The following is a 72,089-nucleotide window of genomic DNA, read 5'->3' as shown; positions in this document are numbered from 1 at the left end:
CTTCAGGTTGAAATGAAAAGAAAGTAGACAGTAACTTGAAGCCATATGAAGAAATAAAGATCTATGGTAAAGGTAAATACATGGGAAATTATAAAATCTAGTACGATTATAATTTTGTCTTGTAACACCACTTTTCATTTTGAACACGATTTAAAAGACAAACGCACAAGATGCTATTGGGTACATAATGCATACATACGCAATCTCTGATATCAATAACAGAAAGATGGGGACAGAAGTGTATAGGAACACAGTTTTTGTATAGTACTGAAGTTAAATTGTTAAAACTTTAGATTGTTATAACTTTAAGATGTTGAATCTTAAACCACCATGGCAACCACCATGGTAACCACAAGGAAAGCATCTATAGAATATACATAAGAAAATGAAGAAGGAACTGAATTTTTGTTTCACTACAAAAAAATTAGACACAAAAGAATGCAGTACTGGAAGAGATGAGGGACAAAAAAGCTATACAGCATACGGAAAACATATAGTGAAATGGTAGAAGTGTCTCCTTATCAGTAATATAAGTGTAAATGGATTAAATCCTCCAATCAACATACTTAGATTGGCAGAAGGGTTAATAAATATGATTCAATTGTATACTATCTACAAGTCATTTTATTATTTATTTATTAAAGATTTTATTTATTTATTCATGAGAGGCACAAAGAGAGAGGCAGAGACATAGATGGAGGGAGAAGCAGATTCCATGCAGGGAGCCTGATGTCAGACTCGATCCCAGGACTCCAGGATCACACCCTGAGCTGAAGGCAGACGCTCAACCATTGAGCCACCCAGGCATCCCTCATTTTATTTTTTTTAATTTAAATTCAATTAATTAGCATATAATATTAGTTTCAGAGACAGAGTTCAGTGATTTATCAGTCTTCTATAATTCTCAGTGCTCTTTACATTACATACCCTCCTTAATGTCCATCACTGGTTACTCCATCCACTCACCCCCTTCTCCTCCAGCACCTCTCAATTTGTTTCCTATGATTAAGAGTCTCTTATGGTTTGAGAGATTCATTTTATTTTATTTTTTTTGAGAGATTCATTTTAGATCCAAATTAAAAAATAGGTTCATCCTTTCAGTTTGAAAGGAAAACATATTCTATATAAATAGTAACCAAAAGAGGGCTGAAGTATTTATATTAATATCATATAAAATAGATCTTAAATCTAAAAAGGCTCAAGAGACAAGGAAAGATATATTAATATATAATAATATATTAATAACAATTTCAGTATAGCAATATAACAACTATAAACATTTATACACTCTCAAACAGAACCTCATAGTATGTGGAGAAAAAAATTGACAGAATTGAATGGAGAAATAGGCAGTTCTACAATAATAGTCAGAAGCTTTAATTCCCCACTATCAATAGTGGACAGATCAACCAGACATAAGATAAGTAAGTAAGCAGAACTTGAACTATACAATAAAACATCTAGACCTAACAGAACAGAACATTCTACTCAAGCATAGAATGCACATTCTCCTAAAGTGAACAGTGAATATTCTCCAGGATAGACCACGTATAAGGGCCACAAAACAAGTCTCAATAGATTTTAAAAAGGCAGATATCATACAAATTATCTTCTCAAATCACAATGAGATAAAGTTAGAAATCAGTAATTGAAAGAAAACTGAAGAATTCACAAATATGTGGAAATTAAACAACACACTCTTAAGCAACCAGTGGTTCAAGGAAGAAATTAAGGGAAATTAGAAAATACTTAAAGGTGAATGAAAGTGAAAACACAACACACAAACACATACAGCATACAGTAAAGCAATGCTCAGAGGGAAAGTTATATCTGCAAATGCTGATGTTAAAGAACAAAGATCTTAAATCAATAACCTAACTTTATACCTTAAAGAACTAGAAAAAGAAGAACAAATTAAACCCAAGCCTGGCAGAAGAAAGAAGGCAATTTAAAAAATAGGGCAGACCAGAAGTCAGTGGCATTTCTATATACTAACAATGAGACCAAAGAAAGAGAAATTAAGGAGTCAATCCCATTTACAATTGCACCCAAAAGCATAAGATACCTAGGAATAAACCTAACCAAAGAGGTAAAGGATCTATATCCTAAAAACTATAGAACACTTCTGAAAGAAATTGAGGAAGACACAAAGAGATGGAAAAATATTCCATGCTCATGGATTGGCAGAATTAATATTGTGAAAATGTCAATGTTACCCAGGGCAATTTACACGTTTAATGCAATCCCTATCAAAATACCATGGACTTTCTTCAGAGAGTTAGAACAAACTATTTTAAGATTTGTGTGGAATCAGAAAAGACCCTGAATAGCTAGGGGAATTTTAAAAAAGGAGACCATATCTGGGGGCATCACAATGCCAGATTTCAGGTTGTACTACAAAGCTGTGGTCATCAAGACAGTGTGGTACTGGCACAAAAACAGACACATAGATCAATGGAACAGAATAGAGAACCCAGAAGTGGACCCTGAACTTTATGGGCAACTAATATTCGATAAAGGAGGAAAGACTATCCATTGGAAGAAAGACAGTCTCTTCAATAAATGGTGCTGGGAAAATTGGACATCCACATGCAGAAGAATGAAACTAGACCACTCTCTTTCACCATACACAAAGATAAACTCAAAATGGATGAAAGATCTAAATGTGAGACAAGATTCCATCAAAATCCTAGAGGAGAACACAGGCAACACCCTTTTTGAACTCAGCCACAGTAACTTCTTGCAAGATACATCCACGAAGGCAAACGAAACAAAAGCAAAAATGAACTATTGGGACTTCATCAAGATAAGAAGCTTTTGCACAGCAAAGGATACGGTCAACAAAACTAAAAGACAACCTACAGAATGGGAGAAGATATTTGCAAATTATGTATCAGATAAAGGGCTAGTTTCCAAGATCTATAAAGAACTTATAAAGAACTCAACAGCAAAGAAACAGTCCAATCATGAAATAGGCAAAAGACATGAAGAGAAACCTCACAGAGGAAGACATAGACATGGCCAACACGCACATGAGAAAATGCTCTGCATCACTTGCCATCAGGGAAATACAAATCAAAACCACAATGAGATCCCACCTCACACCAGTGAGAATGGGGAAAATTAACAAGGCAGGAAACCACAAATGTTGGAGAGGATGCGGAGAAAAGGGAACCCTCTTACACTGTTGGTGGGAATGTGAACTGGTGCAGCCACTCTGGAAAACTGTGGAGGTTCCTCAAAGAGTTAAAAATAGACCTGCCCTATGACCCAGCAATTGCACTGCTGGGGATTTACCCCAAAGATACAGATGCAGTGAAACGCCGGGACACCTGCACCCCGATGTTTATAGCAGCAATGTCCACCATAGCCAAACTGTGGAAGGAGCCTTGGTGTCCATCGAAAGATGAATGGATAAAGAAGATGTGGTTTATGTATACAATGGAATATTACTCAGCCATTAGAAATGACAAATACCCACCATTTGCTTCGATGTGGATGGAACTGGAGGGTATTATGCTGAATGAAATAAGTCAATCAGAGAAGGACAAACATTATATGGTCTCATTCATTTTGGGAATATAAATAAGAGTGAAAGGGAATAGAGGGGAAGGGAGAAGAAGTGGGTAGGAAATATCAGAAAGGGAGACAGAACATGGAAGACTCCTAACTCTGGGAAATGAACTAGGGGTGGTGGAAGGGGAGGACGGCGGGGGGTGGGGATGACTGGGTGGCGGGCACTGAGGGGGGCACTTGAAAGGATGAGCACTGGGTGTTATTCTGTATGTTGGCAAGTTGAACAGCAATAAAAAATAAATTTATTATTAAAAAAATTAAGTCAGATATTGAAAAGATTTGTGTAGTTGTAAAATGATGTCACTCAAAAAAATAAAAATAAAATAAAAGTAAATAATAAAATTAAATAAAATAATAAAATTAAACTAAATAAAAATAATAATAAAATAAAAAATAAAATAAAATGTCACTCTTTCCACCCAGCTTTTTACTTTGGAAATATAGTTTTTTTTCATACTAATATGTAACTAATGTCATATAATAGTTTTGTTATTTTATGCTTAAATGAATTAATAAAGAACTATTTCTAGAAAAAAAATCGGGCAGAGATAAATAGAAAGACAACAGAAAATAATAAAAAAATAAGTTGGTTCTCTGAAAAGTTCAACAAAATTTAAAAAACCCTTTCTAGAATGACAGTGAAAGAAGAAAGGCACAAATAACCCAAATAAAAGTGAAACTGGAAACATTACTACTAATCAGATGGAGGTTAAAGATGATAAGAGAATACTATGAACAAGTGTATTTCAAAAAATCAGATAACCTGGAAGAAACATGGACAAATTCCTTGAGACACATAAATTAGCTAAACTAACTCAAGAGGAAGTAGCAAATTTTATCAGATGAGTAGCAGTAAAGAGATTCAATCAATAATCAAAAATGTTTCAAGAAAGAAAAGTTCGAGGCCAGATGGCTGCACTGGTGAATCCTAAACATTTAAAGTATTAACAACAATTGTTCTGAAACTCTTCCAGAAAATTGAAGAGAAGAGAATACAACCTGATTCATTCTATGTGGTCATCATTACTATAATTGATTACAATGCTAGATAAAGACATCATAAGAAAAAAAGTTACAGACTCATATTCATTATGAATTTAGATGTAAAAATCCTCAAGAAAATATAAGTCAATTGAATTCAACAGCATTTCATTTTTTTATAATAAATTTATTTTTTATTGGTGTTCAATTTACCAACATACAGAATAACACCCAGTGCTCATCCTGTCAATGCCTCCCCCAGTGCCCATCACCCATTCACCCCCACCCCCGCCCTCCTCCCCTTCCACCACCCCTAGTTCGTTTCCCAGAGTTAGGAGTCTTTATGTTCTCTCTCCCGAAAGGGATATTTCCCACACATTTCTTCTTCCTTCCCTTTGCTCTTTATTCCTCTGTGAGATACACATGTCTATGTAGTTACACTTTCTTCTGTCTGACCTTTGAAAACATCTCTTATGTATGAGACTTCTAAAGAATTATTTCAACTTTACAGCATCTGAAACATCTTTAGTTCACCTTTGTTTTTGAAAGAAATTTTTGCTGGGTATAAAATTCTAAGTGGACAATATTTTTTTCTCCAGTTCTTTTCTTTTTAATGAGGGTTTTCATTCTTTTAAAAAAATATAATAAGTGTGCCCTTAATCCCCATCACCTATTTCACCCATCCCTCACTCCTCTTCCCTTTGATAACCATCAATTTGTTCTCTATACTTAAGAGTCTGTTTCTTGGCTTGTTCTCTCCTTTTTTTCTTTGCTTATTTGTTTCATTTCTTAAATTCCACCTGTGAGTGAGATCATATGATATTTGTCTTTCTCTGATGGACCTATTTTGCTTAGCATTGTACTCTTTAGCTTTATCAACATTGATATAGATACTAAATATATCACATCTTCCTTATCCATTCATCTAACAATGGACACTTGGGCTTCTTTCATAATTTGGCTATTGTAGATAATGCTGTAATAAACATAGGAGTGTATGTATCACTTTGAATTAATGTTTTTGTTTTTCTTTTTGGTAAAAAATGAAATTACTGGATCATAGGGTATTTCTATTTTTAACTTTTTTATGAGCCTCCATGCTGTTTTCGAGTGACTGCGCCGGTTAGCAGTCCCATCAGTAGTGCAAGAGTTCCTTTCTCTCCATATCCTTGCCAACACTGGTTATTTTTTACGTTTTTGATTTTAGTCATTCTGACAGGTGTCAGATGATATCTCATAGTTTGATTTGCATTTCCCTGAAGGCAAATGATGATGATCTTCTTTTCATGTGTCTGTTGGCCATCTGTATGTCTTCTTGGGAGACATGTCTGTTCATATCTTTTGCCCATTTTTAACTGGATTATTATTTTTTCTGGATTATTTTTTGGGGGGGGGTATTGAGTTGTATAAGTTCTTTATGTATTTTGGATACTAACTATCATATATGTCATTTGCAAATATCTTCTCCCATTCTACAGGTTGCCTTTAGTTTTGTTGATAGTTCCCTTCATTGTGCAGAAGCTATTTATTTTGATAATCCCAATAGTTTATTTTTGTTTTTATTTCCTTGCCTCATAAGAAATATCTAGAAAACTGTTACTATGACCAATGTCAGAGAGATTACTGCCTGTGTTCTCTTCAAGGATTTTTATGGTTTCAGGTCTCATATTTAGGTCTTTATTCCATTTTGAATTTATTTTTGTGTATGGTATAAGAAAGTGGCCCAGTTTCATTCTTTTGTATGTGGATGTCCAGTTTCCCAACACCATTTGTTGAAGAGACTATCTTTTTCCTTTCATTCCTCCTTTGTTGAAGATTAATTGACTATATAATTGTGGGTTTATTTCTGGGTTTTCTATTCTGTTCTGTTGAACCAAATGTCTTTTTAAAATGATAATACCACTCTTTTGATTACTACAACTTTGTAATATAATTTGAAATCTGGAATTGTGATACTTCCAATTTTGTTTTTCTTTTTTATGATTGTTTTGACTTTCGAGGTCTTTTGTGGTTCTATACAAATTTTAGAATAGTTTGTTGTGGTTCTGTGAAAAATGCTGTTGATATTTTCATAGGTATTGCATTAAATATATAGATTGCTTTGGGTAGTAAAGACATTTTAATAATATTTGTTCTTTAAACTCATAAGCATGGAATGTCTTTCCATTTCTTTGTCTCATCTTCAGTTTCTTTCATCACTGTTTTATAGTTTACAGAGTACAAGTCTTTTACTTATTTGGTTAAGTTTATTTCTAGATATTTTATTGTATTATCCTAGAATTGGTATTGTTTTCTTAATTTCACTTCCTGCTCCTTCATTATTAATGTATGGGAATGCAACAGATTACAAAGTTGTAATAATCAAAAGAGATTATGTTTCTAGGAATTTATTGATTTCTTCTAAGTTGTCCAATTTGTTGGCATTTAGTTTTTCAAATATTGCTGTTTGTATTTCTGCATTGTTTGTTTGCTATTTTTCCTCTTTCATTAATGATTTTATTTGTTTAGGTCCTCTCTCTCTCTCTTTTTCTTTTTGATGAGTCTTGCTAGAGTTTTATCAGTATTGATTTTTTCAAAGAACTAGCTCTTGGTTTCAGCTATCTGTTCTACTGTTGTTTTGTTGTCATCGTTGTTTCTGTATCATTTATTTCTGCTCCAATCTTTATTATATCCTTCCTTTTGCTTGGTTTGGATTTTATTTATTCTTCTTTTTTCTTTTTTTCTTTTTTAAAGATTTTATTTATTTATTCATGAGAGATGCAGAGAGAAAGAGAGGCAGAGACACAGGAGGAAGGAGAAGCAGGCTCCATGCAGGGAGCCTGATGCGAGACTCGATCCCGGGACTCCAGGATCATGCCCCGGGCCAAAGGCAGGCACCACACTGTTGAGCCACCCAGAGATCCTCTATTCTTCTTTTTTTTAGTTCTTTTACGTCTAAGGTTAGGTTATTTATTTGAGGTTTTTTTTTTTTCCTTCCTGAGGTAGGCCTGTATTGTTGTAAGCTTCCCTCTTAGAGCCAGTTTTGTTGCGTCCCAACAATTTTAGACTATTGTGTTTTCGTTTTCATGTTTTTTGTTTGTGGTTACCATTAGATTTGTATGTAACATCTTCTTCATACAGTCTATATTAAGTGGGTGATCATTAGGTTTAAACCCCTTCTTTACTCCTCTCCTTTCTACATTTTAGGTATATAGTGTTATATTTTAAATCCCTTTATTTTATGACTCCCTTGACTGATTTAGAGAAATATTTATTTTTACTGCTTTTGTGTCTTTTACTTTTCACACTCTCACTTATAGTCTTTTTCTTCCACTCAAAGAGTACCCTTTAATATTTCTCATAAGGATCATTAGTGATCATGAACTCCTTTAGTTTTTGTTTGGCAAACTCTTTATCTCTCTTTCTATCCTGAATGATGGGCTTGCTGGATAAAGTAGTCCTGGCTGCAGAGCTTATCCCTTTCAGCACTTTGAATGTACCATGTCAATCCCTGCAAAGTTTCTGCTGAAAAATCTTGATGGTCTTATGGGGTTTCCTTTGTGTGTAACTGACTACTTTTCTCTTTCCGCTTAAAAAAATTTTTTTTTTAACACCACTTTTTGCCATATTAATTACTATGTGTCTTGGTGAGGACCTGCATGTGTTGAATTTTTGGGTGGATTCTGTGCCTACTAGATCTGGATATTTGTTTCTTTCCCCAGATTATGAAAGTTTTCAGTTATTATTTTTTTTTCAAATAAATTTTCTGTCTTCTTTTCTCTCTCTTCTTCTGAGATCCCTCTAATGCTAATGTTATTGTGCTTGATGGAGTCACTGAGTTCTCTAACACTGTTCTCAGTTTGCATAATTTTCTTTCTTCTCCTTTGATCATCTTGGTTATTTTCCATTACTTTATCTTCAGGGTCACTAATTTGTTCCTCTCCTTCATCCGGTCTGCTATTTATTCCATCAAGTGTATTTTTAATTTCATTTATTGTGTTCTTGGTCTCTGGTTCTTTTTTACCTCTGTGTTAAAGGTCTCACACCCGGGAGACCATAAATAGGGATTAAACATTAGTAAACATAAACATCAGTCCTCCAATAATTTCCCAAGTCCAGTGAATATTTTTATGATCATTATTTTAAGTTCTCTATTAGGCATATTACTTATAATATCCATTTCACTTTGATCTCTTGCTGTGGTTTGGTCCTGTTCTTTCATCTGGGAGATATTTCTCTGTCTCATTTGTTTGACTTTCTATGTGTATTTCTCTGTGTTAGGAATGTCAGTCTCTTCTATTGCTGTTATTGATAATAGCCTTATAAAGAAGGGGTCCTGTAGTGCAGTGTACCCTGTTCCCCAGGGCCTGGCACTTCAGCTAATGTCTCCTATGTGTGTTGTGTGTGCTCTACTATTGAGTCTTGGCCTTTTTTTCTTCAGTCCAGTTATCTGCAGAGGCTCTCTTTGCCTATTATGGGCAGCATCTGATCCCCAGCAGGGATGAGGTACATTTTAACAAGATGCACAGTGGTCTGCTTGCCACACAAGATCTGCTCTTTGCCTCCACTGCTGGTCCTGAAAAATGTGTGGGTCAGGAGATGTGTTGTTGGTAGAGTTTGTGCTGGTCTTCTGTGGGAGAGGTCAGCAGTGCAGGGACTCAGGTGAGTGTGACTGGAAAGGGTTCCACTGCAGCACAGGGGTGTGGGGCTTGGTGTAAGCAAGTTAGGTGATGAGCATTAGTGCTGTGCTGGTTCCCACAGGTGGTGATTGTTTATACTGGGGTTTGGGGGAGGAAAATGGTGCCTGCCAGCTCCTCTGTTCCTGGAGATGGTCTCTCAGTGACCCCTCTCTCTATGGGCTGTGGTCTGAGATGAGCAAACCACTCTCCCTCCTGTCTGCCCCTAGTGTTTTTCAAACTGCTGGTTCTATATTATATTTGCATGAGCTATTTGTCATGTCTCTTTAAGGGCAGAGACTCAGCCTCCTAGTACCCTCTGGACTTTCCCAGAGCTGAACTGTCAATTTTCAAAATTCTAGGCTTTCAGACCCATGGATTGTAAGAACTCATGAAATTTGGCTCCTCTCACTTTCAAAGGCAAATATTATAAGAATTCGTCCTCCCTGTTTATAGTCTTCCAGGTGTGAAAGCCTGTTTTCCACCATTCTTTCTGCCATCGCTCCCTCTCCACTGCAAATGTCCCTGGTCCATTTTCCCCCCTCTTACATCCTTCCATTTGATGTCTTCTCTACCTTTAATTGTGGAGTTTGTTAGTCTTTAAGATTGTCCTCTGGGTTTTTTACACTGATGTGAGTGTTATCTAGTTGGATCCATGGGATAAAGCTAGCTTACAGTCCTCCTACTCTGCCATCTTCCAAGCCAACCTTTACACCATTTCTTCCTTCATTCTTTCCTTTTTTCTCTCTTTCTATTTCTGACTTTTTTTAGGGGGAAGGGGCAGTAGGACAGAGAGGGAGAGAATCCCAAGCAGGCTCCATGCCCAGCACAGAGCTGAACATGAGGCTTGATCTCATGACTCTGAGATTATGACCTAAGCTGAAATCAAGAGTCAGATGCTTAACTGACTGAGCCATGCAGGTGCCCCAGGAGGACTTTAAAAAAATTTCTACTTATTTTGAGTAATCTCTACACCCCACATAGAGCCCAAACCCACATCTCAAGATCAAGAGTTGCATGCTCCTCTGATTGGGCCAGCCAGAGACCTCTAATCCATTTCTTTAAAGAAGTTGCTGTGCTATCTTGTCTGTTGTTTTCCCAAGAGAAGTCTGCTTTTTTTAAATTTTAGAGTAGTTAGAGATATACAGAAAAATTACAAATATCAAACAGAGTTCCCATGTATGCCACACCCAGGTTTCCCTATCTTTAACATCTAATATTAGTATGGTACATTTACCATAATTAATGAATTAATATTGATATGCTATTACTAAAATTCATATTTAGTTCACATTTTCTTAGTTTTTACCTAATGTCATTTTTTTTCTTCCAAGATCTTATCTAGGATATTATACTTAGTTGTTATGTTTCCTTAGTTTCCTCCTGAGGGTGAAAATTTCTCAGGTGTCCTTTGTTTTTGGTGACCTGGTCAGTTTTGAGGAGTACTAGTCAGGTATTTGGTAGAATGTCCCTCAGTGAGATTTGTATGATGTTTTTCTTATGGTTAGGCTGAGATTATGTGTACTCAGGAAGAATAGCACAGGGTTAATCATGTAAGTCACATCATTTCAAGGGTATACTATCAACACAACTTCTCACTGGTCGTGTTAACCTTCCCAACCAGGGTGAGGTAGCATTTGTCAGGTTGCTCCACTGTAAAGTTAGGTGACTTATATCCCTTCAGAGCAGATTATTTTCATAAATTAATTATCTGGAATTCTGTGATTTATCTACTGTCTCCTATTTATCTTTTCATTCAGCTATTTATTAAAATCAGCATGGATTCATGCATATTTATTTTATATTTTGGGTTATAACTCAATGCTTCTTAATTTATTTTGTTGTTCAAAATAAAGGACAAACATTATATGTTCTCATTCATTTGGGGAATATAAATAATAGTGAAAGGGAATATAAGGGAAGGGAGAAGAAATGTGTGGGAAATATCAGAAAGGGAGACAGAACGTAAAGACTGCTAACTCTGGGAAACGAACTAAGGGTGGTAGAAGGGGAGGAGGGCGGGGGGTGGGAGTGAATGGGTGACGGGCACTGGGGGTTATTCTGTATGTTAGTAAATTGAACACCAATAAAAAATAAATTAAAAAACAAAACAAAAAAAATGAAAAAACAATTTTGTCAGCTATTATTTTTTCAAATATTTTTTCCTCTCCTCTCTTTCTATGGAAATTCCCACAATACATATATTAGCCCCATTAAATTTGTCCAGCTGATGAGGTTTTCCCTTTTCCTCTCTGTGTTTATTTCTGCATAGTTCCTTTTGCTATGTCTTTAAGTTCTCTATTTTTTGTAATATTTGATCTGCCATTAATTCAAAATTTACCATCTCTGACATTGTAGTTTTAATCTCTAAACATTATATTTGTGTTATTCTTGTAGCTTACGATTCTTAACTTTTGAACATACGGAATACCCTTATATTTTATGTTTGTTTAATGCCCTTGTCTACTGGTTCCAACATCTGTATTAATTCTGGATTGGTTTTTATTGATTGTTTTTTCTCCTTATGAGCCATTACATTTTTGATGTCTTTGCATGCCTGGTAATTTTTTTCATATTTCAGACAATGTGAATTTTACTATGTTGGATTTCTTTCTTTCTTTCTTTCTTTCTTTCTTTCTTTCTTTCTTTCTTTCTTTCTTTCTTTCTTTCTTTCAGAGAGGGAAGAAGGGCAGAGGGGGAGGGAGAGAGAGAAAATCTTAAGCGGGCTCCATGCCCAGCTCAGAGCTTGACACAGGGCTCAGTCTTATAACCCTGAGATCATGACCTGAGCTGAAATCAAGAGTTGGATGCTTAACCCACTGAGCCACCCAGGTGCTCCGGATATCTTTGTATTCTTACAAATCTTTTAAACCTTTATTCTGGCACACAGGATACTTGTTCCAGATACTTGGAACAATTTTGATTCATTCGCAGCCTTTCTTTTTAAGATTTGTTAAGTGGCACTGGAGCAATGTTTGGTCTACAGCTTATTATTTCACACTACCTCAGTGGTACTCTGAGTACTCTACCCAACGCCCAGTGGATATGAGGTTTTTCAGTCTGGCTGTTGAAAATAGGCAATGTTTCTGGTCTTATGTGAGTACTGGAAACTTTTTCCCTTAATCTTTTTGGACTATTCTTTCCCTGGACTCAGGTAGTCTTTTCACAAGCATGTTTTGGTCAATATTCTGCTGTATGCTCAATGGAGACTGCCTACAGATATCTAGAGTTCTTTGTCAGTACAGCTGTCTCTCTTCTAATATTCCATCTTGTGAATTCTAAATGCCCTGGTCAGCTCAACTTCTTCAGTTTAAGGAGTCCTCTGGGTTCTACACAAGTTGTTTTTTGGTTTGTTTTAGTTTGATTGTTTTAGGCAAGGAGGTTAAATCTGGTCTTTGCTACTCTATCTTGGGTTAAAGTTAAACATAATTTTGTTCATTTGTTAAATATTGGCACATACTACAGAATTTAAAAGATGTATACTGCAGGCAAACAAAAACATCTAGGGTTGCATTTAGCCTTTAGGTTATCAGTTTGTGGTTTCTAAAAGAGATCACATGGCTAGGCAAAAATGGCGCTTTTTATATCATGTAATAAGAATCATAATAGAAGTTGCTATGGGAACTAAAAAAATGAGGCTCTTCACCCATGCTGGGTATTGAATTAAGCCTTCTTGGAGGAAATGACATTTGAGTGAGCCTTGAAGACCGGGAAGATGTTATCCAATAAAGAAGGCATGGTAGGAGGGAGAAGTAAGTTCAGGTTTGAGGTCCACCAGGAGTAAAGGTAGATTGGTGTGAAATCACATGACAGAAGGTGGGAACTACAAGCAGCTTGATTTTACCAAAGCATAATAGGCAAAGTAGGAAGTGGTCGAGTGAGACTGGAGAAATAGGCAGGCAGTTTGTAAAAAGTTTCCTATGTCACGCAAGCATTTGTCAGCCATGGGAGAACCACTGGAGAGTTTTAAGCAGGGAAGGGATATGTCCTGTTAGCATCTTAGAACAATCACAGTGGTGGCCGTGTGGAGCGTGAAATTGAAGTGCGAAGACTGACTTCAGGGAGACCAGTTGGGAGATCGTTACATCAGCTCAGGGAACAAATAGTAGGTCATGAACTATGATGTGTGGTCAGGATTGGACATTCAGGGAGAGATAGGAGAATTATTTAGGTTGTAAAATGTCAGGACATCTTGCCTTATGATGCATGAGGGAGTGAGGGGATGGGTGTGGATATGAAATAAGTTCCAGGCCTTTGGCTAGAATTGCCACATGAAAAATGCTGAGATGAACTGTTAAGAACTCTTATGGGGGAGGAATAGTTCTCAGATAGGGAGAATTTGGGAAATGCTGAGCATGAGATGACCATGAGAAGATGCTCTCTGTCTTTGATCCTTGCTCTTACTCCCTCCCCCTATCTCTCATTTATCCCTTTTGGTGGGGCAAAAAACATGTGGATTTGCTACCTGGTTCAAGGAGACATTGTTCCCAAATCAGGTTCCTTTTTGTAGAATTTTGATCATTGGTACTTTCATCAATAGTCACTGATAATTCAGGGGAAGTAGCAGTTTATGGCTGACATATTCATAATCTTTTTTTTTTGACATATTCATAATCTTATGAAGATTGTCTTTTGTTCTACTTCAGAGCCACCATTCATGTCATAGTACAGTGAATGATGTTCTTTGGAATTGGACAGTACACACCCTAAGCAGCTGTATGTGGTGGTACTTTGTTGTGTTGTAGAAACAGCCTTACCTTGGCTCTAACTGGACCACTTATACAATGGATGACCTTGGTCAAATCACTTAAACTCCATGACCCTCAGCTTCTTTGTTTGTACTGTGGGTGTGATCTTACAGGGATGATTGTGAGGATAAAGCACATTATAAATTCTAAAAGTGTTAGTTATTACTCATATTTTCATCTCATCTTTTAAATTTATTTGCTAATGTTGGGGAGATTTGGTAATAGCTTTGGGTGATATATTTGCTCCATGGCAAAGATGGCTGTAGCCAAACTAAAATAGAAACAAGACCAAGTCCAGATTCAGAATTTGAGGACAGAGTGTAACCAGATCTTATTCCTTTTGTTGTCTTACTCTCTCTTTCCCCAACTACCTGATTCCTATATCTTCCTAAAGCTTCCTAAGGGGCATGGACTGGATATAAAAATGAGACCTAAAGTCTAAGGCAGTGGTTTCCAATGCTAGGTGCCCATTAGAATGATATGAGGAGCTTTAAAAAATACTGATGTCTGAGTACCACCCCACGTGATTCTGGTGTAATTGACATGGGGTGTGACCTCAGCATTTGAATTTCTTAATGTTTCCATGATTCTAATATGCATCTGAGGTTGAGAATCAGTACCTTGGCTTTATATCTCCCTAATCTAATGGGAGGCCAGGACTGAAGTTGATGCTGGTGGCAGGGAAGGGTTTTCTTTGTTTTCCTTTTGTTGAAATTAGTCTTTGTTATTTGGAGAGACTGCACTGGAACATGAGTATGAAGATGAGAAGGGGTCTGGGGAGCTAGGCATTCTAACCTCTGAGTTTTTTGCTTTTATAGCCTTTTTTTTTTTTACTGAAAAAAAAAAAGGCTATAAAATAAATACATTAAAAAAAGACACTCTGTTTTCAAGAAGAAAAAAATTGGCAACTAATGTCTCACTTTCTCTTGTTTGGTTGGCCAACATCATTACTATGTTGAATACTGTTTGGTTCAGGAGGGGATAAGACGCCAGTATATGAATAAAATAGCGTTGCCAGATCCAGCAAATAAAAATATAGAGTGCATTTAAATTTGGACTTAAGATAAACAAGTGATATATTTTTAGTGTATGTCCCATGCATGATTTAGGATATACTACAAAATTATTTGGTGTTTATCTTAAATTTAAAGTTAACTGGATGTCTTGCTTTCTTTTCTGGCAAGTCCAAGATAAAACTACTTAGTGAAGTTGGGAGAAGTACCTGAAGCAAGGCAGGCTGAGCTGATTTAGGAATCAAAAGTCACGTCTTGACTATAATCATAAATGAGTTGTCACTGGCTTAGGTTTTGGGATTAGTTTGGCTTTGAAAGAAAGCTGAAAACTAAGCAGCCTGCAAAGCTGTTTTAATAATATGATCTCTTACGTTGATATAACACATATGCTTTTCCAAAGCACTTTCACAATGCATTCCCTCACTCTATCCTCCAAGCCACCAGAAGTTTAGCTCATATTAGCATAGTTTGACAGTGGGAAATAACCAAGGGCTATAGAAAAGACTATTTTAGAATCCACAAATGGATTGGTATTAAATCAAGACCTAGGATCTATTTTTTCCTACTTGTAGCCCAGAGGCATGTAGATGAGGAGTTGACAGTCTTAAAATAAAGGTGCCGAGGTTCAGACTGTGTGTGCTTATATGTGTATATGGGCAAATAGTTGTGAGTGTGTTGACATTCCTAGCAAGGGAGGAAGAGGTTAATCTGCTTACTATGTGCCTAAGCTTGTGAATTTAAACCAGGCCACTTTTCCCATCCCCCATTTCATAGCTGAAACTGGATCACGAGCAGTCTGGGCACTCACAGCTCTAGTGAGGGCAGTTCTTTTGGTCATGCATATTTCAGTTCTGTTTTTGTTTCTTCCTCTGTTACTGCCTTTCTTTGCCTCTGAGCTCTTGGATTTATCACCTGTATCTGGATCCACGAAGACAGATTTGAAGTTCTTGAGTTTCAGTATCCTGTAGATGGCAACTGGACTTGCTCTTACCCTCTGGAACTTCCTGTTCTTGCTATTTTGATTGAGTTCTAGCCCCCAGGACCCCAGCCTGCTGTTGATTGGGTGAGCTGATGTTCTAGCCAAGGTGGGTTTTTTTTAATTTAAAAAATATTTATTTGAGAGAGAGAGAGAGAGAGAACATGCAAAGTAGCATCAGGCATCAGCAGAGGGAGAGGGAAAAGCAGGCTCCCTGCAGAGCTGGGAGCCCAATGGACTCTATCCCAGGACCCTGGGATCATGACCTGAGGCAAAGGCAGATGCTTAACTGACTGAGCCACTCAGGTGACCCCCTGGTGGGGCTTTTGAAAAAGCAGTTGCCTAGTAATCTTAAACTATATATGTATGTGTGTGTGGAGGTGGGGGTGGGGGCATGCTTTGGCAGCAGCTGATTAGCTAGAGATCCTCTGCATACTATTTTCTTGGCCATTTCTGAGACTCATGGTTGTCACCCCCACACTCCACTGTGCTGCTAGTCTACCTGCCTCTCAGCCTGGAGTGCTATGACACAGTCCACACCCTTGCAGGCAGGAGCCATCATGATGACTGGCTCTGAGGGTTGATTTAACCTGGGTGCATAAGCATAAGACCCCTAAGGTCTGTTTATGTCTTAAGCTGCCAGCAAATATTTATTCAGCACTTTACTTTTATTTTGCTTTCCTTCTCTTTCTCTCTTGTTCTCTTTTTTGCCCTGTCTTCCTAACCACCCTCCTCCTCTATCTTTGCCTCTCTTTCCAATCTTGAGTCGTTTGAATGGAAATAAGGAATATATGAAGGCATAGCTCCATCCAGTAATATTTTTTACTCTTTTCTAGTTCATGTTGAATGTGTCCAAAACCCAGTACTAAGCCAAAGCAGTGGGTGTCCCTAGTAGCAGTACATTCTTACCAACTGCTTTGAGCTAATGGAATAAAGTGGCTGCTTGAATTGGAAATTTTTATTGACCTTACACTAAAGAAAAAAATGTAACAAATGGGGTGATCTTGGTTGCTCATTTGTACTAGTCAAAGAACTCTGTGTGTTGACCTCCGAATTTAAAAATTTTAGGAGAAAATGATATACATGAGCCCAAGTTTTCTATCTTAGTAACAAATAACTTTGAAGTTGGCAAGGGCATTGGAAACTCTGAGATGTTGAATGAGGTAGAGTCAGCACAAAATTCAAAGCCTCTGGGCTTTATGATAATCTGCTGTTATCATGTATTTCCTTTTATTTTATGAATTTTTCATTCCACTCTGTGAACTTGAGAAATTTTGGAATAATATGATGTGGTTAGATTGTGGGAATATCCTAGTTAAGAGTCTAGCTCTTTATTCCATTTAGGATAGGATTGGTTCTACATTGTAGAACCAAACTCCTTAGCTTAGCCACTTAAAATCCTCCACAGGTTGGTCCTTACCTGCTTTTCCATTTTTGTTCCTGACAATCATTTACTTACCCAAACTGGTTTTCTGGCTGCCCACTGAATCCTCTTCATGCTTTGCCTCCTCTGAGTCTACCCCTGTTTTTGGAATGGGCTCTTCCCTCCATGTTATCTATATCCTACACCACATCAACGCCTAATTTGGATATCACCTTCATTATGAAACTTTGTTGACATTTGATATCCTAAGCCATTTTTTGTCTGCACCATTCTTTGAAGATTATATACTAGGAATGGTATTCAAAACAGTGGACATTGATCAAGTGGTGGCTGGCCACAGTGCTAGCATAGGGCCTCAAAGGCCCTGCCTTTGTCCCTTTAACTACTAGATGATGAGGATACCTTTAGAGTCTGGAGCAGGAACCAGAGTGCCCAAAGTAGCAGGGGCACAGAGATAGGAGGGCTTTGGGACAGATACCATTTACCCACTCAGAATAGAAATAATTAAAGATTTTAATGGTCGGCGTAGATTTAACAATGCATATCAGATGAATGTTATTTCTCTCTATATTATCTTATCTTCTTAACTTGCTTTAAGTGTGTCAGAAATCATCTAGTCCAGGACTTCTTAATCTAGGGCCTGTACCATAGATTGAAAGAGAGTTGATAGCTTTCACCATATTTTTAATGGTCGCATAACACAGAAAGGTTAGGAACCAGAAAGGTTTTCACCAATGTTCACACTTATACATTAAGAAAATATACATCATATGATTTCACTCATATGTGGAATATAAGAAATAGTGAAAGGGACTAAAAGGGAAAGGAGGGAAACTGAGTGGGGAAAAATTAGAGAGGAAGACAAACCATGAGAGACTCCTAACTCTGGGAAACAAACAAAGTGTTGCAAAAGGGGAGGAAGATGCGGGATGAGATGACTGGGTAACGGGCACTAAGGAGAGCATTTGGTGGGATGAGCACTGGGTGTTATACTATATGCTGGCAAATTGAATTTACATTAAAAAAAAAAAAAAGAACTATAACCAAGTGAGGTTGAGCATAAATGCTCTGCATGCAAAAGTTTTCAGGGGAATGTTTGTTGCCTACTGTCCAATTTAATTTCCCTTATTTTTTAAAAAATATTTTTTGTTTATTTATTTGAGAGAGAGAAAGAGAGGGAGAAAGAACACAAGCTGGAGGAACAGACTCCTCACTGAGCAGGGAGCCTGATGTGGGGCTCGATCCCAGGACCCTGAGATCATGACCTGAGCTGAAGGCAGATGCTTAGCAACTGAGCCAGGTGCCCCTAAGTCCCCTTATTGAAGGCATTATTATTATCTACTGAAGGTGTTCCGTGACACCATATTTATTGACTATCTGCACCTTTTCTTCTTCAGGGAGCCTTCAGGGCTTGCCTGCTGGGTAGGGTGTCTTGGTGGGGTGGGAGTAGGGAGCAGTAGTTCTTATAAAATAGCAACACTGATGCTTACACTGAAGTGATGTGCCAATTAAGCAATCTGTTGGGGAGATAGGTGGAGAAACTCAGAGCAAAGAGTCTAAAATGAGTGGTCAGACCATGGAGAGGGGTTGAGAGCAGATATTAATAGTTTATATATTTTCTATTATATTAGTGGAGCACTTTGCGTGTGCGAAGCTGTTTAAAGTTCACACAATCTTGTGAGAGAGGATTGTAGCATCCCATCTTGCAGATGAAGAACTCAAGGCTAAGAGAGGCCATCAAAGTTTCCCAAATCTCAAGCTAGACCTAATATTGGAGCTGAAATAGTCCTGTTCCAGTGTCTGTACTTCCAACCACTGCCTGAACTATTGCCTTTTAGGAGTTGGGGTGTGGGGCCAGGGAATGAAAAGCAAGGAAGGGTAGGTGTAAGTGGGTGGTATGAGTCAGGGAGACTGCTGCCGGTGGTGGGCTTCCATGTGGCATGGTGCTGGGCTGCTGGGCACTTGGGAAGGGCAGCAGTAGGGTGGACACACTCATTTGAGGGGCTGAAAACAACTCGTGTTATGATATTTATGTATCCGGCCATGCAGGCCCTGTGCTTGGTACTGGGGACACAAGATGCAACTACTGCTGAAGTAACTTGCAGTTCTTTCTGAAGGAAAAGAAACCTGAGAATTTAACGGTTTCTCTTTGGGGCACGTCCTCCCCTTTCTGAGCCTGTCCTGCCCTTTGATGCTTTTCTCCTGTCTCTCCTCCTGGGTCTAGTGACCTCGTCCTAGGAAAGGGAAACTCTGTCAGCCTCATGTGTACGTCACAAGGCAGGGCATAAGCTATCGCACTTCATGGATGTTATTTTAAGCATGTTCTCTCTAGCTCCTCACTTTGAAGCCCTGTGCCTCCCTGGAGAACCATGGAGTTGGCACTGCCACAGCTAAGCCTCAAACACTCCTGCCTTATTCTCAGCCCTAGCAGACTCTCACCCAGCACTGGCCTCTGGCTTTTCTTGTTCTTTTTGTGCCTATACTTCCCTTGGATCTGACGACAATATTAAAAACATTTTTTTTAAGATTTTATTTATTTATTTGACAGGGAGAGAGACAGAGAGAGAACAAGAGGGAGAGGCAGAGGGAGAAGGAGAAGCAGACTCTCCACTGAGCAGGGAGCCAGACATTGGGCTTGATCCTCAGACCCTGAGATCATGACTTGAGCCTTAGGCAGATGCTTAACTGACTGAGCCACTCAGGCGTCCCTCTTGACCTCTCCCCTGGCCCTGCCTGGCTGATCTCCTTGTGCCCCTAGCTCAGCTGTTTCGGGACAAGCCTGACTGGAAGGGGGGCTGAGCTGGGTTGGCTTGTGCTTGGGCAGCTGCTCAGGACCGGGAATGGCCAGGGGATGAGTATGACCATTCCTGAGGTCCCACAAGCCTCAGGACTTCACATCCTTTATCTTACTTAATCTTCCCAATAACCTGATGTGCCTGGTCTTAGTGACCTCATCTTACAGATGAAGAAACTGAAGATTAGGGAGTTTAAAATATAACCTGCTGAAGCGCATACAGCTAGTGAATGGCAAGGTGGGCACTCAGCCCTTGTCTCTCTGACTGCAAAGCCTCTTGGTGATATTTCCCTGCCCTGGTGCCATGGAAGCAAAACCCCATTGTCGATCCAAGACGGCAAGGAAAATACCAGAAAAGAAAAGTAAAAGTGCTACAGATTGAGTGGGCATTGAAATAGAGCAGCCAGAAGAAAACCCAGCAAGGGTGAAGAAAGAACTAGAAAGTGAGACAGTCACAGTCAGTGGAGCTGGAGTGCCTGAAGTATCTTATATTTTGGCTTTGAATCCTGTGGCTTATGGGAAGGGGGCCTGGCACAAGGGCACAGGGCTGGGTGGGCACTCCTCAGCCACACTTTGACCCTTCCTCCTACACCTGTTCTGCTCCCAGTGACCACGTCAACTCCAGCCCCCAGGACAGCATGCCCGCCTCAGCCAGCAGCTCAGGGCTTATCTCAGCCTGTGCAACATGGTCAGACAAAATGGGACCAAAGACTTGTAAGGCTGAGCTGGCGGCCTGGTGTTGCAGGCGTTAACAAATTTGTGGGGGAAGGCAATCTTCTTCATTCAGTGGGGCAGGGCGGTGTGGGGGGGTGCTGTCTCAGAATCCCTAAAATCCAACCACCTGGTAGGCATCCGTCTATTTCCCATCAGCTTGAGGCTGGCCTCAGGGAGTTATGGAGGTGCTACTGGCCCCATGGATGCTCACATTTGGTTTTTTCTTTTCTTCAGTTCCGTTCTAAGGAGAATGGGATGCCTTCCCCCACCTCCCCATCATTATATGCTTCCTGGCTGAGGCCTGAAATGGAGTCCACAGGTGGTGTGGAGCAGCCCCAGTGGCCTCGGGCTTGGCTCTTGAGACTGGAAAGGGAAGATTCCAGCACTGTCCTGAATGGCTGACTAAGCTCAGCTCCACTCGTAGGGCTCAGGGTTGCGTTCTTCTCTGCTTCTGGGCTTTAGGCAGTGTCTTGAGGACTGAACGACGGAGAGAGAGGAAACAGGTGGACACCACGTGGGCTGGAGGAAGCCCAGGGTCACCACCTCCCCTTGGGGCTGGGAGGTGATTGCTCCCTTCGCAGGATGGCGTGTTAATCATCAGATGGCCGCGATGTCAGGCTGCAGAAAGAGGGAAGTCAGGGTGGGACTTGCTTGGTTTGCAAGGAGGAGCCAATTGAGCATCGCCTAGAGTCACTTTCACTTCTCCTTCTCAGCCAGAAGTGAGGCATCGGAAAGGATTGAACATGGTCATTTCTGTGGGCAAATGCACTGCTAATCTGCACTTCATGGGGGCTTTCTTCCGGCCGTGGAACCTGATAGCTGGAAGGGGGGTCCAGCCAGTGCCTGGGGCTTGACTGGCCCTCTGTCAGTGTTGACTGAGTCATGCTGGATTTTCCCAAGAGGGGAACTGACCTGCCCAGGGCTGTAGGGGATTTGGGGCTGGAGGAAGTGGGATTCCCAGGCAAGAGAAGCCCTTCTCCCCAGTATTCTGCACCCCTAGAAACCCCTGCCATAAATCTGATTACCAGGATGAACTGAGTGGAAAGGCAAAGGCAAATAAGAATTGCCTACATTTTGGGTTATTTATTCTCCTCTGGGTTCATTTAATTTTGGGGGTAACTGACTTATGTATTGTCTTTAGCGTTAATGAGCATTAGATTTCTAAGCTTTGGTCCATTAGTTGCTCTGCCAGGTTTCATTTCGGTTTTGTGTTTTTGCCACTTCTACGAACACTACATGTTCTATGGGGCCTATATATTTGTTGGGGATGCAGTTGGTTTAATGGAAGGACAAGTAAGAAACAGAGCAGTCCTGGGGTTTGAGTCTTATCTCCACCACTGATTAGATCTGTGACCTCTGGCTGTTAACTTAATTTGTGGGAATTTCTGTTTTCTTATCTGTGAAGTGGGAGATACTAAGAACCTTTTCAATGGATTACTGTGAGGATTAAATGAGATAATATATGCTTAGTATGGCACCTGGCACATTGTAAGCCTTCAATGAAGGCTATTGATATTAAAAATGTTAAACTGAGCACCCAACATCAATTTTCTTCTACTTACAGGATATCCTATTTTCTGTGTAAGAATCTCCCTGCCCCCACCCCCTCCTTTTCTGGAATAACCAAATAGCCATTGCTCTGTAAAGTTGAATGTTCTTATATTCGCTCACATAAATGGAAATACACATCTGTATTTTAAATTAGATCACCTGGTGTTTATAGCATCTCTAGGGTATACAAAAGACTTTTACATCAGTTTTGTTTAGTTTTTTATAAGCTCATTAATTTTCACAGCATTCTTACGAGACAGGGATTAGACATATTGCTCATGAATTAATGAAAGGACAGAGATGTTTTGGCACTTGTCCAATATCACGGAGAAACATCAGTGACAGCAGGAATAGCGTGGACATCTCCAGGCTGCAAACCGAGGGCCAGCTCACTCACACTTCTGCGCCTCTTCTGTCTTTCCATCCCCTGTAGTGGCACGCGGGGAGTGTGGGTGCACAGGGAGTCTCGATTAGGTATTGGCCCCGACCGTTCCCGTCACCACTCCCCTGGGCCACTTTCAGTCAGATGAGAAGGAAGGGGCATCTGGAGCTGATGAAGGTCTAATGGAGACTATGAAATGTCCGACTTCCTTTTTTCCACTTTGCACACCTCTTTGTCTTCTGTAATGTCCATGTTTTTGGTTTTTCTGGATCCGAGTTCCTCCTTCACACTCTGATCCTGGGGATGGAATTCTCAATTCCTCTCTCCTAGTTGATGGCTCCTCAAAGCTCATCCTTAATAGAAGTCATTAAGTTCTGTTTCACAACCAAAGACATTGCAGTCATTGGGGTGTTGGCGGTGGTAAATATCATGGAGACCAGTAGTGCCATTTCCTGCATCCCTAAAATCATGTTGTTAGGCAGAGAACCTTTCTACCTATGGGTGAGGGTGTTGATTGAAATCATGGTGTCAGAGTCTGGGTTTCCATTGCCTTGCTTTTAAGGTGGACACATCTGACCCCACCCCCACCCCCTGCACTGTGGCAAAAGATATCTGGCCTTCAAGGAAGCTTTGGGATTGACTCTGGAATGACCAGGCCACCACCTGTTCCTATACTTGGTCTCCCTGTTAGACCATCTCAAACCCTGAGGTTGACTCATGGACTTTTCCTCCTCAATATTTTCTGCAAAGCTTTATGACTTTTGTTGCCTTGCCTGCTAGTTAGACTTGGGACCAATCAGTCCTATTCTATTTTGGCTGCTTTCACTATGTTTTGATTCCCCTTTTCTAGTTTGCTTGCAGCCTACCCTTGCACCATCTCTGAATTTGCCCTTAAACACCTGTCTTGGTGCTGACTGCTTAGTCTGTCCCTTCCTGCCCTAAAGTGAGAAGAAAGGGGTAGCACAGACTGATGGCTCACACAAGGTCTTCTGTAGAAGGTAGGAACTTGAACTGAGTCTTGAAGTTTGGGTAACATCCCAATGAGTGGAGAGAGTTGGGGAGGAACCAGGAGTGCAGCAGTGTGGCATGGTGTCATAGGAAAAAGCATTGTTTGGTGTTGGACAGTACTGGATTCAAAGTATGAGTGGGTTCTGGTACTTACGGAGGCTTTATGCATGTTTTAATCACAGTGGTTTCCTTGCAGAGTTTGGGTCAAACAAGAGAGGGGCACTTAAAAAAATCCACAGGAAATTCTTTTTTCTTTCCACAAACTAAATACAAGATGGAGGCTATGGTGGTGCATGTTTATATACGCATATGTGTATCTAACTTCTAAAGGCCTTCTTTATCATAAAAGCAATGAGATCGCCATATAATTTGCTTTTTACAATAAAGGAAGCAGCTTCTGAAAAAATGTATGACAAGTGTTTTTTTTTTTTTTTTTTTACAAGTGTTTTATTTTATGACAAGTGTTTTGAGCATGAAAAATTGTCAGAGCACTCACTTCGGCAGCACATATACTAAAATTGGAATGATACAGAGATTAGCATGGCCTCTGCACAAGGATGACATGCAAACTCGTGAAGTGTTCCATATTTTTTCAAAGGCAAAAGAAAAAATAAAGAAAAGTTGTCAGAAAGGTTCTTGAGCAGATGCCTTATCTTTTCTGTATCTTGGCTTTCTTATCTGTAAAATGGGGCTAACAAGACTTATTTCCTGGTGTTATTGGGTCTATTAAGTGATATGCTAGTGTGATGCCCCCCGTAGGTTCTCAGGGCATGTGAATTTTATGTCACTTCATGCTGCCTGCAATGCTGGTTTACTGAGAAGGCTGGAGAAAGCCACAGAGAGGGAAGAGCTCCGGCTTCTGCTGTAACCTCTTGCTTGGCCAATTGCTCAACACTGAGCAATGAGAGTACTTCCTCTACAGATGTGCCTGTTCCCCTGGGCCCGGGCTTGAGTGTTTGGATTGCTGGAACTTGCACACGGGGCTAATGATGAGTTACCTTGCCCTTGTTAAAACTTGGCCTGGGGATATAATGTGATGTCAGCTCCTTCCCCTCCCAAGCGCCTGTGTCCCTGTCCTCTTCCCTGTGATGATGAATTGTAGCCATCGGTGGCATTGTACATTTAACACAAAGCATTGTTATGGAAACTCCTGTAGTACACTTTCAGGAAGACTTGGTGTTGGGAGTAGTTTGGGCTCTTAATTAGATTCATTTGTTCTTGTTAATCAGATGTGCTTGTGTGCTTGTGCAGATGCGTCTTGTCCCAGCTTAAGGACCGAGTTGCCTTAGGCATGCCCCCTCCTCAGAACACCGTAGCACACCACCATATCCATCTTGCTGCTAACCACAGCTCTTTCATATTTATTGATCACCTGCTTTGCCACTGGGTTTTGATCATTGTTTCAGGATTTCCATCTTGAGACTTGAACCCCTACTAACAAGATGCAGTCATTGTTTCTGGTCTTTGATTCCTAACTTCTTCCCTTATATTTGATCTAGAAGCCTCATTGGGTTCCATAGTTTCTCTTTAGTAAGTGCAAGTGCTGTTGGTCAATGTGCAGGTATCAATAGTTGGGTCTCAAGTACTGGATGTCCAGGATTCTTCAATTCTATCTTTAGCTGATTCCTTGCATAGAGGCCATTTAGAGGTCAAATCCTGCCTGACCAAATATACCCATCCCTGCTGCCAGAAAAACCTTTCTGGAAGGGCTTCTGGAATCCAGACTAAAACCTTGAGGAGATTCTGATTCAGAAGGTTAGAAAAGGGGTTGGGGTAATGTAAACTAAGGGGGAATGGGGCCTAGACCTGCCTAGGATACCAGGTGCTTCTGATACAGGTGGGTCATGGATCATTCACTCTGGGCCACACTGACCAATGCTGAAATTTCTGAAGTCTGGTTTTCACATAAAGGGTGATGCTGTCATGTTGGCCAACAGAGACTTAAAGCCACAAGTTTAAACACTAGGTAAGAATGATTGTTGTAAATCAGAGCTTCTTTGGGGACTGAAAACAATTTAATTTTCTAAATAAGTTAAACATTCTCTCTCTAAGTTTGTCTGTCCTAAACATTTTGCTTGATTAGCTCTTTCTTCAGAGGAAATTCAGAGGTGAATTTCAGGCCAGGCTTTGTTCAAATAACTTTAATATTTGAATTTGTTCAAGTCTGTGTTTAAAAATGATGCCTGGCCTTACAGAATAGAAAGTGTATTCTCATCAGGTACCATTGTCACTTCTCCCCCTCCAGTCCCTGCCCTCGATCTGCCCCATGCTCCAGCTGGCTCCCACAAATGCTAATGTCTTTCCGATAAATGCTTCATGGGTGATCTTTCTCTCAGCCATACTTTTGGAGGAAGAGATGAAAGGAGACTGAAAAATTAAAATCAAGATAAGCGGTCTCTCCCTTGGAATGTTATTAGGAGGATGTGGTCATTTAAAAGTACTTTCCCCTCTTCTCCTTAGTGTTTGACATCTGAAGTCATGGAAGATGCTATCACACCTTGCTTTATTAACATAGCCAGAGTCACCTGTTTTGAAAAGCCCAGCCACATTAACCTTAAATGAAAAGAAAGTGGAACAAAAGGAAAGATAAAGGGAAACTAGGTTTTGGCAGCGGGAGACGCCAGCTCTCAGCCAGGCCCCTGCAGCTACTCTGTTAAATGGTCCCATGAATTTATTTTACAGGGAAATCATTTCTACTATCTGAGTATACTGAGTGTTCCATTGTCCAGACAAGATTCAGAACCCCGTTAAAGTTATGTAACGTGTTGATCTGCAGGAGGACAAAGAAGGGGGCAGAAAGCTAGAGAAGGAACTAGACGGTGGAGATGGCGAGGATTGGCTTTCTTTGGAACCCAGGAGGACTTGCCAAGGAGGGTCATAGGGTTCGGGAGAAGTTGGACTGAGGATTACACGCTAACGCCACAGCCCGAGCCTGAGGCCAGGAGCGTGTGCTGGCAATGCTGGGCTCTCGCAGGAAAGGCGAAGTGAAGCAGGACTGGGAATGCGGGCTTTACTGCAGCTGCCAGAAGCTCTACAGCGAGGCACAGTAGCTAATTCTCTTTCTTTGCACTGAGCCCCAGGCTGACCATTTTATTTCTTCTTATTAGAGATGAAATATTCTTGAAAGATGGGTGAGGTGGTGGTAGTTAGAGTAGGAGTGGTCTTTTTGGGTGTGGTGACCTTCTAGCCCAGATTTCATGAGATATGCAGATTCCCTGTGTCCTTCTTCATGGACCTCATAAGTCACTTGTCAAAGCATCTGCTCCAATTTGGGGATTGGAGACCTCCATTCTTTGTTTCTTGTCACCAAATTTGTCACTGAGTGACTATGAGTCCTGTAACTTGACTTCCAGGTCTGCTACTTCCCTGCCAGGGATTTTAGTTCATTAGAATATTAAGATACTTGGTTATTCAATAGCATAATGAGGACTGAGGAATGGATTTGCTCAAAAGCGAGACAGTTGGTTTTGCTTTGGTTCCCGAGCTTAGGTAGAAGCTCTCCCCTACAAATGGTCATCTTGGTCACACAGCCTCACTCTCTTGAGTGATGAGGGGGCAAAGATTGGGTGTGAATTTATTTTTCCACTTGGGAAAACAGCGCAAAGTATTTGTCCTCCCGATGGCTTCATGAACATACGGAAGGGAACAACAAATTTGTAACCTGGTAGGAAGTGTTTTTTTATTCATTAAAAACACTGGACAAATTTTTGAGCTGTTATTATTTTGTAGGAGTGAAGGGGCTCATCAGTCCTGGACCATGATGAATCCAGAGACTGGCACTTATTATGAGCTGGGTGATGATGTTGCATGATATACGAATTGCCTTGACCTTGCATTGTGTGATTCAGCAGTTTTCTTGGAACAGACACATCTCTTCAATATCAAAATCGTTGGATGTATATGTGAACAGCTGTCAGTCAAGTATGACAAAGGTTTACTATTTTAAAGAGGACATTTATATAGATACAGATGGCAAGACCATGGTATTAATATTTTGGCTACTTTAAGGTCAAAATAGTTTCATTTTACAGCAAGAAGTGATTGATTTGTTTAAGGCCTATTTTTCAATTTTGATTCTTTAAAGTTTTATTTTTGTCTTGTTATAAAAATAGCACATGTAGAAGTGCCAAAAAAAAAACCACACACACACAAAGCCCACACTGCAAAAGCCAAAGCCAAAATGGCAAGCAACTCTTTAAACAATAACAATTACTATCAATATTTTATTATGTAACTTCTAGCCACATATATGCATATATGTATATGGGTTCATATACACAAGCAAAAATGAGATCACAATGTACATATATTTTGCTGAGGTTTTTTTTTTATCACACACACACATATATATATTTTTTTCTTTAAAGATTTTATTTATTTATTCATGAAAGACACAGAAAGAGAGAGTCAGAGATATAGGCAGAGAGAGAAACAGGTTCCATGCAGGGAGCCCAATGTGGGACTCTATCTCGGGACTTCGGGAGCATGTCCTGAGCTGATGGCAGAGGCTCAACAGCTGAGCCACCCAGGCTTCCCTTATCACTTATATATTTTGAACCTTTTCCTATGACTGTAAATATGTTTTTTATCCCTTTTAATGACTAAATATTATTTCATTACAATTCCCTTACTCAATGTCTTATTGCATATAGAGATTATTTTTATTTGGTAACAGAAAGGTTTTTGTGATTAATATCTCCATAGTAAAGTGTCACATATGTATATTTTCTTGCACTACATTTTCTTATACTACATTTCTGTCTGTGGAATTTCTAGTTTAAAGGCATAAACTTTAAGACACTGTACAGATATTTAAAAAATATCCCCTAAAAGGCACTGTTTTATATTCCTGTCAGTAGTGTTTGAGAGTTTTATTTTTTTCAAACACTAATCAACATTAGAAATTATTAACAAAATATAGGTGCAAAGGTACAGATCTTTTTCATCTTTAAAGGCTCATTGTATCTATTCTTTTGGAATTTGCTTTCGTTTCTTTTGCCGCTTTTCCTATTGGAGTATTTATGACTATAGATGCTAAGAGCAATTTGTGTGTCTCACATGTGTCTTGCTTTTGTAAGGAACAAAATCTGGAAAGACTGGAGGGTATTATGCTGAGTGAAGTAAGTCAGTCGGAGAAGGACAAACATTATATGTTCTCATTCATGTGGGGAATATAAATAATAGTGAAAGGGAATATAAGGGAAGGGAGAAGAAATGTGTGGGAAATATCAGAAAGGGAGACAGAACGTAAAGACTGCTAACTCTGGGAAACGAACTAGGGGGGTAGAAGGGGAGGAGGGCGGGGAGTGGGAGTGATTGGGTGACGGGCACTGGGGGTTATTCTGTATGTTGGTAAATTGAACACCAATAAAAAATAAATTAAAAAAAAAAGAAATTACAAAGGGAAAAAAAAAATTTCTCACAAGCTGGGAAATCTGCCTCTAGTATACGCCACTGATTGTGTTCCCTCACAATCCCTTTACTGTGAGTGGTATCCAACATTTAAACATTTTGCATTTTATAGATTTGCTGAGGTATTTCTTTTTATTTTTATTTGCATTTATTTAATGATAAATAATTTTTTTTGTAAGCTTATACAAAACTGTGATACAAAACCTGATAGCTGTGTGTTCATGTTCTATCCTTCATCTCCATAGGATTGTTCATCTCTCTATAATTGACTCAAACCACTTCTTTCTGTAGAAAGTAAAGCATTCTTTTTTTATAAGTTGTCAATACTTGTCTTATTTGTCATTTATCTTTTATGATGATTTTGTATTTGTGTGCAGCAAAGTCTTTATTTTTATGAAGTCAAATGTACTGTGTTTTCTTCTGGGCATTCAGATTTGTAATAATTAGAAACAAATACATGGATAAATTTAAAAAAAAAAAAAACGTTGCCTTGATAAAAAAAAATCTGGAAAGAGAATGATCACTTTTTAATTAATTTAACTATGCCACATTCATATTCAATTAAGTTCAACAAAAGTACCTGTTAATGCCAGATACTGTGCTAGACAGTGGGCATATAATTTTGAAAAAAAGATTCTGACCTAGTTCTCAAATAGCATATAGCTAATGAGGGAAGCAAAACAAGTCCATAGGCATTTTAAATTCTCCAATAAGGAAGTAAGCACAAGAAGCTTTGGAAGCAACAGAAAGAGTAGCTACCTCTGTCTTAGGTAGTCATACATAAGGCTTCTTGGAGTAAAGAATGACTTCATGGAGTTCCAGAGGATGGATAGCAGTTAGCTAGGTATGGAAGTGTGTGTGTGTGTGTGTGTGTGTGTGTGAGAGAGAGAGAGAGAGAGAGAGACAGAGAGAATAAGATGGAACAGTACTAACAAAGTGAAATTGTATTGTTGATACAATGATATTAACAAAGGTCAAGGAGAGCAAGGTGAATGCATGAAATTTCACATACTACATACAAGGCTGGAACTCACAGTGAGAGGTGTAAGATGGATTTGACTTGGTTGGCAAGATATAGTCTAGAAAGCAAGAAGTGGCTAGATTATGTAGCATTTTATGTTATATTCAGTGTGTACAATGTTCATCTTTTTCTGATGTTTGAGAGTTGCCATTGCTGGTTTCTAAGCAGTTGAGTGACAGAATCAGATTTACTCTCTGCAAAGAGTCTACTGTCCCCAAAGGAGGAATGTATCTGGGGGCAAAGGCAGGGCATTCCTGAAAGCAGAGAGAGAATTTAGGAGGCTTTTGAGAATGAGACCTAAGTCAAGATAGTAGTAATGTACATGTGGATAAGTAGGGAGATTAGAAGGACAATTAGGAGGAAATCTATTTGCTAAGAAGACAAGGGAGCATGAGTAGAAGACAGTGTTCAGTTGGATAGAGATGGAAGATGGATAAGGAGCAAGTCTTTCATAATGAAAGAAGTTTGGAGAATTCAGTTTTGATGTGTTTTGAGTGGCTATTTTATATCAGAGAGGAAATATCCAGTTGGATATGTATTGGAGATGTGGATCATTTTCAAGAGAAATGCTGCTTTGGGGTTATTAACATAGAAATGGAACTGAGGTATGTGAGTAGATATAGTACCAAAGGAGAGTATGTAGACCGAAAAGAAAAGAAGGGCCAGCATAGAACGCTGCACAATTCCATCATCTCAGGGGTGGGAAGAGGAAGTGGAGACTGAGAAGCATTGTCATGGAGGGCCTTTTAACGGAGGACAGAATGTTTATCAGTGCCAAATGGAGCAGATGAATCACATAAGATAAGGATTTTTGGATTTAGCAACGAGAGATATTTTGACCTAGTTTAGAGTCCTTTCAGTGGAGGTGGATGCCAGATTCTAAAGAATTAAAAAGTGAATAGGAGGTGAGGAAATGGAAATGAATGCAGACATCTCTTTAAAGAAGATGGTGTGGTTACGAGAGAGAGAGAGAGAGAGAGAGAGAGAGAGAGAGAGAGAGAGAAAGAGAGAGAGAGAGAGCTGAAAGAAGAGACAGTGCTGAGAGGAGGGAGGCATAAAGGGAGAGGCTGCTGATGGAGGAGGGAGAGGAGGACCTGAAGGCCAGGGATCTTGCATGGGGGGCGGGGGGGGATGGTTGGGATTGAGACCTCAGGTGGATTCATGATTCTGAGACAGGAAGAGAGATTCTGGACTTTTTGTGGCAGGAAATATATAAAAGGATAGGTGTGGATGACTCTGGTGGAGAATTGAAGGACTTCTCACGTGGTGGTTTCTATTTTGTCTGTGCAGTGGGAGGCAAGATTTGCTGCTGGGCATTAGTAGAGAGGTGGTTGGGTGGGACTGGAGAATGTGTTCATCACTGTTACAGAGCTGAGCAGGGATGGATAAGAAGATTCACAGGTAGCATTGACGGTCTTGTCAAGCTGGAAGCTGATCAATTTTAAGTGACATCGAGCTTGTGCATGGCTTTATGATTTTCTTCTCTAGCGAGGGTTGGGATTTTTCCAGTTGAGCGTGACAGAAATTGATGGGACAAGCTATTTGAGGGCAAAGCAATTGCATGGTTGAAGTGACTCACCATGTGCAGAAGGCTGAGTGGGGAGAGGGTGAGGATAGAATAGGAGTTGAAAGATCAGGAGAATGTAGAAAGGTCAAGGGCCTGAGGTCAGAGGAAGGCTAAAGAACTGATGTAGTGCAAATAAATGAATAGGAGAGCCATAAGGGAAGGATGCTGCAGTCAGAAGGGGAGGTTTTTGACTTAAGGTTTCGGAACTATATTAGTGTCAGAAAAGGGTGACATTCAATCTATTTTGGTATGACAATGACCGATCAGAGTGAACCACAGTCATACTGGTGTGTACCTCCTGATTTCAGAGTTTGGATATGAGGTGGAGCTGAGAAAGGACTCAGAGTTTGAGCACTGGATGAAGCATTCTCATGAATATTGAATTTATCCAGACTGGTGATGTGTCACCAATATCATCCATAGTTAGAGGCAGTTCCTTTTAATATCATTTCAAAGTATACTTGACCTGGGTAACAGTGACAAAGAGAAGAGGCATGTAGGGAAGCCAGATAGCCTATCTCAGCTCTTCGGGACTGCTGTAACAGAGTACCAGAGACAGGGTGTCAGAAATTTATTTCTCATAGTTCTGGGGGCTGAAAGTTCAAGATCACGATGATGGCAGATTTGATGTCTGGTGAGGGGTCTACTTCTGTGCGTGGATGACTGTCTTCTCACTATATACTCACATGGTAGAAGGGGTGAGCAGACTCTTTCAGGTCTCTTCTGTATGGACGCTAATCCCATTGGCAAGGTCTCTACCCTAGTTCTCTTCCAAAGGCTCCACCTCCTAATACTACCACATTAGGAGTTAAGATTTCAGCATACGAATTTTGAGGGAGACACAAACATTCAGAACATAGCAGCTTAAGCCTCAGTTGGTCAGAAGTTTTATAGAACAGTGGCAGAGTCAGTCTGGAACAGCACTGAGAGAAAGTAGCCATTGGGGCCTACTCATCAGTCTTGAGATTTGGAAGAGTAACTATTTGGGAAGATGGCAGGGGACAATGTTTTTTGAGGAACTGGGTCTCTGATGAGAAACTGAAAGAGTTTCAGTTAAAAACTGAAATTAAAAGAGAAGGTGAAGATATTTACCCTGGAGGGTAAGGGCAAATTTTGGAAGGAGGATAGTAGTCAGAAGTTGATTCTGGGAGGAGGGGCATGAAGCATTAAAAAATGTGCAGCCATTCAATGAGAGAGTTATATGTATTTTTAAAAGTTGACTTGATTATCTTTTAAACGTGAAATTCATCTGTATTATATACTATTAAACATTTTGGAAAAAAAAAAAGAAAATGTGGATGAGAGAGGCTAGATTTGGTGGAGGGGGGCACTTAGATCTTGAGTGGTGACTTTGGATGACCAGGTAGGTAAGAGGCATGAAGGGATTAGCAAGGTGCAGGCTTTCCAAATAGTCCTAGAAGTTCCTGATGGATAGGGATGTGGAGGAGAGGAGCTCAGGCCAGTGTGGAGGGAGTGAGCCATGGCCTGGACTGATTGTGTTTCTAGGAAATCCCAAGGCAGATGAGAAGGCTGTCATTGGAATTGGTTCCAAGATTTTTGACCAAATGTTGGAAACACTGACAGTCTCTCTGGGACATATACTGTATCTGGTTTTACTAAAGCAGAGTATACTTGCAATGTGATTTAATTGTGCTGGAGTTGAAAATAGCATTCTGTCCTCAACTGGAAGCCACAAATCCCTTATTATAGAGTGGGGAGCAGGGATGAATTTCATTGGCAAGCAGAGGTCTGAATTAGTGAGTTCTCCGCCTAGCCTGCTGTGTGCTGCCTCCAGGTACCATGTCAGGTAGCACAAAGGTACTCATCTGATTAGTTATTCAATAATTAGGCTTTGGTTAGTTATTTGAAAAGTGGAATAATGTGTATTGCTTTTCAGACTTTACAATAGAGTGGTGGGGTGGGCTAAGCCAATGTCTCACTCTGGCACTCAAGATATCAAAGGGCCATGGGAAATTCAGTTCAGGGCAGAGCTTGAGTGTAGGGAAGAAGAATTAGTGAACTGAGGGGTATTGTAGGAATAACTATATGACAAAATAAAGATATAAGAAAACATGTTGTGGTTGGTCTTGCAGATGGTCATATTCCTTCTGTATTCTAGCTCTTTAGTTTGATGCCTTGCACAAAGTTAGCAAATCTTTAAACATGTTTGTGGATGAGTCTTTTGTTGCTCAGGTTACCAGGATAAAGTAACAGCAAGTGTAAACTTTTATCAGGGCTAGTGCTGGAAAGAAATAGAGGTATGTGGTGTTGTTATAAGCTGGCAGACTAAAGATACCCAAATGGCACCTGGAATTAATTTGTCTACTCACTGTGGCAACACACCCTGCATGTCCCAGCATACCCAGCTATTGCTGCTAAGGCTCAGAATTCTACCGAGGGTAAGTCATAGATTAGTTGGTGGGTAATAGAAAGATTTCCTTCCTTCCTTCCTTCCTTCCTTCCTTCCTTCCTTCCTTCCTTCCTTCCTTCCTTCCTTCCTTCCTTGACTCACAAATGCTTAGTGCGTGCCCTCTTTGTGTTAAGTACCGGAACCAAGGATGACTAAGTCTTCTCTCTTTGTAAGCATTCTGTTACATAGCGTGGCTATGCTGGGGAAGGCTTCCCAGGTGACATGGGCTTTGGGCCAATGAAAAGGAGTTTGGGGAGAAGAATATTCATGAGAAGGAATGATATGTGTGAAGTAATATGTGAAGATAATTAGGAGAAAAAGTAATGGTGTCTTGGGAAATATTCAGAAGTTAGCACCAGGAGAATCTAGGGCGCATGTTGAAAAAAAGGGCCCAGATTTTGAAAGGCTTCAATTTGGAGTCAAAATGCTCATTTGTTGTCCTCTAGGCAATGGGGAGCTACCAAAGCAGGGACGTGGAATGATCATGCTTGCACTTCAGCAACATCCTTGTGATGGCTCTGTGGTTCCTCAAATTGAGGAACTGACCCTGTTTTATTGAAACAGTTGGGGACTTGCCACTCAAAGCATCCTTGGTGGAGCATCAACATCACCTGGGAGCATGTTAGAAGTGCAGACTCTTGGGCATCACTTAGAAGGACAGAGTCATTTTAATAAGGTTCCCAGGTGACTTGTATGTGCAGTAAGTCTGAGAACACTGATTCTGGAGCTATGCTGATAGCTCTTATTGCGTCCATGTAGGTCCCCTGGGAGGGACAATCTGATTTGTTCTTTCTCTTATTCGACAGATTCGCAGACAGTCCCATGACCTTTTAAACTCCATTTTTGAAAGGCTGATAGAACTTAAGAAAATTTTAAGTATATTTTAATGATTTGAGAAATTCTATCCCTTTAATCATGGACTCTTTATTTTTTTCAAAGATTTTATTTATTTATTTATGAGAAACACAGAGACATAGACAGAGGGAGAAGCAGGCTCCTCGCAGGGAGCCAGATACGGGACTCAATCCTGGGACCTTGGGATCATGCTCTGAGCTGAAGGCAGATGCTCAACCACTGAGCCACCCAGGCGTCCCTAAAAATTTTATTTTTTAAAGTAATCTCTATACCCAACATGGGCCTTGAACTCACAACCCTGAGAACAAGAGTCATATGCTCTGCTGACTGAGTCAGCCAGGCACTGCAGGGGCTCTTAACATGTGACTGTGTTGGTGCAGGGGGGCACACACAAGAGAGTATCTTATCTATGCTATTTTATTCCTTAAGCTTGGTGATGGGATGCAGATGTTCATATATTGTAATCTGCCATTTGGGGTAAGTTGTAATAGTTTATCATCCAAATTCATAAAATCTTGATTAAATAGTAATGTATAGAGATCAACAAAGAAAAAGAATAAGAAACCCAAGTGGGACCTCACAACTCAGGTCAGGGGCAGGAGTAGAATCTAAATGATGGTGACAGTGTGCATGTAAATAGTGACAGTTCCATTTGTTGAGTGTGCAACAAATACTGTTTGTGGGGGAGTTTGCTATGTGCTAGACACCTTAAGTACTTTATATATGTCATATAATGCTCATGCCTCTAAGAGGTAGGACCTATTGCTTTTCCCTGTTTCATAGGGGTACTTTCATAGCTGAAAACACCCAGGTGTGAAGGTGTCAGACACTTGGGGCAAGAGCACAGAGAGTCGGGGACTGGAATTTGCATTCAGTTTAAGGAAATCTCAGGTCTTAGTTCTTAAACACATTAGTGAAGTAAGCAGCCTCTCTGCACAAATAAATGTTGACAGAAGAAGACTGAGGATGAAGTATCAGAATGAGATCAATGTATTCTTTATGTTGGGCCTGGTCAGAGAAAGGCAAATGCAATACATTTTTGGCCTTAGAGTCACAAGTCTTGAAGTATTTGTTAGCTGTCCTGGGCCCCTCTGAACTTGGGAAAATGCAGTTTGGAGGCAGAAATGGATGATACTGAGAAAAATGTCCCCATTTGAATTTATAATGTAGAGAAAATCTACATTAATTAAAAAAAAAAAACAAAACATGTAAGAAGTCTCCTTGAAAAAAATGACGCCATAGAAGCCCACCCCTCGCTTTTCTGTGACTGAATTTATAACCATCCCTCAAGACTCAGATAAACGGGGGTACCTGGATGGCTCAGTAGTTGAGCATCTGCCTTTGGCTCAGGTCATGCTGGGGTCCTGGGATCGAGTTCTGCACCAGGCTCCCCGCAGGGAGCCTGCCTCTCCCTCTGCCTATGTCTCTGCCTGTCTCTCATGAGTAAATAAAGAAAATCTTAAAAAAAAAAAAAAGACACAGTAAGTGTCATTCTGCGGTGACTCCTCTCCCCATTTTTTCAAGATGGGAAGTTTCCTCCTTTTGCTCTCACCCCTCTCCTGGATAATAGCTGCCACTTAGTGCGAAACAGTGTATTAGACATGTAAGCACTTCACTTATTTTATCTTCTTTTAACAGCCCTATGGATAGTTATCACTACCCTCATTTTACAGAGGAAGAAACCACTGTATAGCAATATTAAGTCATCTGACATCATGCAGTTAATAAGTGGCAGAGCCAAAATTCAAATCCCAGAAGTCCGACCCCAGCGTAAGATCCTCATCACCACAGAGCCATCTGCCTCCCTTGTCACATTGATTTAATTGTCTCTGTTCCCCCCTCTCACCCCACCCCCCGACCTCCTTCTAAATCATTCGTTTCAAGTATTGGGGATATCCTGCCTCTGGGTGCTTTTGCAGTGCCAGGACCACACTGGTGGTTAAACAAAGGTGCTTCCAGTCTGAGCACAGGGTAAAGGACAAGGTCTTCTAGAAAGTGAGAATAGAATAAATCAAGGCCTGGAAGGGAGAGAGAGCATAGGCCTCCACAGGACTCCCACACTTCTTAAGTGTGGAGCTCATTGCTTGGAGGGAAAGATGAGTCTTGAGGCCGGAGAGCTTAGTGATGTCTGGATCACACAGCTTCCTTGAAGTTTGTCAAGGAGTTTGGAATATGATTTTATTGTGAGGGTCACGGGAGCCACCAAATGGTCTTAAAAGGAAATTTGAAAAGTGTTGATTTAAACTACATTCATTCATATATTGGCACTTAATCTAACTTTAAAGAAATTAATCAGCCGTTAACTTCATGTTCCGAAAGTCTCATTCAAGAAGTTTTCAAAGAATAACAATGAAAGACATTGGGGAGAAAAATAACCAATAAAATGTAACACTTTATTTTTATTATTATTATTTTTTATCTTAGAAGGAATTCACCAAAGGCTTCATATTATGCTATGGCATCTTTAATTATAAAAATAAGCAAATAAAATAACTTGCATCTGTCATTACCATGATATGTTTCATAACCTTTATATGCACATGGAGCTTAAAAATGTAATTTAACAATAAATAATGACATATACCAGATATGCTCACTGTTTATTCCAGTACTCAGCCAAAAACCTAAATATCATTTAAATTATAAATACATAATGCAAATATAATGGCACAAAAATGTCTAAAGTGCAACCAAATCACAATAGGAGAATCATGCAAACTGGTCTAGGTCAGCCCCCGAATCACTCTGTGCAGCAAACACAAGACGAAGCTTTGGAAGTTTAAAAGGGAGTTGGAGGGAGTGGGATGGGATGGGGAAAAGAGAAGCAAAAAACTAGCAACATCGTGAGAACTGCTTCTTTCCATATGTGTAGATATATGTATTACAGATACATATAGAAGAATTACTGTGGGGAGCAAAGGGAGCAAACCACGGTTTGAAGAGATCACAGCAAAAAAAAAAAAAAAAAAAGAGAAAGAGAGAGAGAATCTACTGGACTGAAGTAAGAGAGAATTTTGCTAGGAATACTCGTGAACTACTTGTCGCATTGGGGTCCTGGCTTCGTGGGTTTGCGAAATGGACACGACACACAAACTTGAGTAGCTTTTCTGGTTCGGAGAAGTCAGCCTTGCCTGGGGTGGGAGTGGGGTACCAGGAAGGGAAGGGTGGGGGGGTGTGGAGAGTCAACTTAGCGTATGGTCTACCTGATTTCCAAGAGGCTAAGGCAGTGTCCATATGTTTGGGGACCTGGGGATGGGACAGTTCTGAGTATAAAAATGCTCTTAACAATCTGATGTCAGCACGCTTAGAGGCTGTGTGGAGACAGGCAGCAGCTCCTGTGCTTGCTGCTGCTGCTGCTGGGTCTGCTGTGATTGCTCTTGGTCCTTGAGCAGCACGTTACTGCTTTTAAAGGCTTTATGGTAAAGTTGTATTGCTTTTCATTTTTTTTTTTTTTTTTTTTTTTTCCTGGAGATGTGCCCTCCCTCCTCCCACCAGGATCCCTATCACTCGGTTTGGTCAGATCTTGAGTTTAACCTAGTGAGAGGCAAGCACCAATAGTTTCTACTGAAGTGAGTTTGGAGCGGCCCCTACAGTTCTACCCCTCCTCCCTCTTCCTCCCTTGACATTGACCTTTGGTGGGCAGTGACGCTCTTAAGGGACTGTTGGGTTCAAGGACAGTGACCCTGAGAAACTACTGTTGTTCATAGATAGGTTACTCATTTGGCTTTGGTGGTTGCCATCTTGTAAACATCACGGCAGAAATAATCAAACCACCAGCTCTGTTTTTCCTCTTTCCTTCTTTTTTTTTTTTTATTTTTTTTTCTATTTTTTTTTCCATTTTTTTCCTTTTTTTTGTTTTTTTTTTTTTGTTTTTTTTTGGTTTTTTTTTTTTTTTTTTGCGATCCTACAGAGATGGCCCAGCTGCCAGGACTACTTTGGCAGGCAGCGTGCTACAGGACAAAAATGTAAGAGGAGTCTATTAAGGCTGGACAGCCCAGGGTTCTTTATATCCCCTCAGCCCCAAGTCCCCGTAACTGAAGACCCAAAGGCTGATTGACTCGTTCCTGACTGATTTCATGGAAAGTCTCCCGCACCATCATCGGTTTGCCAGAGGATCAATCGGGCACCGATGAAAGGTGGCGAGTCAAGAACTGCCACTTCCTAAGACAGAGTAGGCCTTAGCACACTGTAAGTGGTCCAAGCCCAAAGGGATGCTCTTTTTGGTTTCTGTAATTCCCAGTTGGACGTGACAGAGCCGTTTCAGGATAGAGCTAAGTCAAGAGTAGCCTCTGGGTTGAGGTGGGCTGGGAGATTAACATTTTACCTGGGGTCCTTCAGACAAACCTGTTGGTTTTTCCTATCTCATACAGGCCCATCTTAAGTTTTGATGTTGAATAAAACTACTTCTACCCCCTTAGTTATAAAAAAGGCCACAAGGAGCATTTATGTGGATATCTGGAAGTGACATAGTTATTCCATTCCCAGGAAAAGAAAAATAAAGCTAAGTTACAAAACTAAATCTATATGCAATAAAGTTATTATATACTGCTTTGTTTAAGCAGAGTCCTCTGGAATTTATGTACAGTACATTAGTTTTCAGCTATTTATATTCCACAGTTAGACCTTAAGATTCTCTGGTTTTAAGACAATTGTTAAAGATACTTTTAAAGCTCTGAGCAGTTACAGTACATAAAGATGTTAGCTTTTTGTTTTTCATTAGATGCAAGAAGATGCAGGCCCAAAGCCCGGTGGAAGAGCCAGGCTTGAGCAATTTGGTAAATGTGTTGGAAAGGGAATTACACACCGGAGGGATCAAGACCGTAAGACACTAGCTCGTGAGAGATCAAGAATTCAAACACGACATTCATATTCGTCCATGGCCAGCACAGATTCATCACACGAATTCCATTTAACACTTTTATGAGCATTGAAGACATGCATTTAAATTAAGATGCTTCTCGTCAGCTAACTCTACTGGGGCAACCATCCTAAAAGGGTTCCACAGCTTCCAATGACAATGACTGGGCCTTATGCGAATGCTTTGTGTTTGAGAGGAGTTTGAGGGGACCCGGGGAAAGACATGGTGGAGGAATATGAGAGAAGAGGGTACTTTCTCCCGCCTAGAGGCAGGAGGATCACACATAATCTGTCTGGGGGGAACGCTGCCATCGCAGAATGTTGGGATATTGATTACAGAAGCCTCGTTTCATGCAATTTTCTGGGAGGGGAATAGAAAATAGGAACTACTTAAAAAAAAAAAAATCCAACCAGGCACAGTACACTCAAAGTCGGTGTGCGAACACCTTTAAAATGATGCTAATCTGGCGAGGCTGTGGATACCTCTCCCTGCTTATGCACTCTCGTGGGAGGTGCGTTTGATGTGGGAGGGAGAGGCCGCCTCACCTCGGAGGTTCCTGAGGAGGACTTTCAGCTTCTGTGGCTCGCTGGTGCGCCTCCTGTTGAAGTCAGCTCGCGGGTGCGTTTGGGCACAGTGATCCGTCTGCAGGATGTGAAAGAGGCTGGCCATGTTGGGCCCAATTTTCTCCATCAGGCTGTCTCTGATGGTGCTGACTGTGTCTTCGTCACATTCCAGGAGGCTTCGAACGAGCCTGTTATAGTATCTGTGTTGGGAAAGAGAGCACAGGGGACAAATAGTCAATCAGAGAGGGCAAGGCGAGGCCTGGCCTTTCAGCCCAGGTGAGGCCAACAGCCCAACCCCCCATCCAGATGGCCAGACCATGCAAATCCAGATAGTTCATCAGCTGAAGATGGCTTTCGCCTCGAACTTTCATGCGCTGTCTTCTTAGTTTAGTGCATGTGCTTCCTGGAGTTGCCACATGACGTGAAACAGCTCCCGTCTTTGTGTTTAATGCTTGGCAGACTTAGGTCACACTTTGTGAACAATCAAGCTGCCCACGATGTCTCACCGTTTTAGAAACACCCCATCATCTAGCTGGACGGGATCACAGAGATCATCCTTTGGTTCTTTCCCCTCGTCTCATTTTACAGAGAAGAAACAAAGGCGGGAGAGCAGAAGCGACTTGTCTAAGGTCATATGACGGGTTAGTGGTAGAAACAGGACTTAGTCAAATGTAATGAGGTGAGCCCAGGCCTGCTGAGACTGTTTCATGAACAGTCACTCATGTGAATTTGCGGGTATTTTGATACATCTTTGCAATCTGCCCTTTGCTGGGTGGTGTGTGTGCAGGTGGATGGGCACATGAGCATGTATTCGGACTCAATTTCTATTTTTAAAGGAGGCCGTTGCCTCCTCCAGTGGATTGTGCAGGTTTTCTACTCAAATCACTCAGCTAGCCTTGCTAATGGCCATTGACTGATCTCTTTCTCAGTGTTCCATCAAAGGTACACTGTAGTCAGAAGGCCAGATGCCGGGCAATGGGGATCCTGAAATGGAAGGACTGGTGGTCCTTGATGGTTTCTGTTCCAACAATTCCAAAGCCTTCTCCCACTGCTCTAGCTTTTGCTGGCCTCTTCCTTTTTTTGAGCATTTTAAGGATTCTAGGTTAGCATCACACAGGTCAGCATTCCATGGGCTGGCGACGGTTTGGTTTTCCCTGCTCGACTGCTAACTTACTAAAGGCAGGATTTGCGTCCTTATTCTTTGGAACCCTCATGTGCCACTGTCCTAGGGCTCTGCTCCCTGCTCATGGTCCATCCGTCGATTTATTCTATGGCCACAGGCTAAATGGGGAGTTGTAGAAATAACAATTCTCTCTAATAAGTCATGATTCCAGGAAGAGAAATTAGAAGAAGGTGTGGTTAGTTTTACCAAAGAACCTGGTGTTTGGTATAAATCACCTTCATCTTAGGTGTAAGTTCTTCGGGGGGAACCAAACACTGCAGCTAAGTGTTATGGCTCAGAAACAGACTGTCTGATATGGACAGCATATGAATTACTTGTCCTATTCACTGGGGAGACAGTTCAGGGCATTTTCCAATTTGAGTTGGGATGTGTTTCTTCCGTTTTGAGGTGGCACTTGTCAAAACCCATTAGCTCTGTGTTCACTAATAAGAGACTCTCCCGATGACAGTGACCTACAGTATTTATGTGGAGAGACTCTTTCCCCAGAGGAGCCTGCGGGTCACTGGGGCCACAAGATCTTCCATGAAAAGAAACCTGTTTATTTTTAACTCACCTCACAGAGCACAGGATCAAACATCCTTCCAGAATAACTTAACCCCCCAGAGAGGTCCTTTCAAGGATGTACGGTAAACAGAGTGGAACACGGGTAATGAAGCAGAGCGGTCACCCTTCTGTGAGTGAGCAGAATGAAGCTGGGGGCCGAAAGAGAAGTGCTGTTGTCTGGGTCTCGGACATAGTCCTGGCTCTACCCCTCCCACGAGGGAGGATTATATCCAGCTGTTGTTAAAATTGGGATTCTCTGGCACAGAAACACATTTTCCAACCCTTTGGAATTATAAAGCACATGAGTCAAAGCAGATCTCACTTGGATGGGGAAATGGGGAGAAAGAGGGTTTTGGAAAAACTGAGAATAAACGACTTTGTACCAACAGCTTCAGATATCTACCCACCCACATAGATCCCCAGGCACCTCTTTACTCTTGGGCTCTGTGAGAACATGGGTCCCCTTGATCTCTGTGTCTACTTCACAGGGTGATTAGATCTTAGAGAATAAGGTTTCTGATCTCTCACCCTCCTGACCCCCAACCAGGACTTTATAACTTAGAAGTTAACCCTTCCACTTCTAGAAAGAACTGTCCATGAGAGATTGCCATCCCTCCACCCCCCACCAGATGAACTGTGGAAGACGGTCTTTCCTTAGCTCAACATTGGAAGCTCTTGCCTGGATGATGAAGGTGAACACCAGTAAGGAAACTAAGCTCCTGTCATTAGCCTTGCCTCTTCAAGGCCACATGTGTCCCGTGGGCCCCACTTTGTCAAAGCACTTACTTTCCCTCTGTGAGGGTTTCTGCCTTTCCTCTTGCTTTCTCTGCTTGCCCGGGTATGACACCTGTTGTTGGAGTTTCTCAATGATCGCCTTGCCAGCTTGACTACCCTTAGTGACTCTCCCCAGATCTACCCTTAGCTTCTCTCATGGAGCTTTGCAAACCCAACAATGGTAGGCTAAGAGGGCTTGTTGGAATAAAAGATGTCCACGACTCCATTTAGCAGCTCCTCCAAGTCTGGGAAACCTGTCAACCTGTCTGACTGCCATGATGGCAGCATCATTTGCCAGAGTGAGTGAGAGTTTAATCCTGTGCCTCTCCATTAAGGGCTGTAATACACAGTAAGGGTGCTGACCTCTGGGATTGTGTGGATTAATGAGACAGACATTTCTTATCTAGAAGTCACCAAGTGAGATTATTTAAAAGATTGTGTCTTGAGCGAAAGTTGACTTGGCAATTGTCACATATTTACCAAGCACCATCTTGTACCAACTGTTCATGTTACTATAGCTGTTGGTAAGATGTGCCTTCTCTTTGAGAAGAGAATGTACACAAATGTAATTGTTGGTTGCCCTCGGGCCCATTTATTCAATTCTCCTTGGTATTCTATTTTTTTTCTATTTTTATTCTGTTTGGATTGTGGATATTTCCTATAGGTTTTACCGACTGCCATTTTTGAAGTAGGAATCAGATGGTTTGGCTCAAGGCCACATGCATTCTAGACTCAACCCTGTCATTCACTCACTGGGTGACCTTCAGTGGGTCATGTCCCTCTCCAGGCCTCTGTTCTTTAAATCAGTAAGACGAGGCGTTTAGTCTAGATAACCTCTGTGACCATCTCCAGCTATGACATTCTATGTTTCTGGGATTTGATATATCTATATCATCTATATCTATTCTATATCTATATCTATATTCCTTCTTAATTTAACAAAGATGGTGCAGGTCTGCTTCAGGACCATCCTCTGCAGGATGACTTAGAACTATTTAGGAAGATTCCTTTCTTCACCTTTATAGGGTGAAGGGACTTGATGGGCTAAGTGTTCTGATCACCCAGCCTGGAAGGACCTTTAAAAGCATGTTTCTTTTTCCCACTTTGAAAATTCCATCACTGATTTTTTTTTTTCTTGGTAAAGAATAAGATCAGATATTCTCCATAGCTACTGTTTCAGCCATGCTTACCCAAATACACACATACTGCCTAGGAACGTTCTGTGTGAGGGTTTATAAATAGTCCTTTGTTTCCCTTGATCAATATTATTCTTCTGTTTCCTGTTCCCTATCCATGCCCTAGAGAGCTGGAAGCTTCGTCAGTTTTCCCACTCTGGATCTGGATTGGTCTGATTTCTTCCCAAGCCTCACATTGCTCAGCTTGTCTGATCAATTTTGCCTGCTTTCCCTCATGGTTGAGAGAGCAGTTTGCAAATTCAGCCAGGGGGACATCCAGCTATCCTTTCTCTTCGGAGTGGATTTCTGTCATGGAAAACATCCCTGTTCTGGCTCTTGGTCCACTCACAGGCTTTTGGATTCTCTCAGGCCCAAATCTCATGCTAGATAAGTCACAGGAAGGTGGAATGAACCTGTAACTACTTCCCTTCACAATTCTGTGCCAACTGGCACAACTTAGTGTGTATCTGTGGTGGGGCAGAGGCTGGGAAAGCAGGATGTTTCAGGAGAGTGAGGAGCTTAAATAGAGCAAGTCAGGCCCAGCAGGGAACCGGAAATCTCTACAGTTCTGAGCAGGAATAATATTAGCCAGTTGAAGTGAAATAATTGAAGAAAGAGCTGCATGGAAGATTCTGGTCTTCAAGGGATGGCCACTTTTCCCTACTTTCCTAATAAGTGTGATTTCTCTATGGTGGAGAAGGGAGAAAACAAGACTCCTTGTGACCATTTGCTAAAGGTGGTACAAAAGGAGACCCCAGCTGAAAGGAACAGTGGCCTGCATTAAAAACTCTTATTATTAGTCTCTTCTTACATACTTAGGATCACCACTCCAGATTCTAGATCATCCTCTCTATAAGACCTCTCCCTTCATAATGGAAGATATGATCTCAGTTGAAATAGAGAGGTTCATATTGACTTAAAATTAGTTACATGCCATACTGTAAGTCACAAATTGCCATAGGATCCTTAAAGATCTAGACTTATAATAATGGCATTGCTAACGTACCCCTTCCCCCCTGCCCCAGCTGACACACAAATGCATACTTTGTCCCTAGCCCCTGTCTACTAAGAATTCTGTGTTTTTTTTTTTTTTTTTTCCTTATGGTGAAGGGAGTCTCCAACAATTAGCCAGGTTGGTTTTTTTTTTTTTTTCTCTTCAGATGTAACCAGAATCTTCTTAGGAGAATATTAAGACTGAGGCCAATCTAAAGAGATAGGCCATTTAAGATAAATGGTGGATTTGACTTTCTCGTTCTGAGAAAATCAGTTAGGACCCAATGAGTACTGAACAACCGATTTTTATAAATTGACCTGAGGTTCTGAAGAGCCTTAATGTGTAGTTAGGTGTGAATCAGAAATTTTACAAAGTTTTAATGTCAGGGGTCTTAGCATTTCCCTAAGGAAGAACTACTTTTCCTGTCTTTTGATAAGTTGCATATATGTGCATGACTAAACTGCTGGTCAGCCCCAGGAGGAGCAGGCTGTTGCCACTGTTGGAAGAAGGGTGGCAGCACCTGGCTTGAAAATTAATCAGGGAAGTCTGTGTTAGCTCTCAGATGGTCTGGGTAACATGCAATAGAACTGATCTTTGTCAGTATTTGCGGATTTGGCTGCAGAGTCAAAGCATCCTAGTGCTTCAGGCCTGGGAGTCAAGTTTTGGGCTGTGGAGCATCACAGCAGGCTGAACTCATTCTGCCCTCCCTGCCCCTGCCATACCTCCACGCCAGCCCCATGGACACCTCTCTTAACTTGATCACAGATGGGGAAGCCCAGGTCTTGCTGAGAAACCCTATAGGCCTTAGAATGAGGGTGTCAGCCCTCTTCATGTCAGCCTGGGTGTTAACTCCTGGCTGGTAAAGACAGTGAGCCAGTGGCACAGGAAGGCCAGGGCTCAGATATGACTAATTCAGCGGCTTTGGGTCATGTGAGAATACTGAGATGAAAATGTGACTGAGCGGTCACCAGAACACCATTCCAGGAAATCTTGAACTAGAGAAAGGAATAATATAAGCCTGGGAGGGAACATGGGAATCATCTAGTCCAGCCATTTCACTTTTCACAAAGGAAATCCCAGTTCCAGTGGAGTGACATGGCTTACTCTGGGCTACCTACTGAAATACCTGTGTGAGCATGGGACCGGCTCAGAACACATGCAGATTTAAAATTCTGCATTATGACATTTGACCAGCGTTTTAATAATGGCCAATTTTACAGTGCATAGCCATAATTTCAGCCAAATTTGATGTCTCAAATGCTTGTTTCCATAAACTTCCAATTCCCTTCATGCTTATGGTGAGAAACTGACAATGAAAATGCACCCAGGGATGCTGCAGATGAAGCTTTCTATTAGCTGCATGGAAAGACTTTTCCTATAACAGTGAGAAAAAAAAAATCCAGGCTGCTTAAACTGTCACAACCAATCACAAACATATTTTTCCTGCAAAAGCTGGGAAGGCTGCAAGCTAAAATAAGATCATGACTGTGGCAATTAACCCCCTTCTGTGTCTGGCTCTGCCAACGCCCCGCCTCTCCCCCTCCCCCTGCCCCATTGCAAAAAAGCGGACTCATTCTGTACCTGTTGGAGAAGTGATTGGGGAGCTGGACGACCTCGGTGATGGCTTCGGGGTTCCGCTTGGCGACACTGCACACATTCAGCTTGCTGTAGCACTCCTCTTGCACCTCAGCAATCATCCTCTGGAAAGTGGAGCACCTCCGAATGGCAAGGAAGACCTTGGAGGTGACCCCATTGGCGATGCACTTTAAGCTCTCTTTGACAAATGCTTTTCCCTGCCAGGCAAGGGGTAGGAGGAGAAGCTTTAGCTCGAGCTGACCAGAGAGGACAGGGCATACAATATGTGGAACTTAAGGGGGCTTGCCTTGGCACTGTCTCATGGCCATCTGCAGGTCCTCACAATGAGAAAATTGTACACCGTGACCAGGATAAAAAAAAATGTCCCCACTCTCTTTGACTACCTTCAAAATTCAGCTCCATAGACATAGTGAGACTGGCCGGGGTGGGGGGGTTGGTGGGGGGCGGGGAGAGATGAACCATAATCCACCACCCTGCAGCTTAAAAATAGCCAAAATATGGCTTTGTCTTCTTAGGATTGAGACTTTGATAACTCACAAGCCAGTGTGCTAGGTCATACAGTGAGGAGAACTTCTTTGTTAGAAGAACGTTTCTCTTTCCTCTTGAAGAGGCAAAGATTTTTTTGCTCATCACCCCTCCCTTAAGACAGCCTCTGTCAGCGTGGTACAGTCGTGCATTAGAGTGGGTGGGAAGTGTCTTGTATAGAACCGGCTTTCTGGCCAAAATCGCACCCGTGTGTGTGTGTGTGTGTGTGTGTGTGTGTGCATGTGTGCGCATGCACACGCTGGAGCTGAGCGTGTAGACTGAGGAGGCTGCGAAGCAGCGCAGCTTCCTCACAAGCCTGGCTCCCAAGAACAATAGTCTAACACACTGTTAAAGACAGGCATCCAATGGGAGGCATGGGTCAAGGTCTGATTACCTGAGTGTCAAATTTAGCAGCGCTGTACAAGAAGGATTTACAGATGTCGTACATCCCATCTGTGTCACAGGTGGAGTTCTCCAGGCATGCAAAAGCCCCGCAGCCAACCTGCAGAGCACTGTTGAGGCAGCGAACCACTTCAGCTAAAAGAGACAAATCCACCCAATCTGGGTCAGATGATGAGGGTGATTCAGAGGGGTCAAGGTGGCAAATTCAAGGACATGGGGTCGGAAGAACTTAGACATCCGCCAGGGGGCCCGTGGATAGCCCCATCCAGAGAGGGTAGGAGCAGAAAGATTCGGGCAGGCAGATCTTTTTGCTTATGAGAGCGAGAGCCCATGAAAGGAGAGAGAGGGCGTGAGTTTTCCCTCTTGGTCTCACCCATTACATACAATTCTGGTGGCTGGAGAAGTTAAGACCAGAGGCTGCGGAATGCACAGCGCTCCAAGCAGCTCTGCAGGATCCAAGGGCATCACCTAGAGCCCCAAAAGCATGGGAAGGCAGGAGGCAAGGGCTGGTGGTCAAGTTTAGGAAGTGGAAGGGCCAGGGAGTCCATTTGGCTTCCTGAAAATGCACTCCAGAGTAATAAGAATGGAATTTTAGCCTAGGTGGCAAAGAATTTGCCAGGAGTTCATCTGGAGACCCTTCCGATCTAGGGCTTTTAACTTACCTTCAGACCGGCAGAAAGGGATCTGGTCCATTCCTGTTTCATCCCAACCCCCACCATAGGATGCATAATCTCTCTCATATTAAAAGCCATTGCTTTTTTAAAAGAGAAACACAGGTGTGGAATAACAAGGCAAGGCACCCCTTGTGCAAGACTGGAAGAAAAACCGCAAAGAACTTGCATGAGGCTTTCTACATTCTGGATAAGATCTCCCATAAAAGTAATTTCTCTCCTACAGAAGGGGGGTGTTCTGGCAAGCAGCTCGGCAAGAAATGATCTGCAGCCTTCATACCATAGGATTCTCCTCTGAGATCAAAAGCATGGTTCGGTTAGGCTTCCCCTCCCCCTCCCACCACCCGCAGCCTCTGGGATGTTACAAGTCATTTCCCTAATTATATATTTCCACGGGTTCAAATTATAACTTTGCTTTAAGCAGTTTTAATATGCATTAGGGTTGCTATTGTTTTAGGCAAGCTCGAATTGTGAATCACTGCATTTCTATAGCAACTAAGTACAAAAGGAAGTGAAGCAAAGCCCTCCTCTGGGCAGGGACCTGTGCTCTTTGGAGGGGAGCGTTGTCTGCAGCATTTGGACACCTGCGATCCGATCTTTGCTGACAGTTGGGGGAGTGGGGGCAGTAATGCTAGAGCAGCAGGCCGGACAAGTGGAGTCAGAAGGCAGAGGTGTTAGTACCGGCTTCCTAAGGACTCCCTTCCTCTGGAGGCCAAGATAATACACAATTAACTGCTCTGGGAGTCAGAACCAGAGTGAGACCTTCCTCTTGAAGGAACTGCTGCTACGTTTCACAAATACTCTTTTTTTTTTTTTGAGGGTCCCTCTGGCCCCAGGCAGCACCGGCAGCTGAATGAAGCGCAAGAAAGCTGGGAGGAAGAGAAGGAGCAGTGTCAGGGGTGGGATGTGCAGGGTTTTCTCTGCATCTGCCCAGGATTTGTCAGACTGGAGGGCTATGGTTCTGTAAATCTGTCTGCAGAGGGAGCTTTCTGTGTGTTGCCTGAAGGGGCAGGGAAGCCCAGTTATGGGGTCCTAAGGGTGAAGGAAGGGGGCAGCATCAGACAAATCATGTCTCACCTTAAGACCAGCTTCAGCTTCTAGAAAGTATAGAGAGCGCTTTGAAGCATGCCAACATTCAAGCCTTTCCCCCGCCCCCTTTCCCCCCCTCCCCCAAGAGGGTACGTGCCAGATTTCAGGCAATCAGGCTAGGCTTATGCAATGAAATACCCTCAGCAGAGCGCCCAGCTTCTTCGTTAGTTGCATGCAATTTATTAAACAAAGGAGCTCCACTTCCTAAGGCTATTGGATTACACTGGCAGTTTATTGCCATCAGGCATGAAGCACATTTATTATCAAGATCAGCCGTCACAGACACAGTTGCAAAAGCGAGAGGCAAATGAGGACAGCTCTTTGGGGGAGAAACCGGTCCTGGGTTTGCCGCTTACCTGAGTTCTGAGCTGCCACCCGGGATTTCCTGGGGCTCACAGAATCATTCTGCTCCGCCTCATGGGTTGCAGAAGCACTGATCACCAGCACCAGAAGCACTGCTGAGTTTTGGAGCATTCTCTGAGAAGTTTCCGCTAAGTTGTTGGGTTTTTTTTTTCCTCCCCCCCTTTCCTCTTTCCCTCTCCCGGCTTGAGTGAAGATGTGGATCTGGATACACTGAAAGCCTAGGTGAGGATTTGATGAGGATTTTTTTTTTTGTTGCTGCTGATGCTGCTGCTGCTTCTGCTTGCTGCTGCTTGCTGCTGCTGCTGCTGCTGCTGCAGTGGCTGCTTCTTGCACCTCTGGCTTTTACAAACTGGGGACCCAAGAGCTGCACCCAGGGATTTTATAGCCGTTCTTATCGGTCCTTAGGATCAGGGACCAATCAGGTCCCTCAACTGGTCTGGCTAGCCAATCGGAGGGCACGCTCATTGGGCTGGAGCTGTTTGACTTCTTAGAAATATTTTCCAGCAAATTAAAAGTACCTGCTGCCAATGTTTTACATGTGTGTGTGTGACAGTGTGTGCATGGATGTGTGAAAAGCTATTTTCACGGAATTAAGGATGACTGTGTATTGATTGAACTAAGGGAAAATCAGATGAAAATCTCAACAAGGTGCTTTTGGAAATCCATCCTTTTTTAAAAAAAGAATGAGCTGGTGGGGGGAGGGATGAGCAGCATCAGCAGGATGGGGCTGTGTGGTCTCTTTGGATTCTAATTTAGCCTCTTTATAGCAATTTTGGTCTGATTTTACCAGCACACTGTCTATGTTGTAAGCTACACACACCGGGCTGTCTCCCCATCTCGTTGCACATACATATCCACAGGTCTGCGGCACTCTGGGCATCCGGAGTTCTCATTCACATATATGAGCCCCCGAGGAGGGACATATATGAGTGGAAGGGCCCTGATGGACTGGGATAGGATAGCTCTGAGCTGTGGCTCCAAATCCTCTACTGACATGACTGTGGTCAAGTCCTTTTACCTTGTTCTGCCTCTGTTTTCAAATCTGTGAAATGTCCACGTTGGAGTCTAGCATTACTTTCATCTCTAAAACTATGATTCTCCAGTAACAAAAATTAACCTCGAGTCCATCTTTTTTAGTCACCAGCAGGATTGCCAACTCCAGGAGCATTAGTTACTATAGGTACACACATGCATACCTCCACACTCTACACTCAACAGGGAGACATCGTGAATGCTTGAAAATTAACACACCGTGTTTTCAAGCTCAGGGACTTCATAATCACATTGAAACAATAAGCTGGCCAAAGCAAGGCTAAACCTGCTAGGTAAACCCATTTATTTCTTGAGTGTGGGGAAGGGGTTTGGGGACAGGCAGGACTGGAAAGAAGGTGTAGGAAAAGACCAGAATGTGTAAGAAGAAGACTGATAAGCTCTAGAGTTAATGGGGAAATTACAGTGGCATCACAAATCATCCCTAGTGTAGAAGCTCATATTTTCTTATAAGTAGGCAACACTGAAGCATGTCCCCAACTTTTGAAGAAGGCTGATAATCCAGGAAAGGATTTACCACAGTTAAAAAAAAAAAAAAAGAAAGAAAATTGGTCATTGCATCAAGGGCTGGGGTGAAGTGAAGGAATGAAGGAAGAAAACCTTTACAGAATTTTAGGATGTAAATGAGAAAGGGCCATTGGAGATTCACAGAGCTGGGAACAAGGTGATCTTGCAAAAAACGAAGCCACAGTGGTTTCAGTTTAGATCCTAAAATCTTCAAAGGTTGAAGAAAGATTGCCAACTTTACTAACCACAAACCAAGATTCAGCTCTGTAGGTGTGAGGGGAGTGGGCGTGCTGAGTGATTATAACACCCCCCCCCAAAAAAAAGAAAAGGTTATTTGGGAAGCATGAAGGTTGCTGGAAAAAGGATGGAGGAGATAAAGGAAATATTTAAAGGCAAGAAAAGAAATGTTCACATATTCGTTAAATGATAAATACATTTTAGTTTAGATTAACTGAATCTTGGCATTTCTCAAACCTTCTAAGCTGGATGCTGGGGGTTGAGGATGGAAGGGTAACAGAGAAGAGATACAGAAGAAGGAGAAGTAAGGATTCCTGCTGTTGAGCTTGCAGTCAAGATGGAAAGGTAGTCAATCTCAGTTGTGTTTCCTGAAAGGTCAGGATGTCAGGACTTTGCTCCGTAAGAGAAGGGCCTGGCCAACATTGGGTTGAGATGTGGAGAAGCCTTCATAGAAGGGTATTCAAGGAAAAGATGTGAACTGGTATTATTGCTTTGTAAGAATTTAGGAAAAAGCTATCATTATTTCATTTTTTAAAAAGAGATTGTCTATTTTGCCTCAGGCAGGAGTGGTAGATGTATGGCAAAGCCATGTAATAGTTCAATGTTCCCTTCTAGAAGGAGAATAAGGGAACAGATGTATGCATTTTCTTCCTGAGGATCTTGCTTTCTGTTCCTTAGAGTTCTCTACCTCTTTAACCATTTCCCATTGTTAGAGGCAATGCTGTTTGTTTCTCTTGTTGGACTGGAATTTCCCCATGTTGGCCTACTGGCTCTGTAGGGGTAGAGTGATGATTTCTCCCGTCCACATTCTTTCCCCCATTATCTGGTGCTCCCACCAGAACACAGTGTCCTACAAATGTCAGGATGCCTTTTGTGTTTTCTCTGATGTTGATTTATTGTTCCCTCTTATTTCACTCATTGACTATCGCATGCCTGGAGGTTCACAGCCGGGTGTGCGCAGTGTTTCGCAAGGACAGATAAGCTGTCATCTGAAGAAATCCAATAGCAGCCACGTTGGTGTGAATGTAACTAGCATGAGCATCAGTGCATTTGGGAATGTCAAAGAAAGAAACTGAAGTCTAAGTAGAAATGCCCGATATAACGTTTCTTCCCAAAGAAGAAAAGTTGTAAAACTTAGGCTGGGCATTTGTACTTAGACTTCAGCTCAAGGATATCTGAATGTCCACAATCATTGTGCTCTTATCGTAGCCTTTGATATAGCAATGATGGAAGAGTCTTGGGAACTCTGTGGTGATGACTGGTTCTTTTGTAAACCTTCTGGGTGGTATGAGAGAATGTAGATGAGTCTGAAGAGCAGATTTCTGAGTTTGAATTTTATCCTGCAAGCATCAGGGAGTCATTAAGCATTCTTGAATGGGAATTATTAAAGGATATTTTGAAGTTAGTGTTTGGGGAAGATCTTTTGATCATCCTTATAATGGTTTGGAAGAAGAAAAGAATGGAGGTGATAAGACTAGTTAGTAATATCAGCTGGTGATAGCAATGTCCTAGACAATGATGGTAGCAGTAGGAGAGGAAGAGAAGAAAAACAAGAGAGCCCTTTTTTAAGAAAATGGAAAATATCAATTATTCTAAGAAGCTCCCTTGGTGGGGGGGGGAACCTTTCTCCTAATTTAATGATAGTGGAGACCATACACATCAGAGTTTTTCCCACCTCATTTATTGCCTATGACTTTATAGTTGACAAGATCATCTAACATGTCTGCTGGGCTGACACTTCCCGACTTCATTAAAGTAGTAGACTTAACTAGCCAAGGAACTTGACTGTACTTCCGGTGGACGAGGAACCTTCCCCAGCCTGACCCTGTGAGTTGGAGGTGCCTCAGGTGCAGTGGGTGGAAGGGGAGGGGAGGCTTTACCGCTGTCCCTGAGCAGGGAAAGTGCAAAGAAGTGGGTGGGAGAATCTGCCAACACCTGAGGCTGGGTGATGATGCCCTGGCTGTGCCCGTGCAAGGCTGGCATGAGTTCAGTGAGAAGATTAAGCCAAAAATCTCTGGAGCTTTGTTGGATTTGGCTAGCTTAAAGCTAAGTGGTGAATGGCTCCTTGCCTTTTTGGTGAGAGGAGACCAGGAGCATGAATTCTTGATAAATGTTTCTTTTGTTAAGAGAGTACAGGGCCCATCGAGGCTGGTCTGCCATAGTGACCAAGGTTGGAGTGTCATTGTTATTCTTCTTTGGGAATTCTGGCCCTGACTGTATGGTTGGACTGTTAAGTCATGCCTTCTGAACCTCAAGAAAAAGAAGGAGAAGGAAAAGGAGGAACAAGTGGGATGGGAGGCATGTTTATTTTTATCCTATATAAGGATACCAGGTTCTCTGTGTGGACAGTCTCAAATTCTTGAGTGAAGCTTTGCCTCTTTATTTGTCTTTGATTGCTTTTAAACTCCAGAAAGAAAAAAAGAAAGAAAGAATACATGAAGGGGTCAAACTCCTTCCACCCCCACTGGTTTATGGAGGGCTACTGAGTGCCTGGCACGAGGTCAGGTGTTGTGGGAAATGCAGAGAAGTGTTTGACCTTTTTCTGTTCTTCGTGAATTCCCAAGCTAGTTCTTAACGCATGAATGTTGTATTTGAGGAAGAATATCTGTTTTCTGGAAATGTAATACGTCAAGTGGGTTGGAATAGAGTTTATAGGTTTGCATTCAATTAACATTTACTGGGTGCCTATCTGCTCTCTGCCAGGCATTTCTGCAGATGCTTCTTATCTATGAGAAAAGAACCACTCCTCTCTCTTCCCAGAGAAAGAACTCAGGACCCAGAGAGAAGAATGGCTTACCTGTGGTCATAGGACGATGGAGCTAGGTCTCCTGAGATTTGCTTATTGTAGAGGTAGCTCTGGGTTGTTCTTCAGTTGCGTGAGCACCACCTTCGAGGAGGGGGCATGCAGGCTTAGAGTACCCCTCAGGCTGGGTGGGGGGAGGAAAAAGAAATAGGCAGGATGACCTAACATGTTTAAACCAGAACAGGCAAGTTGAAATTAGCCCCCACTTCTGTGAACATTGGCTTCCCATTCTTTCAGTATAAGTTACGAAGTCACTTTACATCAGAGAGGACCAATTCATAGTCTGCAGTTTCACAAGAGGCACCTGAAGCAAAGTGAAACAAGGATGAAGGAGGGTATGTGTGTCATTGAATCTGTCATTACCTGCAGCCCTTTGGAAGGCCTAAAGTGACATTACTCTGTTGAGACACATGAGGGCGCTCGAACCAACAGTGAGATGCCTCTTAAAATTAAAAAAAAGTTGTGAATCCCGGTTTTGTTAGATTGGCCATTGTTTCAGGCCATCAGGATGCTTTTTAAGGGGGATAACTTTATTTCTGTGGTTAATTAAAAAAAAGCGCACTCCTGTAATTTAGCTGGTGAGCTTGCCGACTAGCATGGTGGTACATATTTGGAAGTTTTGCAATATATACCATCCTCTCATTGCTAGTTGGGAAGTAGGTTGCAGGGAAGTTTTTAAAAACCGTTCAGCCCCAGGGCTAATGGGAGGATAGCGTCTGTACCTAACTGTTCCAGGCAGGTGATAACACACATGGATTTGTTTGAGGTCTTTGCTTTAAAAAAGAAATTCTATTTCCAGGTGGTAGTGAGCATTGCTTCTCATTGCTCAAGAAAATGGAACTTCTTTGACCCATTTTTCTACTTTGCATTCTTTCTTCCAGTGGTCCTTAGACAAAGGTCAAGGCTGAATAACTTTTCACTCTATTTCTGACACTTTTTTGGTGCCTATCCTATATTGGAAATCTTCCGGGAGGAGTGTGCAAGGTCGATGTGGGGGCATGAGTCCTCTCTGGCTTCTTGGTCCTGTCCCCAAACACCTTGGTAAAGAAGATATTTGAACTGTGTTACATGCAGGGATTGGAGCAGACCTGTCACACTGCATATGTCTGAGAAAGCCTTCCGCCTGGTGCTTAATGCAGACCCCTCCAGTTGGAGAACAGGGCTTACCACTTCCAGCCAACCAATCCATCCATCAGTGCATATTTTTTGAGCTCTCTATGCCGGGAATGGTGTTAGCCCTATGAAAGAACAGACAGTGAGGTGCGGGGCAAGGCATGGAGGCGCCGACCTGGACACAAGGCAGTAAATACACAGTGTTAAACTGTGAGCTCTAAAGTGAGATTGATAGAAGATGCCATTGAGTTTGTGAAGTAGAAATTTAAAAAAATCCGCTTCCACAACCTGTGCTGAAGCATCATTCTGACATATTTAGCCTAAAGCCAGCTTGCCGTTCGCAAAATGCCATCTTAGTATAAAGAAGTGTCTTGCAGCCATTCCTGAGTGCTAGACAAATCTATTATTACTAGTTTATTGGCTGAGAAAAGGGAATGTGGAGAGGGAGCAGCCTTTATACAAAGTTACCTGGCAAGTCAGCAAAGGGGCCAGACTAGGAGATTATAGATTTCTTTACTTGATGTTTGGAAATCTTGCCAAGAAATTTATTGTGGCAATTCAAATGCATTTTATAATCAAGTTGCATTTAATATGCTTTAGGCTAAAGTGCAATTAAGATAAACCAGTTTCTGGCTCTGGGTGGGTATCATGGGAGTATCAACAGATTCTGACTACTATATCAGGGTAATAAAGTGCAGAATGCAGAGTCAGAATTTATACTGTAAAGGTTTTATAATGGTAGCAAAAATGGTCACTAAGTGCCATTTCGTTTGTTTTCATGGAACACGGTTTTTGCCAGCTGTTTGGGAAATGAACTCTCTCAGCCCATTTAAAAATTAATTGTAAGGAAATTTAGTGGAATAAATGGAAATCCAAGTGCAAAGGAAACACACTCTGGCCTTAAGGCAAGCGTTTCCTTGAACTTGTCATTCCCCACTCTCTGGTGACAATAATAGGAAGGGGGGAGGAAGAGAGAGAGAGAGAGAAAAAGAGCTTTGGAGGAAGTGGTGAAATCCTTAAGGGCAAAAATGTCATCAGGGGAGTTGCTGTGCTAAGGCAAGGAAATTTAGCTCAAAATAGTGTGGAGCAGTAGAATATTATTCTTTTCACACAGCGAATTTTAATTATATTCTCATTGCATGTTCTCATATTTGTGTTTATAATGATTTCTTCACACAGTTGTGACTGATTGTCTTTACCGGTCTCTTGTAGATTAACAAAGGAAGGGCAGTTTCCTCTGTGAGTGTGTGTGTGTGTGTGTGTGTGTGTGTGTACTGAGGGGGGGACTTTAACCTTCATTTGGTGTATAAGTCACTCACAGCAGATTTTTAGAATACAGAGAATAACGAGAATGAGCACACTTAAAATCAAACATTGGAAATGAGAAAAATATCCTAACGTGATATGAAACAGACCCTGAAAAACAGACTGATCTGATGGAAGAGTCAATGTTGGGGGGTTTTGAAGTCCTAACTTTTTAATTTTTTGGCCTCCATAATGACAGATAGTTTAGACTTTTCATCCCCTGAATCCAGATGTCTTTCCGGATCTCAGAAAAAGGTGCATGGATGCGGGGTGACTTCTCCTAGGGCCCCAGTGGTCGCCCTCATGCATGAGCTCCTCTTCTCAACTCAGGCTGACTGAGCAGGATGTGAAGGAGAAGCCTTCCCTCCAAGTAACAAGACTCTGACAATTTGTGCCTCTCCTTGTGTGTCTTCTTTCCAACAAATGCCATCTCTTTAGAAAATCTTTAGAAACCAAGATTGTCTTTCGGCCCCTCTCCACCCCCTTCCCCCACTCACTCCTTAAAATGTTGCCTTTTGCCATGAATTGGAAAGAGCCACTGAAAGCACCATGCTCCTTTAGAAGCGGTGAATGCAAAGCCATTGGCTGTAAAATAGGTGCCCCTGAATGGCTTTTCACGGGGAGGGGTTGACTTCCTGAGAAAAAGCTGTGCTTTGCTGCAGGGTTCCGTGGCTGGTGCCAAAAAGGATTTGCTATCCGGTTAAGAATCCAGACCCTACTGAGTGCTTGGGCTCTGCTGGCTTGTGGAAGATGGGGAGGGGAATCTCCAACCTACCTCAGTGTTATGTGATTGAATCCAACCGCTCTTGTCATGCCAGGGGACATGGTTTATAATTTTGGTTTATAATTTTGATTCTTAATTGGTTGGAACTTCTCCAGCTTCAGTGTGTGTGTGTGTATGTGTGTGTGTGTGTGTGCACATCACACACTGTAATACATGATTTAAAGGTGTGGCCCTTATTAAGGTAACTAATTGCCTTATAAACTCTAGGTTCTCCTTCTAAGGGAGCCGTGAGTCACAATATGGCACACATATAATGATGTACCTGTATTTCATTAAAAGTATATTTATAGGGGCACCTGGGTGGCTCAGTGGTTGAGGGTCTGCCTTTGGCTCAAGTCATGATCCTGGAGTCCTGGGATAGAGTCCCACATCAGGCTCCCTGAGGGGAGCTTGCTTCTCCTTCTGCCTGTGTCTCTGCCTCTCTCTCTGTGTGTGTCTCATAAATAAATAAATACAATCTTAATAGAAAAGCATATTTATATTATATGATATGTTAAACAGAAAACAGATTTTCTCCTTAGTTTTTAGTGATCTTTAAGTCCTGAAGAGCTCATAGACACTGGGTACTATCTAAGCCTTTGGTTTAAGAAGGAGTTATCAGATAGGACCCACACACCCATTAGTGTAAATCAACATTTCTTACAGTGTGTTCCAAGAGGTAATGGTCCTATGAAATGCACCAGGGGTTTGCCATGAGCATCAGCATGTTGAAGTCCTGCAATAATAAAGCTTTTACACTATGTAGTCCAATGTACCCCAAAGATATTGTTGAAAAAAAAAAGCTTTTTTATGAGTAATACTTACTAACAGCCTGCAGGACAGGTGTTCCTCGGAACTGACTTTGGGGTATGTTGGTTGTAATCCGGTTAGCTCCCACTTAACTCCTCTGAGTTTAGCTTGGTCCCGTTCTAGACCAGCTTTTTTTTTTTAATAATAAATTTATTTTTTATAGACCAGCTTTTATCCCTGTAGCCTCAAGCTACTTCTTTAAGCTATACTCTGAATTAGACTGACCTCTCCTTGAGGGTCTACAGGGCTCCAGTATCTCATTTAATCTAAAAACAATGGCAGAGCACAGGTGTTATTATGCATATACCTACAAGCAAAGTGAAGTTCAAAAAAGCACAGTTATTGAGAAGTAGTGCATTGATTCAACATTGGGTTGTCTGACTCTAGAGTACATGAATCAAGCCAATGGGATTCTACAGAAGAAAACAGAAACACTCAATTCAGATAGAAGTATATTTAGGAAGATGGTTTCTCTTTAGGGTCCTGAAAACTGCATATTCAGCTGAATAAAAAACTCTTCCAAATTGCCTGTTGGAGCAGAGCAGGGAAGGAAGGAGCACAGGCACTCCAGAATGGTATTTCTCTTCCAGCTTAGAAAATCCTCTGCTGCTACCAATGAGTCAGGGTTGTCAGACCAGGCTGCGCCCAGATGTTTAGGAGTGCTGCTCCCTTTGGAATTTCTCTGCTGGGTTCAGCTCCTCATTGGCTGTCTCCCTACACTGCTTCTTTTGGTGATCGCTGCTGAATTTGCTACTGGCTATCCAAAATATTGCAGCAAAACCAAACTATCTGGGTTACCCTTGTCTGCGTTTCTTTCACCGTCCCATTGAAATTGCTCTTGCCTCTTGCTGGGGAACAGCTCAATCTGATTGAGGGTTATTTTCTTGTCTTGAGAAAAGGGGAGGAGGAATACAATGGCTGCTTTGATGAGTCTGGGAGAGTGCAGTGGTTTCTTGGCTGGCTCTCTACTTAAAGAAAAGACCTTTAGAGTTACAGCCATTACTGCTTGAGGGGTTCCAAGCTCTCACTCCTCAAAACCGCTGGGGAAGCTCTAAGCTTACACTTTTCCTCATTCATATGTAGTATAGTGGGTGTACACCTGGTAAAGTTTCCAAAGTCTAATTTTTTAAAGGACCTCTTTGGTATTTGCCATCCAAATAGTCGATTTTCCATTGGTGAGGTCTTTTGTCCATAACTCTTTTGGAGGAATGAGTATAGAGGGGACAGAAATTTGGACATATCTATTCTCTAGCTTCATACCTGTATGAAATGACAAATTTAAAAGGCAAATTATTGGCATAGAAAGGATTATCCGTGTTATTTTACTTTGTCTTTCATGCTATTTCTAAGCCAAGAACATCAGCAGGGATAGGAAGAAAATATGTGTTGTTAAATATTACTTAGGCATTTGACATGTTATGAGGGGAAAAATCCAACCACGTTCTTATGTATAACATTATGTTCTGTCCTTTATTAATATCACTAAGTTGGCTAAGTGGCAGCTAAGGCTAACGTAAACAAATGGTCACGAATGTTCTGAGTGTTACAGTTCAAACATTCAAGGCAGTAATCAGACTGAACCTGAGTGGGTGGTCAGAGGAGTTTCCTAGAAGAGGAGGTGTTTGGGCTGAAATCTGGACAACAACAAGATGGAGTTAGGCAATAGTGGGGATCGGGTGGTTTGAGTTCCTCGATCCTAGTAGTCACCAACCACAACCTCCATATTCTGTGAATATGATGCCCTTTAGTTATTCAATCTTGATGTAGAAGTGTGTGTCATGGGAGAGGGGGAGAAGTGAGAAGAGTGATAAGGAACAGAACGCATGGCCATCCTGAGATGCAGTACGGTGTATCCAAGGACCTGAAAGATGGAGAGAGAAGAGCAATATTGGATAAGACCAAAGAGGTTGGATGGGGCTAGATCAAGCACAATTTTGTAGTCCATGTTAAGATTTTTCAACTTTTTGTTACAGGCAGTGAAAGAACATTCAAGGGGTTGAAGCAAGTGTCATGGGTCAGATTTGCATTTTAAAAGTGTGTATTTCATACTACAGGATGAAGAATGGATTGGTTGAGCACTAGGGCAGAATAGGTACACTAATAGGAGATGAGAGATGATGAATGGTGTTTGGACTGTAGGGATAGTGGGGTTGGAGAAAAATCAGAGGATCTAAGAGACACATGGGATATTGGATCAGTATCCAGTTGGATATGGGATTGGGTGAATGATGTATGGGATGGGAAACAATGAGGAGAGAGAGGATAGATTCAAAGATCACTTCTGGTTTTCCCTCTTGACCTGGATGGATGGGGTGACATTTACCATGGTATAGAACACCATGGGGACAGAGTTTTTCATGTGTTTAAGTGCAAAATGATGACTCCAATTTTGGACTGAGTTAAGATGCTAAAATGCCTAACAGATTTAAGTGGTTGAGTATGTAGATCTGTTGGTCAAGAGGGGAATTTGAGCTGGAGTTACAAATTAGGTGGTGATTGTCAGGGTTTAGAAACTGTGGAAGTAGTTGAGATTACTTAAGGAGAAAGTATTGGGTTAGAAATGAGGAATCCCCGCAAAACAAAGAGGTTTGTGGAAACCAAACATGACATGGTTGGGTAGAGGAAGAAGAGGTTGCAAGGAAATCTAAGAGGAGGTTGCAAGTCCAATGAGATAAGAGGGCGCAGTCTCTGATTTAGGGGAAGATAATGTTTCACGTAGAAGAAATTAGTAACTCTTAACTGCTGTTGAGACTTCAAGGGATAAATTATAACTGGAATTTAAGAAATTTGCAAAGCTTCAGGTTCACGTTATTCTAATGGCTCTGCCTTTGTTACTCTGGATTCCCTTAAGTGTACCCTCCTCCATGGCTTTTATCCTTAGACTATTTCTGTCATGCAGACAAAATGGTTGTATTTGCTTCTGGCTTCACATCAGTACCTCCTAGTGTTCTGAAGTGATAGTTTGGCTCTTGCACTTGCTCACTGTTGAAAGAGAGTAAGTGTGTCAACTTAGCTTATAGAATCCCTCACTATGCTCCTTCTGGCTTATTGCTGTGCTGAACTGAGTCACAGGCTTATTCCTGAACTAAACCCTGACCTGAAAACTGTCTTGCATTTAATGACTTAAACGTGATTTGGTGACACTAGTACTGCTAAGGGCATGGGGATAAATAGACCAATAAGGCTCTATGCCGGAAATATGGATGAAGTTATATTCTCTTGAGGCTGGAGTTCTTTTTGGGAATGATCAAGAAGAGAATGGTAAAGAAGAAGAAGTTGGGCAACCAGAAAAGTCCAGTATGTTAACATCAGCAAGAGCTGAGAACTGTTCTTAACAGTTTGGTGAATATTCTGTTAGATACAACATACTATACAGTGTTCTCATTGTTTGGAAATTTAAATGGGATTACATCACACACATTGCTCCATAGTCTGCTTTTATCCCTTTAAAAACATTTTAAATGACACTTTCACTGAAGTATAACAAAGATAGACATTATTTTAAAGCTGTTACATAGAATTAATGTGCAAAATATATAGCCGGCCCCATAATGGGAGACATTTAGCTTGTTCCAATATTTTCTAAATTACAAATTATTCTACATCATTTGTAAATGCCTTTTGGGGCACATGTAAGCCTTTCTGTAGAATATATTCCTTGAGGTGAAATTTCTGGGCCAAAAGGCTAAGCACATAACATCTTAGAGAGTTGAAAAAGCATCCTCCTTTATACTACTGCTTTGAGCAGTCTATGAGAAGGAATATTTCATCTATACACTCACCAATGCTCAATACCAGTAATTTGAAAATACTTAGTGAAACCAAATTGTCATTTTAACCTATTTCCTAGATTAATATGTCTTTCAAGGTATTCACCTCTCCTCTATTTTTCATTTATTTCATTTATTGCTCTCTACTTGGATTTCTACTCTTTTTTGAGTACATAAGGAAATTTATGTATTTCCAAAAAAAATGGGTTATTCATCTATGTTTTCATTACTTTGATATACATTTCTCCATGGTATTTCCTTTGAATTTGTAAAATTTCCTCTGTACCTGTGATTAAGACCACTTGTTGGCGTTTAATATTATTTATATGTTTTCTCTGTTTTTTGTTAATCAGACTTGGTAAAGATTTATTATATTGCTTTCAAAGCACCATTTTTTTTGCATTTATTAAGTCATTTAGTATTTTATTCTAGATAATTAATCTTCATCCTTACTTTTTTAAGTTTTATTTATTTATTTTTTTAATTTATGATAGTCAGAGAGAGAGAGAGAGAGAGAGAAGCAGGCTCCATGCACCGGGAGCCCGACGTGGGATTCGATCCCGGGTCTCCAGGATCGCCCTGGGCCAAAGGAAGGCGCTAAACCGCTGTGCCACCCAGAGATCCCCATCCTTACTTTTATTAACTTATTCTTTCTACTTTTATTTTGCTGTTGGTTTTATCACCTTTTGGATCAGAAGTTTAGTTAATTTATTTGAAAATTTTCCTATTATATAATGCACTAGGCATACATATTTTCCTGAAAGCTATTTTGACCATATTGTGAAAATTTTGTCATCTGGTACACAAACTTACTGTTTTCTTCTCAATAACTTGTAATTTCACTTCAGATTTCCCTTAAAAATGAAAAATTATTTAGATCAAGTCTAGTTCCCAAATAATACCACTAATATTTTTAAACATATTTGGACTAATGTTCTTTCTAGTGATGGCTTCTGTTTATACTCTTCCTCATGAATATTAGCATGCCGTAATATTTGCTTTTTCCACTTTTATGGTGTCTAAGTTGTTATCATCTGGGATCTGGATCCAGATTCATATTACTATTTTAAGGTTCCAGGTCAATATTCATTTAGCTTTAGCGATAGAAAGTTTTTTTTTTTAATTTTCTAGTAACTACTACTTACATATTCCACATTTTCCTCTTCTAAGACACATTTTACTTTTTTTTTTAAAGATTTTATTTATTTATTCATGAGAAAGAGAGAGACAGAGAGAGAGAGAGAGAGGCAGAGGGAGATGTAGGCTCCCCGTGGTGAAAGAAGCCTAATGTGGGACTCCATCCCAGGATCCTGGGATCATGACCTGAGCCGAAGGCAGACACTTAACCAACTGAATCACCCAGGTGCCCATTGCTTGTTTTGATGGCATAAATCCTTAAGTCATATTCTCAGAAGGGTTCCTGAGATATTTTCTGAGTTCTTGCATGTTGAGAACATATGTTTCCTCCTCATTTAATTGTAGTTTGGTCAGATACAGAATTCTATATTTGGAGTAGTTTTTCTTAGATCATGGAACTATTTCTCTACTCCCTTTTTTAGTATCTTGTGTACTAAAGGTGAGAATTTTGATATCTATTTGATTTTCAGTCCATTGATGGTAAGCTACTTTATCCCCTGTCTGGAAGATTTCAGCTTTTTCATTTATTTTTAGAGATCTGAAATTTTGTTAACTGTGTCCAGTTGTTGGGTTTTTTTACTTTGATCTATTTTGACTTTAATTAATTAAATTTACAATTTAATTACAAAATGCAAATTAATTAAATTAAATTTAAAGAAAAATTAAATTAAATTATTTTTTGTAAAGATAAAACATTAACATGCTTAGAAATTTAAGAGGCATTGAAGGCTGTTTGGTGAAAAGTGTCCCTACCATTCCATTTCTATCTTCCTCTTTCCTTTCTGGGAACAACTGATGCATTCAATTTCTTGTGTATTCTTCCAGAGCTTTCCCCTCCATCCCCTTCCCACCAGGTAGCATATTATACACATTGCTCCATGTTTTTTTTCTTTCATTTAACACCTCAGAGAACAACAAATCAGAATATGTATAGCAGTGATTCTTTTTTTTTTTTTAAGACTTTATTTATTTATGAGAAGGAGAGAGAGAGAGAGAGGCAGAGACACAGGCAGAGGGAGAAGCAGGTTCCATGCAGGGAGCCTGACGTGGGACTCGATCCTGGGTCTCCAGGATCACTCCCTGGGCCAAAGTCGGCATTAAACTACTGAGCCACCCGGGCTGCCCTATAGCAGTCATTCTTAACTATGTTCATCTGCATAAAATTGGTCCTTTTTTCTCTGGATGATTTTAAGGCACTATCTTTGTTATAATTTTATAATGATTTTCCTAAGATTGGTCCTTTTCCTTTTATCCTGTTTAGAGTGTACTGAGCTTTATGGATCTGCAAGTCAGTGTTTTTCATCAAATTTGGAGAAATTTCAGCCATTATTTCTTCAAATATTTTTTCTGCCCCATATGATTCTATTTTCCTCCTGAAGTTTTTATTTCATATATGTTAGATTATTTTATGTTTTCCCCCGAGCCCCTAAGGAGGTGTTCATTTTTCTTCATTCTTCTTTTCCTTTTGTCCCATAGATTGACTAATTTCCAGTACTCAGTCTTCAGACAGACTGCATGAAACATCCAGTATGACACATTCATATGACTAGTAGTTGGTGCTGGCTGTCAGTTGAAAACTTACTGGGAGTCGTCAAACATAACACCTACATGTGGCCTCTCCATGTAGCTTAAACTCATACTGTAGCAGCTGCATGAGTGTTCCAGAAGACACAGATAGAAGCTGTAGGGCTTCTCATAACCTTGCCTAAGAAGTCCCATAATGGTACTTTTACTGTACCCTGTGGTCACAGAGTTTTAAAGTTAGACCATGGGAGAATGGGACAATTACTCTGAAGGTGACCATGTTGCAGGGGTGGAGGTGGGGGGAAGACATTATTGCAGCCATCTTTAGAAAATACAGTCGGTTACAACTTCTGTAGGGTCTTTGCTTAATATACCATATGGATATATCTTGGGTTTCGTTTCTATTGATTACCTTTTTCCATGGCGATAGGTCACATTTTCTTGTTTCTTTGTGTGTTTAGTGGCTTTTGACTGAATACTAGACATTTGGAATAATACACTGTAGAGACTCTGCATTCTGTTATCTTTCTCTGAAAATTATTAAGGCATGATTTAGCAGGCAATGAAATCACTGGTTGATCATTTTGAATTTGTGTCAGCTTGATTTTATGCTTTATCTATGTACGTGTTTCCAAAGCCCCAGTGAGTCTTGGCAGGCCCCTATAACAGGAAGGATCTCTACCTCCAAACTCTCTTCCATAAAGATCTTCTCAGGGCATGGTTTTAGGCATTGTTGGAAGGTCTGGAGTACACTAGAGTATCATCTTAACTTCTAGAAAGCAAGCTTTTGTGGTGAATTAGCCTCATGTTGGGGTATTAATGAGGACTCTCCACTCCAGCTGGGTCTGAACTTTCTGCTACTGCTCTTAACTGCACACAGCCCACATTCTAGAATCTCGGTCCCATTCTTAACTTTGTAGTACTTGCTCTAAGGTGAGTCTTGAATGAAATTGTCCTATGCAGGTACAGCCTAGGCCTCATCATCGAAGTACCCAACACAGACTTTTGGAGTTCCTCACTCTGCATATATATCTTCCTCCCTCTCCTAGACTTTTTCCTGAAGAATTCATCATTTCAGCTGTTCTGAACTCTGATATCTGCTTCCCCAGCTCAGCAGGACTGCTGAATTCTGCCCACCTCCTGAGTTTCCTTTGCTTAAAAATGGCAGTCTTGTCCTGCCTGTTATCCAAAGCCTTAAAAGACTCACTTCATGTATATTGTCCAGTTTTATAGTTGTTCATAGTGAAGAGCCTAATGTAGCCTAATGTTCCATCACAGCCAGAAGTAGAGGTTCTGTGAGTCTTCTTATTTATGACTTCTCAGTTTTATGTTATATTTAGAAAAACTGTTTTTGAGATTGCAATAAAAAATCCTGTCAAAATTTTTCTCTAGTACTATTTATGGTTTTAATTTTTAAAGATTTTAATCTCTAAGATTGATTTTGATGATGTGCGCTATGAAATATGGAGCCAATTTCACTTTTATCCTCAAGATGGTAGTCCCAAAGCCATTATTTAAAAAATCCTTAATTTTTAACCACTTAGTTGAAATACTTCTTATATAATTTGCTGTATTTTAATTCTTATTTCAGTCTGTTTCTCAATTTTCTGGTCTGTTATTTTGGATTCTCTGCTCACAGACTGGTATATCAGCATTTAATTGTAACTTTATGATGCATTATAGTATATGATAAAGCTATTTCCTCCTCATTAGAATTCTTTTGCACAATTGTGATAATTCTTGATAATTTTTTCATATCGACTTTAGAATCAGCTTGTATTATTGAAAAATCTCAATGGTGTTCATTCAGCTTATAAAATAATTTAGGAACAGTTGTTATTTCAGTCATTTTATTCTAGAATGGATATTAGTTTATCCATGATTTAGTTAAGTATTCTTTTGCATCCCATAGTAGGACATTTCTTAGGTACATCTTTGCATGTTTTTCATATGAGTCATTTTTCCATGGTACCTTCTAATCAATTGCTTGTGTATATTTTGGCTAAATAATATTCCGTTGTATGTATCTACCATTTTCTTTATCCATTCATCTCTTGAAGAGTATTTAGATTATTTCTACATCTCAGCTATTGTAAATAGTGCTACGCTGAACATGGGCATGCTAATATCTCTTTGAGGTCTTGATTTCAGTTCTTTTGGATAAATACCCAGAAGTTGGATTTCTGGATCATATGGTAGTTTTGTTTTTGAGGAAACTCCGTATTGTTTTTTATGGCAGCTGTACCATTTTGCATTTCCATCTGCAGTGCACAAGGGTTACAATTCCTCCGTATCCTTGCCAGTACTTGTATAAAGTTTCAGTTAAGCAAGATGAGTAAGTTCTGGAGATCTGCTTTACAGTACTGTACTTATAGCCACCAATATTACATTATACAATTAAAATTTTGTTAAGAGGGTAATTTGTTAAGTGTTCTTACAATAAGATATGATTATGGAAGAGGGAAATCTCTTTTAAAATATGGGTATTGGTTTCTCATTTTCAACCAGTTTTTGACGACTCTTTGTGAAGTTACAGATGTTACCTTTTTTAATCTAGCAATATCACATTTGCAAAAACTGAAGAGAAATCCCCAAACAATAATACATGATATTAATCATAATGTAATCCTTCCACCTACAAATCCTCTCTTAGCTCTTGACACAGTTAGAATTTATGGATGCTTTTTACTCCGATCTTTCAGTTGATGTGATTGCTGTCATTTGGTCTTTTACCTTTTCTTTCTGGACAGTTTTCTCTTAATGGGATTCAAGCCAAGAACCTGTTATTTGGAGTTTCAGGCATATGAACAGGTTATCAAGCATCCCATGATCACGGTGACTACCCTAGACATCCAGAATGCCTGGGATGGCATTTCTCCCATCACATCACTACATCTGTATCTCTGGGAAACAGACTATTTGCCTTTATCCTCTTTCCTGCTCTTTCAGTGGAATTTTGACCTTTGGGTGGTTTGTGTTTACATCTAGCTACCTGGTCAGCTCAGAGATGGACATAACAGCTGAGTTACCTACACTCTCCCCTCAGGTCTTGTTTCCTGGGGCTTCCCCCACTTTCATTTCTATCCAAGGAGGGTTAAGAGCCCAGCTGCCAGCATTTCTGGAGATTTTGAGGGAAAAGGGCTAGAGTTTCAGCTTCCTTTCCTTTGTGGGAAGTTCTCTAGAGCCCTGTACCCCTATACAATCCATGGTGCAGAAGAAAAGAGATGATGGTAGGCTCTCATGTAAGCACTGAGGATCATTGGCTGTAGCAATATTATTCCAGGGGACAAGTTCCTTATTTCTGAGGCTAATGATATCAGTAATATAACCTTCTCCAACTACTGTTACTGTTACGGTGGCCCTTTTGTCTTCAGACCTGAGAATGTAGTGAGTGCTAAGTGGTAGGTTCAGGACCTGGAGTAATTTGTGTTCCTGAAGGGAGGAAGTCGTCCTGATGCAGTTCAGGATGCATTGTTTTTCTCCATGTGCCAGTGGGCCATGCCTCTCCACTGCCACTGCCAGGTAGTCTATCTCATACCATGGTTTCCCATATTGCCACCCCATGGTCTTCCACCACGTGGAATGGCTATTCCTTCCCCAGTGCTTTCAAAAGGATTTCTGCATAATTCAAGTTTGAGAAATGGTGGAATAAAAGCATTGTCTCCGGACAGTCCTGGGGGACATGCTAATATGTTCCTTGGAGGGATCAAAGGTAAATACTACTCCCTCCAACATTCACTAATGAATCTGTAGATTGTATCAGATTAGCTGGTTATTCTGCATCATGGTATAATAGTGGATTAACATGGGGCCAGCTGCATGGGGATGGAGAAGAAGGTTTAGGATTTATTTAGAATTTATAAATCTTAATGATGAGGAGCTTGTCTTAGTCCATTTGGGTTGCGATAACAATACCACAGAATGTGTGGCTTATCAATAAGAGAAATTTATTTCTCACAGATCTGGAAGGCTGGAAGTCAAAGATCACCACCCCAGCATGGCTATATTTTTGTGAGGGCTCCCTTTCTGGTTCGCAGCTGGCTCCTTCTTACTATGTCCTCACATGGTGGAGGGGGCTAGGCATCTATCTGAAGCCTCTTTTATGAGGCATACAGCCCATTCATGAGGATTCCATGCTCATGACTTAAGTACTTCCCAGAGACCCCACCTACTAATACCATCACTTTGGGCATTATGAATTCAACATTTGAATTTGGTAGGGGGTGGAAGGGACACAAACATTTAGACCATGCCAGTGCTTAAGAAGAGAAGTAAGAAAATTGTGAAAGGCAGGAAGCATTCTTCTTTTAATTAACATTTTGCCTTGGAATGGGCCTAATAGGACAAAGATTTCATGAATATAAGAATTTATCATAACTGTAGATAGCCCTTTGCTAGTGAGGCTGGTTTTTATCTCCTCCTATCCATTCCCTTCCCCATCTGGTTCTCAGGTGAACACAGTAAGCCTTCAGTGTCACTCTCTCTTTTTTATTCTCCACAGTGCCATGTTGGCAACACAGATCGGATTCAATCCCATCACTTCATGTTCAAGGAAACTCTGTTCTATTTATCTCAAAATGACTTTACCAATATCTCTTCTCTCAGTATATGATCGTCGTGACCTCCTTCAGAAGCCTGAAACTCCAGCCCCCCCAAGTATGGCAGTGGGAAGTGGGAAACAAAGCCCTCTTGTGGGGCTTCTTCTTCTGAGACCATCGTCTGGGAATCTAAGCACAATTTTGCAAAATGTGCTGGTGAGCTTCCTTATATACTGTTTGCTTTTCTTGAACTTGTGGAACTAACTTTAAATAGAACTATAGTAACAGTGAAAGCTTTTGGCAGTGACAACCTGGGGTTTAAGTGGACTCATAAAAAGTAGAAAGAGAGTTATTAATGGAAAATGTGAGAAACTGGAAGATAGTGCCCATGATTTGATGCCAGGTATGTATGCAGGGGATAGAGGTTATTTATTTACCTAACATCTCAGAGTGAATCTTGTCCTGAAGAGACTGGAGAGATGGGAAGCCTACTGAGGAAGGAAAAAATAGATCTCTGGAGACTTCAACTAAAGAAAGAACTGGAGGTTGTAGTTATGACTTGTTTGCTTCCCCGCGACAATTTTGTTAACAGAGATCATGTCCAAGGAATTTACATGTGTATCTATCTACTTATTCATCTATCTATCATCTAGTATCACATTTTGGGTTGCCATGGAATTTTTTGTGGGTTTATTTATTTCTTACATTGCACTGTAATTGTCTCATTATATGTATATTTTAAACACCAGACTGAATTCCTTGAGAAGAGGGCCCATGTCTTATTTGAAATCTGTATCCCTGGGGCCTAGCATCCCATGGGGTAGATGAACGAACTCATAATATAGAGAATGGAGGATAGATATACCTTTTAAATTAGTGTATTTATGTATATGTGTGTGTGTATGTGTAAGTGACTAACAAGTGGTACCAATATAAACTAATAGAAGAATTGAGAAAAGTAAGAGTGCAAGAAGGCATTATAGGGATTAGGCACTCGGCTAGTCCTTGGAGGATATAGAGGAACTGGATCAACAAATAGGATGCCAGAAGTTTGAGGAAGGAAAAATGAGCTAAGGAAGAAGAGTCAGGAAAGCATAAGGTGTGTTGGGGAACTGTTTCGATTAGCATGTTTCAGGTTGATGATTTGTGTTGGAGAATGATGGGCAGAAGGTCCAAAATTTGGTCTTGTTGGGATCCCTCGGTGGCGCAGCGGTTTAGCGCCTGCCTTTGGCCCAGGGTGCGATCCTGGAGACGTCGGGCTCCTGGTGCATGGAGCCTGCTTCTCCCTCTGCCTATGTCTCTGCCTCTCTCTCTCTCTCTCTCTCTCTCTCTGTGACTATCATAAATAAATAAAAATAAAAAAAACAAAATTTGGTCTTGTTTGTGAACATTTTGAATATCTGGAAGAAATTTGTATTTTAGCCTTTACACACAGATAAGTATGTATGAAGTGGGATGGAAGTGTCCAGTAGCTTTGATGAGAGAACTGTCACAGTGAAAGCAGAGGGGTAAGAAAGAATTTAAAAGCACTTGATTCATTTAATATATTCCTGTATGCCAGGCACAATGCTAGCTGCTGGGAAAATCATATTGAAGGAGAATCAGTAAGTATACACCGGCCAGAGCTAAAGATGAGGAAGACAGACGTTTACTATAGCCCTGAGAAGTGGTAAGGGATCCATATGAGATAACTAGAAGGAACATCTGACACTTCCTTGGAGGATGGGTAGGGAAGGTCTCTCCGAAGTGATGTCTCAACAGTTGTAAAGGATAGTACCAAGAAGCCAAGTAAAGGAGGGCTTTTGAAAAGAAAGACCCAGAGTGCTCTAGAAAGAGCGTAGCACTTTCACGCATGCTGAGTAGTTTAGAGTGATATCAGTATGGAGAAAATGAGGATGCAGGGGGAGATGTGGTGGCCTGGAGGTGGAGACTGAGAGAATGGGAAAGATTCTGAGAGGCCTGGTTTACAACCCTAACCTAGTTAGAGATTGTGTTATTAATATTTAAAGTATCCAATAAAAAAAAAAAAGTATTATTCTTCCTTATACCCCTTCTGAGATGTTTATCAGGTCACTCTCCTTTTCGTACTATCTCATCTAAATTCATTGCCCTAAGAGTGAGGGCTTTATTTAGAGATATGAAAGTCAAAATCAGAGGACTTCTGTCCACTGAGTGCAGACTCTAGTTTTTTCCATGGATAGTCTGAATTCTATTAATAGATTTTTTCTATTAAAAGATTTCTAATATTATTATTATTCTTGAGTTCGTGGGATAAAACTGATTTTATTAAAAACACATTTTTTTCCCCTGTTAATTGGTGGATTCATTTACTGCTACCCTACTCCAGATTTTTGCTTTTGTGTTTTGTTAAAGAGATTGTTTTGCAACCTTCTTTCTGAGGGGCCAGATGTCAGAGAGGGTAAGTGTAACTTGATGAAATGAATCATCAAGTAACTTCATGGTTTTCTGTGGTCTAGTAAATTTTACACTGTACAGATGTGATCTTTAACTGAAAATTTGAAAACTTTATGATTTAGTAAGAAAAGTTCCTAATGAAGTATTTAAGTTTTTGTATGTGTAAAACCATGTCATGTGAAGTAGATACTATTGTACTTCTTTCTTTCCAGTTTTCATGCCTTTTATTTCTTTTTCTGGCCTGATTGTGCTTGTTAGGGTTTTCAGTACTGTGTTGAATAGGAGAGGTGAGAGGGGGCTCCTTGTCTTGTTTCTCATGTCACTGGAAGAGTTT

The 72,089-nt window shown here is 41.0% G+C and overlaps 1 protein-coding gene and 1 non-coding gene across 2 annotated transcripts; one reads left to right on the top strand and one right to left on the bottom strand.

Moving 5' to 3' along the window:
• Positions 1-24,270: 24,270 nt before the first annotated feature.
• On the top strand, positions 24,271-24,374 carry LOC144296654 (U6 spliceosomal RNA). The gene has a single exon (XR_013363669.1). It is a non-coding gene; the product is annotated as a U6 spliceosomal RNA (small nuclear RNA).
• Positions 24,375-32,205: 7,831 nt separating this feature from the next.
• STC1 (stanniocalcin 1) lies at positions 32,206-50,132 on the bottom strand. Its single transcript, XM_077868818.1, has 4 exons — positions 49,777-50,132; positions 47,653-47,795; positions 46,719-46,930; positions 32,206-40,668 (listed from the first exon to the last, which is right to left on the bottom strand). The coding sequence occupies exons 1-4, from the start codon at positions 49,892-49,894 to the stop codon at positions 40,398-40,400; spliced, it is 744 nt and encodes a 247-aa protein (XP_077724944.1). The 5' UTR covers positions 49,895-50,132; the 3' UTR covers positions 32,206-40,397.
• Positions 50,133-72,089: the final 21,957 nt, after the last annotated feature.

This window comes from Canis aureus, chromosome 24 (genome assembly GCF_053574225.1).
Source record: "Canis aureus isolate CA01 chromosome 24, VMU_Caureus_v.1.0, whole genome shotgun sequence".
NCBI lineage: Eukaryota > Metazoa > Chordata > Mammalia > Carnivora > Canidae > Canis > Canis aureus.
The sequence above is the reverse complement of the archived record's forward strand: the minus strand, read 5'-3'. Positions and strand labels throughout refer to the sequence as shown.

Bases quoted from the DNA above. Each gene is read 5' to 3' on its own strand.
- STC1 (XM_077868818.1), bottom strand. From the start codon at position 49,894: ATGCTCCAAAACTCAGCAGTGCTTCTGGTGCTGGTGATCAGTGCTTCT. The intron at 47,796-49,776 runs GTAAGCGGCAAA...TGTCTCTTTTAG, and splicing joins GGTGGCAGCTCAGAACTCAG to CTGAAGTGGTTCGCTGCCTC. The intron at 46,931-47,652 runs GTAATCAGACCT...CTTGCCTGGCAG, and splicing joins CTGCTAAATTTGACACTCAG to GGAAAAGCATTTGTCAAAGA.